General features: G+C 37.7%; 2 protein-coding genes across 2 annotated transcripts; both read right to left on the reverse strand.

Annotated features, from left to right (window-relative positions):
- Positions 1-22,436: 22,436 nt before the first annotated feature.
- On the reverse strand, positions 22,437-36,415 carry cbx2 (chromobox homolog 2 (Drosophila Pc class)). The gene is made up of 5 exons (XM_056452857.1): positions 36,283-36,415; positions 36,163-36,206; positions 29,339-29,404; positions 25,183-25,252; positions 22,437-24,571 (listed from the first exon to the last, which is right to left on the reverse strand). The coding sequence occupies exons 1-5, from the start codon at positions 36,364-36,366 to the stop codon at positions 23,288-23,290; spliced, it is 1,548 nt and encodes a 515-aa protein (XP_056308832.1). The 5' UTR covers positions 36,367-36,415; the 3' UTR covers positions 22,437-23,287.
- Positions 36,416-40,671: 4,256 nt separating this feature from the next.
- gvin1l (GTPase, very large interferon inducible 1, like) lies at positions 40,672-58,926 on the reverse strand. Its single transcript, XM_056452858.1, has 4 exons — positions 58,855-58,926; positions 53,554-53,740; positions 53,367-53,452; positions 40,672-46,667 (listed from the first exon to the last, which is right to left on the reverse strand). The coding sequence occupies exons 2-4, from the start codon at positions 53,591-53,593 to the stop codon at positions 41,940-41,942; spliced, it is 4,854 nt and encodes a 1,617-aa protein (XP_056308833.1). The 5' UTR covers positions 53,594-53,740; positions 58,855-58,926; the 3' UTR covers positions 40,672-41,939.
- Positions 58,927-72,089: the final 13,163 nt, after the last annotated feature.

Below are 72,089 nucleotides of genomic sequence, written 5' to 3' on the forward strand. Positions count from 1 at the left end.
CTGATTTCCATTAGACAGAGCATAACAGTAAATTATAAGTTCACAAATCGTATTAGACATATTTAGAGCAACTATTTAATGACACATTGACAGACTTTAATTAGATTTAATGATTTAATACTTTAATGATCGCTGTGTCACACCAAAATACTCATTATTGTCATTTTAAATCTTTCTAGTTTGTAATTTATTAACTTTTTAGACATTTGTTAACAAATATGTTTTAACCAAATATAAAGCAGGTTTTCTGCAGGTTTCACCAAGTAAAATTTAAGTCTTTAAGACATTTTAAGACCATTATGAATGAAATTGTAGACTTATACAGGGCTAAATGCTAAGGATATTTTTTAGAATGTCCCAGTTGGAGAAGACTTTTACTTGACCTATCAAAAATGATTCTAGTTTATAACATTTGATAATAAAAAGGTCAGTATCCTCAGCAGTAAATTAATGAAGAACTTTTAAACATGTTACTGGAAGGAAAGTAATTGTAATGTTATTTTTAAATAAAAAGTGTACTGTTAGTGATTTTATGGGTGTTAATGGCCAAATTGGGTAGCTATACACAAAGTAAAATTAAGACCTGTTAAAAAGGATTTAAGACATACAACACAATATTTCAGCAGATTTAAGACTTTTTAAGGTTTTAAATTTAGCTTTTGATATTTAAGACGTTTTAAAACCCTGATAATAATACAAATTTAGCTTGACCACTTGATTATTTTAGACATTTTAAGGAGTAAAGGTCAGAATAAGCATCATTTTCATTTTACATTAGTTACATTGAATGACAAAAAACATTGAGGTAAAGTTGGTTTTATATTCACACATTCAGACTTTCTCCTTAATAATATAATTTCAGAAAAGTATTATTTGCTAATTCTAAATAGGGAAATCATATTCAGGCAATGACTATCAAAGTACAACATTGTTTACAGTCAATTGAATAGCATTAATGCTGTTTAGAAGTCATACTTTCATGCTATTTCAGACCAAATATTCAAATTAGCGTAGTAAACAATATGGACCATTAAAATAGACAAATGTGCGAATATAAAAGCAACTTTACCACAAAAAAGAACATTTATTTCACATAAGTGATATGTGAAACATTAAAAATCTGTTTAATATGCGTGCAAATTTAATCTAATGTCTTGTCTCTTATCCTTGAAACAATCACAACAGATCAGGAAAGTTTTTAACTAACTACCCCACCAAGAAAAAAATGTTTGGATTGCATTTCTTAACTCCTAATGTCACTAGTTAACACACTCAATGGATTTTTTGGATATGGATACATCCGATAATTTCTAAAAAAATCAGCCTCTACCAAATGATTGATATGTCAGTTGATGGTAAAAGTACCGCAATTAATACTTATACTATGAAAAATCTGAAAATATGAAATGTAAATCCAATTTATTTTACAAAAAATATTCAAATAAAACTAAATTATTATATTAATTATTATGATTATACATTATTTTTACAATAAAACCAAAATCAAGTGTAGTAGTGCAAAAGGATGTTTGTTTGATTTCTTTTTTGTAAACCAACAATGCTGTGTGTGTGCCCGTTATTTAAAACAGCCATTCTTTAAATGAATTTATCGGTCATTATTTAAAACAGTAAAAACATGGTCAACCGTTTGGTAGAGGCGCAGTCAAAGGGTTAAGAGCCTCACTGATATTTATTCGCAGCAATATAAGCGAATTATAAAATGTTCTACAACAAGAGATCATTCCTAGTCCATAATATGTACAATCTAAAACATTTTAGACACTCTCAGTGCGTTTTGCCCTGGTCAAACCATGACCTTGGTTGAACGTAGGCTACCAATGAAGAATAAAAATAGATGCACGATGTAAATAATCAATGAAGCAGATGGAAGCGCGCGCGCGCGGGAGGTGTGGCTCGTGTGATTGACAGCTCAAGTGCCCGTAGAAGGGGCAAAAAGGGGGCGACGGTGTAACGGAGAGCAAGAGTGGGGGGCATTAAGGGGGGGTTGGGGGCAGCTGGAGTTTTTAATGGGAAAAGAGAGAGAGAGAGAATTCAAAACAAACCACGCGCTGTGTTCTACAGACGGCGCGAGATCAAACGGTTCTATTTTCAAAAAATAACGAATTTTTACAAAGCAAAGAGAACGCGTTCCAAAAATGATACAATGTAACAAACATTCGGCGGCTTACAGAATTCATTACGTGATGTGCAGCATTTAAAACCACAACAAATACAAGACTTCGGTGCTTTATAAGATAGTTTATGGTTGTTTTGGACGCCTCTTTAAATCAACCGTCGAACCAAAACAACTTAATTCAAAAATAAAGCACAAGTAACTAAGAAAACAAGGACAAAACGCGTCAAAATAAGTGTAATTTAATCTAACGAGAGAGAGTAGTGCACGAGTTCACGCGTGGACGCGAAATGAAACAGGCGCAACACGCTGTTGTTGTTGTTTTCATTGTTTCTCTTTCTCGAGATTGACGCTGGAGGATGTTTCACAGGCACAGTAAGTCAAACAGCACTACACTTGCACACTACTACTCCATCAGCTGCATACACGCACTCACTGACCGTATTACAAACAACACAAAATTAATATTAATAATAATAATAATAATAATAATAATTATTATTATTATTATTATTATTATTATTAATATTATTATTATTTTATTATTATTATTATTATTATTATTATTATTATTATTATTATTAATGTAATTGTAATAAAAGCAATAATGACTGGAGTAATAATTTCATTTGAAAATACATAATAAGAAAGCAGTTATTTAAAATGCCACCTTGATGAACACAATAATGTTCTTTAAAAAAATGAAAAGATAAATATTTTATTTCCAACTGTTGCTTCATGCAGCATTACATTATCATTTTGGTGTAACCATTTTGTTTATAAGATTTAGTGCATGAAGGATGAATGAAAACTTATTCACTATATGATTTACATGAATGCTTAATGAATGTTTATAAATTTGTGTGTGTGTTTCGTTGTTAGTGTAGCCAACTAAACTCACCAAAGTGTTTTACACTAGTTTTAGTTCATTTCAGCTGTGTTGGGGTAATCTGCTTGTGAAACGGTTTCATGAAAAAAATCCAAAAAAATGTACCAAACACGTTCAAATATTGTAGTTTGCAAATAGGATAGGGAATTGCTAACCTTAAACTTCATCGTTCCACCTCATTAAAGTCTAAATAGCTTTATTATCACTGTCAGTATTAAAGAACAAGTCCAACAATGTGACCTTTATACGGACTAACTGGCAACATGGAGAAGTGGAGGCACCTCCATGATTCGCTAAAACAAAGCAGTTCATAGGAGTCATTTGTTCACACTACTCTTTAAAGGGATAGTTCACTTAAAACTTAAAATTTGTGGTTTTAAAGCTTTAAGAGTTTTTTTTTATTCTGTAAATACGAAAGGAGATTTAAAAAAGATGTAAGGAACATGTAACCATTTAATTCCAAAGTAGGAAAAACAAATACTATGGAAGTCTGTGGTTACAGGTTTACAACATTTTTCAAGATGTCTTCTTTTGTATTTAACAGAATGAAGAAACTCCTAAAGGTTTGCAACAAGTGAATGGTAGTAAATGACATTAAATAATTACATCATTTTAATTTCTGGCTGAACTGTCCCTTTAAAACAGGGGTCACCAAACTCGTTCCTGGAGGGCCGGTGTTCTGGAGATTTTAGCTCCAACCCTAATCAAACACACCTGAACAAGCTAATCAAGGTCTTACTAGGTTTACTTGAAACATCCAGGCAGGTGTGTTGAGGCAAGTTGGAGGTAAACCCTGCAGGGACACCGGCCCTCCAGGACCAAGATTGGTGACCCCTGCTTTAAAAGGTAAGATTTATAGTCATTATTTATGGGTATATGGTATTTGTTCTATGTCTTTACAATGATGAGTCCCTGCTGTAAATCGGTCGATTTTTATGTAATACTCTGGGTTATCAGTGCTATGGTTCTCTTTTTTTAGGGTGATGATCTTCTGTGTTAATAGTGAAATGTCACTCATATGATTTAGAAATGCTTTGTGGCCAGATGCAAAAACATAAAGACTATGTTAGCCATCTCGTTTTACCACTAAAGACTGTTCATGTCTAAATTCAGTCACCAACATTTGAATTGGGCCAACTTAAATGTGAAGAGTACAACAGATCACCCACCCCTTGTTTAACTGTTAGCTTAAAATGAGTACTTTATTCATTATGTTTATTGAACATCTTGTTTTTCAGACTAACTGCATTCTTGAATACAACCCTGGCTCATTCTGAGAACGTAGTCCCGTGGACGTTTCTGTAGACCGCGAAATACGTAGCCGGGGGTACGTACGGCTGCATTTCATTTTTTTAAGCGAGCGCTGCGGGGCGGTGTGACGCCGTTCCTTTCGGCGCTTGCCGGCCGGCCGCTCGCCTCCGTGTGGAGGGCTTTCCCGCTGCAACCAGTTTGTCCGGTTAGCTCTTCGTGTACTCTGGTGGACTCGAGGCGCAGAGAGGGGCTGACCACGACGACGACCGGGTTCGAGTCCGGGGAAGAGCGGTTCCAGAAATCAGGTAAGAAAACAAAAACAAAATCCAAAAAATGAAGCGAACAAGTTCGTCACAGGGTAAAAATGTGGTCAAAATCCGAAAACGTGGTAAAAATCAGACGACGGCTTTTTTTTTCTGGATGGCTTTTGTGAATCGTCGTTGGTTGGGTTTAGGGACGGAGGAGGGGGGTCAGCCGATTGGCCGGTCGCACGGTCAATCATTCTGTCATCCAGGCAGACAGGCGGAAGGTCGTTCGACAGCTGCTTCTAGCGGGTTTACGCGAGGACAGCGCTTGAAAAAGCGCGCACAGCAGCCTCTCGCAGATTCGCGAAAACAAAAACTGCAAAAATACGTACCTCCCGGGACGTATTTCGCGGTCTCCAGAAACGTCCACGGGACTACGTTCTCAGAATGAGCCTGGGTTGCTTGAATACATTGTTGTAGTCTTTATCATTGTCTATCTTTATCTGCCAATTGCAAATCTGACCACTCTTCTTTTTATTGGTGCTCCTACCGGCACACAGGGTGGATTACTCTCTCCCACAGCAGATGAGTTTCAAGCTGAATGATGCCATCTGTGTTCCTCCTCTACGTGTTGTGGGCGTTGTGTCCTCTTTCTGTTGGACTGCCTCTCACCTGTCCTTCATCTCTGAATCCAAATCCTCAGGAGGGATCAGGGAAACTGTGCGCAGCCATTGCAGCTGCAGCGCAAGTTTCCCTGTCCCAATATAAGCCTGCCAGTGAGTGACAATGAGCAACTCAATCCTGAAAACATGGCATCTGGAGAGTCTGTCGGTGAAGGTAAGATTTTAAGAGAGAGAAAATTTGTTTTTTAAAACCGTCGAAAAAAAAAATTCTAAAAATTTCCATGTACAATAAGCATTTTCAAAACACTATTTCAAGAGTTCCCACTTAGATATGCTTGGCGTATAAAGCAGGTTTGGCATGCTGTCCCGGGAGAGAACCCTGAGCTCGGAGATATTTGAGCCCAGGGCTCCCGCCTGGTCGATAAGCATATCAGGAGATCCGAGATCAGGTAGGTCTCGAGAGCTCCCCCTTTTAAAAAGGGAGGAAAAAGGAGGAGATGGGGTGGAAGGGGGAATTCTTCCAAACGAAGATAGAACAGTAGGGAGAAAATGATCCATATATAGTAAACTAGGATCACTCTTGATTGGATATTACTGATCACAGAGGAGTGGCCAGACGTGCTCATCATATCACGTGCTCCTCTCGAAATTAGTTTATGAAACTTCACTTTGCACAGGTCGAAGACATCATAATAGCTTGGATGCACATAACAGTACTAGGCATTTAAAAAAAGACCACTAGTGTGTTTATTGTGGCTTTTTCCCTAGCTGTTGTTATACTGTTTTTTAGATCCTTTTTGAGTAGCAATTCATTTTGAGAGGCATTAGCAAAATGATCCGTGGTCCATGGTCTCATTAACTTTACCTTTGTCCTACTACTACTTTTGTCTTTTTAGGTGGAAAAAAACTGCAGTTTTATGGTGATTCAACAAGACAATCAGAGTCAACATTTTCCTGGAGGATCCCATTCAAGTATTGCTATGAACTCCATCAGCACACATGCTGAATTTGTGTGCGTTTGCACAAAATTTCACATCAGATCCAAACGTACTCCAACACATGAAGATTTTTACAATAGACATGTATTGGAATACATTGATAATACAGATAACAACTTTTGGGATAAAGTATGGAGAAAATCAAAAAATTTTAGAACACACTTACCACGCAGGCAATCCTTCATGACAAAAGATGAGTTTAACAAAATCGAGTTCACAAAGGAATTTCCAATTGAATTTGAAAGTGAAAGACATGGACTGAAAACATTATATAGAAGTGATCGTAAAATTGATATTTATGATATCAGGAAAATAAATGGCCAAGTTGAATTCACCAAAAGGAATGATTATGTTGTGGCTGATTTAGACAATAATGATAAGCCGATTCACTTTGAAAATGCTGAAGATATTTCTGAACACTTAGAAAAAATGGAAAAAAATAAAGTTCTTAAAGTACAAAAATATTAAAGAAATAAGAAACCAGTGTTGGAAGTGAAAGATGAATTCATTCTGCAGTTGAAGAAGACGCATTTGAGTCTGCAGTTGAGAAAGACGCATTTGAGTCTGCAGTTGAAGAAGAGCGCATTTCAGTCTGCAGTTGAAGAAGACGCATTTGAGTCTGCAGTTGAAGAAGACGCATTTCAGTCTGCAGTTGAAGAAGACGCATTTCAGTCTGCAGTTGAAGAGGATGCATTTGAGACTGCAGGTGAAGAAGACGCATTTCAGTCTGCAGTTGAAGAAGACGCATTCAGTCTGCAGTTGAAGAAGACGCATTTCAGTCTGCAGTTGAAGAAGACGCATTTCAGTCTGCAGTTGAAGAGGATGCATTTGAGACTGCAGGTGAAGAAGACGCATTTCAGTCTGCAGTTGAAGAAGACGCATTTCAGTCTGCAGTTGAAGAAGACGCATTTCAGTCTGCAGTTGAAGAAGACGCATTTCAGTCTGCAGTTGAAGAAGACGCATTTCAGTCTGCAGTTGAAGAAGACTCATTTCAGTCTGCAGTTGAAGAAGACGCATTTCAGTCTGCAGTTGAAGAAGACGCATTTCAGTCTGCAGTTGAAGAGGATGCATTTGAGACTGCAGGTGAAGAAGACGCATTTCAGTCTGCAGTTGAAGAGGATGCATTTGAGACTGCAGGTGAAGAAGACGCATTTCAGTCTGCAGTTGAAGAAGACGCATTTCAATCTGCAGTTGAAGAAGATGCATTTGAGACTGCAGGTGAAGAAGACACATTTGAGACTGCAGTGGAAGAAGATGCATTTGAGACTGCAAGTGAAGAAGACGCATTTGAGACTGCAGTTGAAGAGGATGCATTTGAGACTGCAGTTGAAGAGGATGCATTTGAGACTGCAGTAGAAGAAGACACATTTGAGACTGCAGCTGAAGAATGACCCATTTGAGACTGCAGCTGAAGAAGATGCATTTGAGACTGCAGTTGAAGAAGATGCATTTGAGACTGCAGTTGAAGAAGACGCATTTCAGTCTGCAGTTGAAGAAGACGCATTTGAGACTGCAGTTGAAGAGGATGCATTTGAGACTGCAGTTGAAGAGGATGCATTTGAGACTGCAGTTGAAGAGGATGCATTTGAGACTGCAGTAGAAGAAGACGCATTTGAGACTGCAGCTGAAGAAGACCCATTTGAGACTGCAGCTGAAGAAGACGCATTTGAGACTGCAGTTGAAGAAGACGCATTTGAGACTGCAGCTGAAGAAGACGCATTTGAGACTGCAGCTGAAGAAGACCCATTTGAGACTGCAGCTGAAGAAGACGCATTTGAGACTGCAGTTGAAGAAGACGCATTTGAGACTGCAGCTGAAGAAGACGCATTTGAGACTGCAGCTGAAGAAGACGCATTTGAGACTGCAGCTGAAGAAGACCGCATTTGAGACTGCAGCTGAAGAAGACCCATTTGAGACTGCAGCTGAAGAAGACGCATTTGAGACTGCAGCTGAAGAAGACACATTTGAGACTGCAGCTGAAGAAGACCATTTGAGACTGCAGCTGAAGAAGACGCATTTGAGACTGCAGCTGAAGAAGATGCATTTGAGTCTGCTGTTGAAGATGACCCATTTGAGACTGCAGTAGAAGAAGACGCTTTTGAGTCTGCTGTTGAAGATGACCCATTTGAGACTGCAGTTGAAGACGAGACATTTGACACTGCACCTGAAAATGACAATTTGAAACTGCAGCTGAAGAAGACGCATTTGAGACTGCAGCTGAAGAAGACCCATTTGAGACTGCAGTTTAAAGAAGACCCATTGAGACTGCAGCTGAAGAAGACACATTTGAGACTGCAGCTAAAGAAGACCCATTTGAGACTGCAGTTGAAGAAGACACATTGAGACTGCAGCTGAAGAAGACACATTTGAGACTGCAGTTGAAGACACATTTGAAACTGCACTAGAACAAGATGGATTTGAGACTGTAGTTGAAGGAGGTACATTTGAGACAGCAGTCGAAGGAAGGGTACATTTGAGACTGCACTTGCAGGCAGTGCATTTAGGACTGCAGTTGCAGGTGGCGCAGCGGAGACACCAAGTTGCAGGTGGTACATTTTTAACTGCAGTTGCAGGTGGTGCAATTTTAACTGCAGTTGCAGGTGGTGCATTTCAGACTGCAGGTAAAGGTGATGCAGTTGAGACTGCAGGTAAAGATGGTGCAGTTGAGAGTGCAGATAAAGGCGGTGCAGATGAGACTGCAATTGAAGAAGGCACAGTTGAGACTGCAGTTGAAGTGGATGCATTTGTGACTGCAGGCAAAGGCAGTGCTGTTGAGACTGCAGGTAAAAGCGGTGCAGTTGAGCCTGCAGTCGAAGTGGATGCATTTGTGACTGCAGGTAAAGGCAGTGCAGTTGAGACTGCAGGTAAAAGCGGTGCAGTTGAGACTGCAGTTGAAGAAAGTTCAGTTAAAGAAGAGGCATTTGAGATTGCAGATGAAGAGGGTACATTTAAGACTAGAGCTGATGAAGATGGATTTGGGACTGCAGTTGAAGTAGTCCCATTTAAGACTACAGTTCAAGTAGACCCATTTGAGACTACAATTGAAGTCGATCCATTTAAGACTACAGTTGAAGTAGACCCACTTGAGACTACAGTTGAAGTAGACACATTCAAGACTACAGTTGAAGTAGACCCATTTAAGACAACAGTTGAAGTAGACCCATTTGAGACTACAGTTGAAGTAGACCCATTTGAGACTACAGTTGAAGTAGACCCATTTGAGACTACAGTTGAAGTAGACCCATTTGAGACTACAGTTGAAGTAGACCCATTTGAGACTACAGTTGAAGTAGACCCATTTGAGACTACAGTTGAAGTAGGCTCATTTAAGACTACAGTTGAAGTAGACCCATTTGAGACTACAGTTGAAGTAGACCCATTTGAGACTACAGTTGAAGTAGACCCATTTGAGACTACAGTTGAAGTAGACCCATTTGAGACTACAGTTAAAGTAGACCCATTTGAGACTGCAGTTGAAGGCAGTGCATTTGAGACTGCACTTGAAGACTCATTTGAGAATGCAGTTGAAGGCAGCACATTTGAGACTGCAGCTAAAGAAGACTCATCTGTGACTGCAGTTGAAGGCAGCACATTTGAGACTGCAGATGAAGAAGACTCATTTGAGACTGCAGTTGAAGGCAGCACATTTGAGACTGCAGATGAAGAAGACTCATTTGAGACTGCAGTTGAAGGCAGCACATTTGAGACTGCAGATGAAGAAGACATAGTTGAGTTTGTAGTTGAAGGTGTTCCTGGGGTTATGACCAAGGAGGGGGTAGAATTTCAACTCACCTTTATTTTTGACATACCTTTTTGAGTCTCTTTTACTTTATTACCCTCGGTATAAAGCTTAATATATCCTAGTATGGAATTAGGGGCCCCAGCAGTGGAATTGCTCTGTTTATTATTAATATTTTTTTTGTATTATTATGCTCCAATGTTTAAAACATTTTGATGGTTGCTTGGAAGTTTGATTTCAACATACTTGGCACACACACCAGAAATGCCAAAATGTATATCTGCATTTGGGTTCCAGAACTCGGTAAGTTCATTTTGTTAAGGCAAAATGAATCAGTAGCACCACATATACTTTAAAGAGTGTGTCTGTGTTAAAACTAAGACAGACAATGTCTGACTTCACATTTGATAAAAGTCCTGACCTGAACACATGCATCATCAATGTTTGTAATGTGGAAAATGCTTCAGTCAGTACAGTTGAAACATCCTTTAAGTTTCCTTATTTACCTATTATGACACAGTCTATGTTCTGGGGTTTGTTTTACTTAAGCACAGTCATATATGTTATAGTTTATTTTATGTTACTGTGGTCAGAGTTTGCTTAGGGTGACCTGCAGTCTTTTTTGATAATGAAATATAGCATAGTGATTTAGTTGTGAGGGAGAATTTAATCTAGTCATTTTCATCAAGTTGTTTCTTTTAAATAGGAAAAAAAATTGTTGATAATCTTGAGCTTTGTAACCCTGCAGATCTTCTACATGCACCTGCAAAACCATTTCTGGACAAACGTATTGCACTTACCTTAGGTATCAGACATTTTGACATCAGAGAACTCTTTACAATTGTTTTTTAAAAGTGTGTTTTATGCCACCTTTAAATGCTAGCTTGTCATATAACTGTAATAATATTGATAGAGTTAAAAAAATATCTCTAAGTATTTCTGTAATAGTGTTTATAATGAATGTTTTCATTTGCCCTGTGAGCGTAAGCATTGTCCTATGCATCTAAATTTGGAAAACTTTGTTGATTAAATATACTTAAGCATTTTGTTTTCCTGCATGTTTTATTGCCTCTGTTCATTTGTTTACAATGTCATGCTGTGGTTGTGGTTCAATAGAAATAGTTACTTTTAGAATGGAAAACACAAATGCAGAGATTGAAGTTCAAAAATTGAATTCATATCATACATTTTAATCACAGAAGCAAACATGTTAAATAAATCCCATTTGCCCAATAATATGAAAGTCCAAAGCGCTTTGGTTAAGTTAAACTTGACAGCTATGACTGTGATTTTACATTTTTCTGAAATTTTATCTCACTGCATTTGGAATTTGTGCAAATGGCTCTTTCAAAAGTTCTATGCTGAAAATCACACTTATTTCTACTGGAATAAACCGGATTACAGGCCGCCAGAAGTGGCACTGGAAATACTTACCTGTGGCAGCTCATAATAGAGATGTGTTATGACTCTGAGTGTTTGATCGGACTCAAAGAGCTAAGATCAAGCTTCAATTCCAGCAATCTGTTCACCCTTTAGCTTCCAATTCACCTGGTGTGAGTGTACTCATGTTGACAGCCATTTACTCACCACTACTCAAAGTCCCCACTCCTGCACCTTGAAGTTAAATGCAAATCAATTCACCACGGAATTTTATATAGCATGTAAGCTATCTTTAGTAGTGTTGTTTTCGAGAAAATGATTATTGACACATATTCAGTTTTTTGAAAGTATCACAGCCATCTTAAATTGTCCCCGTAATGTTTTGGCCACTGTGTTACAGTGCAAAACAGATTGGAAAGCCCAAGAAGTTTGTTCGACCCCCCGAAGCTTGAGCAAAGCTTGGACTATGATGAGGCGCTGTTTTACATGCTTACAAACTATTCCTGAAGCTTACCAACAAAAATTCTGCCAAATCTGTGAAAATACCCTTACCCAAACTTCTGTTGATTTTGCAAGGGATTATGCAAAGTGTGTTAAATAAATGGTGTCGCTGTGCTAATAGTCAACTCATTTTACAGCTTAAAGAGCTAATTCTGTTGGGAATAATTTAAAACTACATTGCAGATTGTATAGTGATTTATTTGAATGAACAGAAAGTTTTTACAATCGCTGACCCTGCAGTTTTCATTGATGAATTCGCGCTAATGTATAAGGTTACACTAGTAAACTAATTTCTTTGATCACACTCACAATTCTAAGGAACCACTTAATCCCAAACAATATTCTGGTTTTAGATAACACAGAAACACGTGAATGCTTTTATTGCCAGTAACGCAAAACCAGTAAAAAAGCAAACACTCCCACATAGTGTTGACTGACATTGGTTGACAGACAAAGTCCATTAACTGAACAAAATCGGTCTTCAAACAATAAAATTTCCATTGCTTTCAAGCCTTTATTTGTGTAGGAACTGTTTCTTTACTTAATGAATCTGATATGAAACTTGTGCATACCCTCTGTGATACCGGAGCAAATCAGTCCTTCATACTTAAAAGTATGTTACCTTTTATCAACAGTCAAGGTGTAATTCATGTGCACTAGTTCAGGAGTTGAATTTGTCTTATGTGAAAGTCCTCTTAAACATTTCAGAATGCAGAATTTTGAAATTGGCAGTGCGAGATGAAGCACCTGTCAAAGATGTGCCACTCATCCTCAATAATGATCTGGCTGGTAGCAAAAGCCTATACCAGGGGTGCCCAAACTCGGTCCTGGCATATTTTAGTTCCCACCTCAATTAACCACCACCTGAACCAGCCTTATCAAGCTCTTTCTAGGTATACTAAAACTTCCAGGCAAGTGTGTTGAAGGAGGTTGGAGCTAAACAATGCAGGACACCGGTCCCTCCAGGACTGAGTTTGGACACTCCTGGCCTATACCATTGCTGGGTCAGCCATTGGAAAGAATTTTGATCAACAGTGGAGGAACCACGTCGGTAAACCCTCAACCAGGTTACCTGAGACATTTCTGTTACATTCACTTGATGTAGGGGTGTCAAACTCAGTTCCTGGAGGGCCGCAACCCTGCACAGTTTAGTTCAGCCCTACTTCAACTTACCTGTTGGTTTCATACAAGCCTGAAGGACTAAATTAGTTTGATCAGGTGAGCTTAATTAGGTTTAAATCTAAACTGTGCAGAGGAACTAGGAGGTTCACACATGTGACTTGCCTGCACCTACATTCTGACCATGGCACAAATTTTATGTCTAGTGTATTTGCCAAAGTCACGAACCGTTTAAATATATGACACTAAGTATTCAGTTCATATCGCCCGCAATCTCAAGGAGCTATAGAACGGTTTCGGTAAATGTTAAAATCTATGCTTCGAATCTGCTGTGTTGAGTGATAAAAGATGGGACAAACAAATTCTGCTACTATTATTCACTATTAGAAATTCCACTCAGTTCTCTCTGGGTTTTAGAGCTGATTTTTGGACAGACGGTCCATTAAAGATTTTGAATCCGTTTCTTACTATATTACGGTAGTACATTTTGAGCTTGCATTCGATGTGGAAATTTGCACCACTACTCCTCCTCCTTTTAGATGGGCAACACGGCGGCCCAGTGATTAGCACTGTTGCCTCACAACAAGAATGTCTCTGGTTAAAGTCCCTATTAAACCAGTTGACATTTCTGTGTGACGTTTGCTCATTCTCCCTATGCTTGTGTGGGTTTTTTTCCTGGGTTCCCGGTTTCCTTCTACAGTCCAAAAAATCATGCAAAGTAAATTGAACATACCAAATTGATACCATAGCCAAACTCTTAGCAAGTGTACAACTCTCCTTAGCCATCCTATATCTGGCATCAGCCAGAAATAAGTCAGGGGATTTCATAGAGATTTACCTGAGCTCAAACTCTCCTCTTGCTCTACAAACAGGAGGAAGTGCAGCGCTCGAGGATCTCCTAAGCTCAGGGCTCTCTCCTGGGACATCATGCCAAACATGCTTTATAGTCAATCATCAGCTAAGTGTGAACTCTTGAAATTAGACTAAATAATTGTGACTAAATTGAGACTCTCACAGATCATGCCTTTGCGACCCCAGACACATTCCTGCAATATCCTGTTATGACTTGGTTTAAGAAATGCTGGAGCTACTTTAAGACAAGCTGTGAAGCTTATTTGGATGATATTGTGTGCTACACAAGTACTTGGTAAGAACACCTTAAAATTGTTAAAATGTAGGTTGGGGTTCAAGCATTTTCCTACCTTGCCTTTTGACAAACGGTACCAATGGTACTCTTTTGGTGGGCCTGGTGTATGACAGAAAGTTTCAGTCAACGTCATTCTCGCTCAAGGGAATGTCAAAGTAAAGCTGTACGAGTCGTTCACATATCATATGAGAAGCACTTCTCACAAAACAGATGCTTTATACACAAATACTGGTGTATAAACTTTCAATATTAATCTTTTTATGAACAAGATTTGATTATTACCTCATATTAATGATAGCGAAATAGCCTTCCGTAACGTCTGCAATTATATAAAATACATAAATAAATGCAATATATGAACACATACAGACCCTTACATTCTCTGATATTTTCCCAATTACAGAAATACAACACACAACATACATTAAGTCCGTATTTAGGTTCAAAAACAACATGCAGCATATAGCCCACAGTCAGTGCAAACCTCTCATCTGTGTCTTTAATCTTCAACAGCACATGTAAGCTCTGTTAGAAAGTAATTCCCGTCATTCTGAGTTCATAAAAGTCCAAAAGGTGAAGATAAAAGTTAAACATGGCAGTTTGTTCATGTTTTCGGTTGCTTGAAAGAATCATTTGCTCCTTTGTTTTTTTGCTCTTCACTCTTGCGTTTGTCTGCTTCTGAAGGGATGAGATGTCAGAAGCACTTCAATAATCACGCCCACGTTATCATCATCAGCTCAAAAAGTTTATTATTTCAAAAATAGACACACAAGCTCAGGTCGACCATGGCTCGTTATTATATGTATATATTATTACAGTGTAATGTCTCGGCTGTGTATTTAAAAATGCCGCTCCCTTTGTTTTAATTCTCCTGTCTTGTGCCCCGAGCGAGTGACGTATCTCTGTAAACCAATAGCATTCAGCTGCACATCTTCCTCCATCTTTTGGTACCCTTTGCAAAGGGTACACAAAAAGTGGTACAGGATGGTTCGCTTTTAGGTATCTTTTGACAGTTGAAACCGCTATAAGGATGCTTTCACACTTCAATTGCCTGGACCATACCCAAGTTCGATCGCCCCCCGTTGCCAGCTTCTTGGTTGGTTTGTGTTCTGTTTTCCTTCTGAACCCTTGTACGCATTCGTCTTCGAGCTGCTGTTGTGTGTATGGTTGTTGCTAGGTGACAGACACGAAAGCAAAACGCCAAAATGGACAGACGTATGCACATCACGGTCTACTGATTTTAGACTTTTGGTTTTGGACATACAGAAAGAGACTCGTCCATCTGCTGCAAAAACATTATAAACGTTCAGAACATTACGCGATGTGGTTCTGCATCTTGTTTATATACACTCTGAAAAGCAGCTACGCTAATTATTTTCTTTATTCTCCATTTCCACCTGGGGATACTCTTCCCGAGGCTATGCAGAGTCACTGATTCGATCCAAGACCAACGACGAGATGATCCCAAGGTTTCCATATCCTGGACCAGGCCTTATCCTGAGCAGCTACTGTGGTGGTCATGGAGGAGTGGAGAACATGAGACTGATTCCTGTGACGCTCCAGAGACAGACGAGTCTTCGCTGAGGCCAGCTTCCAGCCTCCGCCACTGAGACTGCAGCTCTGCACAAGACGTTTGGCCAGCGGAGAAATTAAAATGGTCGTGCCCAACTGAGTCTGGTTTCTCTCAAGGTTTTTTTTTCCTCACTTTCGCCATTTAGTGAAGTTTTTTTCCCTCTCCGCTGTCGACACTGGCTTGCATGGTTCGGGATCTATAGTGCTGTGCATCGTTGGATTTGCTCTTCGGTGTTTGGACTCTCAGTAGTGATTATTAAACCACACTGAACTGAGCTAAACTGAACTGAACTTAAACACTACAAACTGAACTACACTGTTCCTATTTACTGTGACCTTTTATGTGAAGCTGCTTTGACACAATCTACATTGTAAAAGCGCTAAACAAATAAATGTGAATTGAATTGAGTTGATGTCTGCAGAAGCTGTTTTTGGAGGAGACAAGCAGGCATTATCACTGTATTTTTCCCGCTTGTGACACATACACACACGTGTGTTTTGAAAACGATAGTTTGTTGTACTGTTGGCGGTTTACTTCTATTGGACCAGAGTTTGCACGAACCGTATCCAAGACCACCACTTTCAGACGGACTTGGGTACGGTTCGTGGGTGTGCACCCGAGTTCAAAAGACACGTTCACACTTGCTAAACGTACTATACTTTGACATCAAATGAACCTGGGTGCGGATCAAAAGTGCTAGTGTGAAAGCACCCTAAAAGTGAACTGAACCATACCTTACCACTCAGTGGAAATGGGCCATAAGATGACCATCGCTCGTTGTTTCTCTATTGCTGCTTTTGTCTAATTAGTTTTGATGTAAATTGGGATTATTGTGCAAGAGAAAGCAGATTGTCTCTGTTTAGTAATAATATAATTCATTTGTTTCCCTGTTATTGGTTTTTATTTGTGATTGCCTGCTTTGACCAGTATTCAGATTCCTATTTCCAATTGTTCATCAGTTGTTGCCAGGGTTGTATACAGTGGTAGGAGAATGAAACTTTAACGCTTGTTGTTTGCTCGTTTTAGCAGAAATTTCAGACAAAGTTAACTTTACTGAACAGGCTGTTTTTTTCCAAGCAGTGAACATTACATTTAGGCTGGACTACTGTAATGCACTGTTTGCTGGCTGCCCAGCATCCTCTATTAACAAACTTCAATTAGTACAAAATGCAGCTGCCAGAGTTCTTACCAGGTCTAGAAAATTTGATCACCCCAATTTTATCCTCCTTACACTGGCTGCCTGTTAAGTTTCGTATTGAATTTAAAATATTGCTTCTTACATATAAAGCTTTAAATAATCTAGCTCCTGTTTATCTAACCATCCTTCTGTCTCGCTACAATCCAACTCGCTCTTTAAGATCTCAAAACTCAGGGCTTCTGGTAGTACTTAGAATAGCAAAGTCGAGTAAAGGAGGTCGAGCCTTCTCATTTATAGCTCCTAAACTCTGGAATAGCCTTCCTGATAACGTCCGGGGCTCAGACACACTCTCACAATTCAAAACTCGATTAAAGACCTATCTGTTCAGTAAAGCATACACTTAGTGCACCACTTAGGGGGCTTCCACACAGGTTCTGCATCTTGTTGATATACACTATGAACAGCAGCTACGCTAATTATTCTCTTTATTCTCTATTTCCACCTGGGGATACTCTTCCCAAGGCCCCTCAGACTATGCAGAGTCACTGATTCGATCCAAGACCAACGACGAGATGATCCCAAGGTTTCCATATCCTGGACCAGGCTGTATCCTGAGCAGCTGCTGTGGTGGTCATGGAGGAGTGGAGAACATGAGACTGATTCCTGTGACGCTCCAGAGACAGACGAGTCTTCGCTGAGGCCAGCTTCAGCCTCCGCCACTGAGACTGCAGCTCTGCACAAGACGTTTGGCCAGCGGAGAAATTAAAATGGTCGTGCCCAACTGAGCCTGGTTTCTCTCAAGGTTTTTTTTCGTCACTTTCGCCATTTTGTGAAGTTTTTTTTTTTTCCTCTCCGCTGTCGCCACTAGCTTGCATGGTTCGGGATCTGTAGAGCTGCGCATCGTTGGATTTGCTCTTCAATATTTGGACTCTCAGTAGTGATTATTAAACCACACTGAACTGAGCTAAACTGAACTTAAACACTACAAACTGAACTACACTGTTCCAATTTACTATGACCTTTTATGTGAAGCTGCTTTGACACAATCTACATTGTATAAGCGCTAAACAAATAAAGGTGAATTGAATTGAACATTTTAGTTAAACTGTTTTCATTATTTTATTTCTATTTTAGTTAATTATTATAATACTTAAACTAAGAAACTTGATGAAAACTAATACTTTTGTGCCATTCTTATAACACTAGAGAGATTAAAAAAAAAGTGGCTTTTTTTTTTATAAAAGATTTTGTTTTCTATTAAAAAAAACATTAAAATATGACTGGAATCTGTTTTAAAAATACCAATGGCAATGAAAATCATATAAGATCTGTTTAATATAACAGTTTTTCTATTGGCATGATATCTCTCCTGCGTTGTCTGTGTTATTCGTCAGTAATCAGAGCTCCTACATTCATAGCTTACTAGAATAATGACGACTGACACTTTTTTCCTCAGGAATTTTAAAAGAGCCTCCTGAGATAAAGTTAACTTCAGTGAACAGACAGAGTTGTTCTGGCCACTGAAGTGATGATTGGAGTAAAGATGGAGTATGTGTGAGCTTCAGAAAGGCCGGGAGCCAGACAGACCACAGCAGAGTCTGCTTCTGCTTCAGGAAAACGCCTCTTGAAGTTCTGAGAAAATTAAAGGGCTTGTTAAAATGCCCAAACCTGTGTAATTAAATGTCAGAGGTGCAGGACTGCAGAGGAGATCAGACAGCAAACAATACCAGAGCTGCAATTGACTTTGTTCATTTGTTTAGCAACTGTTGCTTCATTTGCAGAATGTGCAGAAAAGAACAAAGATCCATTGAAAAGATTTAAAATATTACTGAAACAGGATTTATGCTTGAGATATTGAGGCTTGTTTTTAAATAGGAGTTCAGTGTATATTGTTGCATTGGCAGGTTAAGTTAAATTTAAGTGGTATGTTGAAGACAATCTAAAATGAGTGTTAAGATCTTAAGCGGTGTTGCTTCTAAGCACATTTATATTTTTTAAGGACCATTAGATATTTTTACAGGTAAATGTCTAGAAATTATTCATTAGAAGCATCAGGAAGTTGTTTAGCAATTGGTAAAATGCATTAGCATTCAAATTAAAAGGTATGTTAAAAATTAAAAGGTGTAAAAAATTATTAGGTTTTATTAAAGGGCACATAGTTGACCTCTTTTTTATGATTTAATATTAATATTATGGTTCTTCTGAGTGTGCCAGTTTAGGTTCAGTTTAAAACACAATTCAGATTTTTTATTATAATGTGTTAAAAAGTGTCATGTGCCATATGTGCATGTATGGTGTATAGACTGTCATATTGGCGTGAAATAAACACACCCAGTGCTTATTTTTCAATTTAACAACATAAAAAACGGTGGACCAATTGGAGCGGTTTTCAAACCGACCGCAACTTTACGTAGGAGAGCGGTCCCCCCGCCCACTAATATTGATTGACAGGCGCGTCATCATATCCTCAGTTTGTTGATTCACGTCCGCCATTTTCAGCGTGAGTCGAAGCGATATCACTAAAGGAATACGCTAGCTCTATTATTAGATGCAAGGCTCATTGGGCTCAACACAAGATCAATATTCTCCACATTATCGCTCTAATCAGAATTATTGGTTGTATCTTTAGGTAGGTTTGCAAACATGTGTACTTCTCATTGAGTCTACCTTATACTTCAGCCGTTTGCATTTCTCGCGATCCCAGAAGCTCTCTGTGATCTTAACTAGCATGCGTTTCAGAATTCTAAACATCGGTTTCTATCAGGGTACACTCAAGTCGGACGTGTGTCGCCGTTCACCGTTGTGTGTACCCAGACAGAAACCTATGTTTAGAATTCAAAAATGCGTGGCGCGACGATTCGGGACACTTCATGTTTCTGCCGCTCCACAGAGAGTGTCTGGTGTGCCGTGTCGCGGCTTCGAGCGGCGCATCCGGTGCCTCAGTCAAAGTTAATTCAGTGTGCGTGGTTATTAGTTTCTGTGTACAAGCTCGGCACTTGAAACTAGCACACAGTTGACTGTAAAACTGTACAAAGACACAAATGATCTTGTACTCTCTGCTTGGTCTGTGTCCTCACTCATGCTCCTTCTCTCAGTCTGCCTGTCAGACTGTTGCAAACGCAGAGCGGGTGAGCTCATGGCCCCGCCCTAGTCTACATGTGAAGCAACACACCCATAAATCAGCGAGTTGTGAACACGCCCCCAACATGACACTATTTAACACATTATAATAAAAAAATCTGAATTGTGTTTTAAACTGAACCTAAACTGACACACTCAGAACAACCATAATATTAATATTAAATCATAAAAAAGAGGTAAACTATGTGACCTTTAAAGGATAAATTATGCTTTGGGCTGTGACAAGCGTCCACAACTTTACACAAAGTAATAATCAAGAGTGTGCAGTTCACATTACTTTATGGAGTCACCCTCTTGATATCAGGGATGCATAAAACCCTGTTCTGCGCAGATCTCGGTTATATCCGCTGGTGCTGCAGACCGTTAATAGATCTCGGTTATTATAAACACCGGTGCAGTTATGAATACGCAGGTCAGGTTATCAAAATGTAGGCTACATAATTAATTATGGGTGGGTCACGGGTGGATAGGATCAATCATTGGTTATGCAAACTTTTAACTACTTTGTCTAAAATATTAAAATGTTTAAAGGAAACTGATCAATTAAAGGGTCATCAACAGTGAAATCTTCAGTTTAATATAGGCTACTCTTTTATTTGTGATTATACAGTTAACCAAAATACACTATGTTAAACTGAAAGTTACGCTTTTATTTGTAATTGTGTTTAACTTGTATTTAGCCGCCGACCCTGGCGTACTGGACTTCACCTCAAACGTTCGTTCTTCTTGTTTTCTTCATGATAACTAATCAACAAAACTAAATTAAAATTAAGATACAAATTATACCAAACTAAATTCATTGCAAAAAAAAAATTCCCCAACAAAAACATATGAATTGTTTATTTTTGTGTGTCTCCATCCGCTACACAACTGTGCAGTGTTTGTTTCGCTTCAGGGAAAATAAGGATTTCATTAATGCTCCACTGTAATTGTTGCATCACAAAACTCTGATATATAAATATTGGCTATATTTTTCTAAACTTATTTATACAAAATTATTAAATGTTTAAAGCCTAGCCTATAGCCTACTTTAAATTAGTCAACATATATGCGATTTGTTGTCTCTCATCACCGCAACTGCAGCATGAGCATCTGTTTATAGCTTCTTTAACAAAAAAGACCTACATTTGACCAGCCATTTAGCAAAGCCTATACTGATATTTCTGTGCCAGTTTGACATTCACTAAACAGATGAGTTCAATTCAAAACACTCACTCACCTGAACTCACCATAAGACAGAGAAAAGAAAATGCAGCGCTGAGGTAAAATCAGATTCTTAAGCCATAATCTATAGACTAATTAATCTATTTAAGACTATTTAATTAAGCTATAATCTATAGAGTTGTATTAAAAATGTTGATAGAGGTTTGTGATAGGAATTAAAGCAAAGTAATAAAAGGCTTATTTTCCATCGAGCAATTGATTTGAGTTAGTAGCCCTGCTGTGTTTATTTGACGGAAAAATAAAAAACTTAGTATGAAAAAAGTATGTCAATGGTTTGTGAAAACCAAGTCTGGCAACACAACCAGCACAGTCCATCGCCTAAAAAAATGACACTCAAAAAACCCCTGAAAGTTTTACAATTTGTTTGGACTTACTGTATATTTTTTGTTTTGCTCATTTAATTCATCTCGTAATGCCACACCTTAAACAGATTAATCTTTTAAAAAGATTTGTACTATTTGTTTTAGTTTAAGGCCAAATGTAATCTGTTTTTGTTAATAAACAATATTTTAAATTGTAATTTAATGAACAGTCTAATTTTTGTTGCATCAGACATTGTTGGGATAACTTTTAAAGCTGGAAGCATCAACAACTTATATCGTACATTGTTGTTGTTTAATATGGAAAAAAAAATACTGAGTTTGCATTTTTGCCATTTCAAGAGTTCACACTTAGCTGGTAATCAATAAAGCGTATTTGGCATGCTGTCCCGGGAGAGAGCCCTGAGATTAATATCCTAATATCCTATAATAGTAATATCCTCGGGCCCGGGGCTCCCTCCCGTTAGAAGGGCGAGAGGGGAGTTCGAGCTCAGGTAGGTCTCGAGAACTCCCCTGCTTGTCGCCGTGTGAGAAGTTGTTTAAGGTAAAGTTGTTTTAGGTGATCATTTGGTTTAGTCGATTGGCTATGGTTTGTATTTGGACAGTGGGAGGAACCCGGGGGAAACCCACGCAAACACGGGGAGAACATGTAAACTCCGCACAGAAACACCAACCAGCCCAATAAGAGGTTAGACCAGCGGTGTTCTTGCTGTGAGGCAACAGTGCTAGCCACTGGGCCACCGTGTTGCCCTATCGGAAAAGGGGGAGGAAGTAGGGGTGGAAGGGGGGAAGTTTCAAGACGAAGATAACTGGAGTGAAAAACTCTGGTTATTTATAATGCTTCCGTAATCATCTAATGGGTCAGATTACGGAGCTAATGAGGAGCCAGCCGTGTTGATCATAAGCATGTAATCCTCTCGAAATTAGTTTATGAATAAACCACACTTAGCCCAGCCCTAATTGCATTATTCACCGCGTACGAGCGGGCGCAGCCATTTGCATCTTTTTGGCTTGAGACTTCCGCTCTCATTCACTTTTAGACGTTAAAAAAAGCTCGTTCTGCTGCTTGATGTTGCAAACTGATATCTTATTATTCTACTTTGTCTGTATAATCATGCAAACACTTGTTTGTGGAGTAAGTCGTTTCACCGTTTTCTGTGGTTTATTATTCCAAGTCATTTCTCCCATAGGCAGCTGAATCGGAAGTTCTAAAACAATCGCGAAAATGGGCACACTTCCACATTGAAGAATAAGGTCAGTACTTTTACCTAATCTGAACTGCAGATTTGACTCAGTACAGACAATAATGAATTTTGTATAAAAAGAATCTTTACTATGCGTTTCAGGATGTCACCTACCAACAAAAAATCATAAGAAATAATAATAAATAAACAGTGAACTGTTGTGTAGTACAAAATATACCCACATCATAGTAAAACCAAAGGAAAAAACCCTCATTATAATGGTTATCAAGCAGAAAAACGACAGCTTTAAAATAGGCACCTTTTTAAAAGACACAATCTGAGATTCAGCTAAAAACACTTTGGATATATTTGTTCTGTTCTTGTGAATTTTGTCTTTACTATTACTGTACTCAGAATCAACTTCAACAAGAAAACCATCCCTGCATTTGAAACCAAGGCGAACGCTTCAGAAATACACTTCAGACTTCAAATTAGGTGAGATTGAACATGTCTCTGATTAAAAAACGTGTCAAGGAACTTCAAATCTGACCAGCTAAAACAGTCCAACTTTGAGTAAAAACAAGTAAAATCCATTTTATTTTAAATTGGAGACCCATCAAACATCTTGCTTGAAACTTGTCCCGATTATCCAAATGTAGCTGCACTTCCAGTTGAAGACATTCAATAATTCCGAATGCTAAAAAACCCAACGCTGGTTGGAGACTCCTTCACTGTTACTGTGACCAGGTTTGCAGTGACGTCAGTGACAAACACATGCTCAATCAGGCTCCGTGTCGGCCTCCAATCCTGACCTGCTTGCACAGAGATGGACAAGTCATGGTTGTCCCTGGGGAATGAGGAATCATGGTCAGTATCGGAGCTGCTTCCCTCCTCTCCGGTGCTTAATTCACTCAGGGTCTTGCTTTGTTTGCCGGGATCTTTAGATGAGGGTCTGTCTTGCACCGGTTGAGAATCTCGACCCTCTGTTGGCAGAATCTTTTCTGTTCTACCTTGGCTTTTCTTCCCAAGTCTTTCAGCCAAATCATCCGCCTTTAATTTCTGTGGACTCTTTAAGGCTTGTTGTGAGGTCTGGAACTTGCTAGGAGTGTTCGGTGCAGAACTTGTGTTAAATCCAGAACTTTTCCTTCCCGAATGTGGGGAAGTCTTCAAATCAGTCCCGTTTCCCTGCGCTGTTTTGTTGACGCTCTGCAGATTGAGAGCTTGAAGGCTGGAAGGAGTTTTGAGGGATGAAAATGAGCTTGACGGGGATTTCGGGAGAGATGCTGACCTTTGAAGCAGAGTCTGATCTTTCGGCACAGTGGGAGAGAGTTGTGGACATGTCTGTCCATTGCTGCTGTGCAGATTCAGTGCGGCTACTCCTGGAGATTTGCACGTGGGAGTTTTGGGATCAAGACCGCTGTTCATATCCGAGACGGAGAGCTTGAAATCTGAAGCAGATTTAGTTTGTGGCGACCGATTTAGTGTGGGAGGAGATGAAACCGATCCGATGGAGCGTGCAAGGGAACTTAAGGAACTCTTGTGTGTAAAAGACCCTCGGTTATGCATTGCCATCGGCTCCCTTCCTGAGGTGCGGTTCAAGCCGGTGTAGGTGAAGCTTGCAGGCATGAGAGGTTTCTTTATGCTGCCTCGAAGATCCGAGTCTCTGGAAATGGGTTTGAGGATCTTCCGAGTACCTTTAACCTGACGTATGGCCTTCAGCTCCGGAGGCAATGCTTTCCTCCCTCGCTTCTTTGGCGGCCCTGGCTTGGCCACGACGATCTGTGCTTTTTTCTGCGGGACTGGGAGATGCTCTCGAGGACGAGGAATCGGCTTTGGATTCATGTTGTGGTCATCTTCATCGTCGTCATCTGTAGAGGAGGATGATGATGAGGAAGATGACGAAGAACCAGAAGAGGATGAAGACGAGGATGAGCTGCTTGACTTTGACACCACTGGAATAGTTTCCTGAGAGAGGAACACAAAAAGAGGTAAGAACAAAAAACAAAATCACAATCTTTTCATCTCGCTAGATCTAGTTAGAGCCGGTCAATTAATCAAACAGGGTTTTTAAGTGCATTTTGTCAGTAAAATAGATTCTAGTAAACATCCAACATGTGCTTTCAGATGGAGCAGCTTTTGGAGTCATTTTATTAAAATCAAAGTTGATTTGATCAGTTGAAAATGATATTGAAATAATATTTTTGCCATAACAGCTATTTGTGTCATCTCCCAGTAAACTACAACTCTGTGTAGTAAATGCTGCATATGAAAATACCGCATATGTAATGACAAGTTTTTACTCCAAACTCACTTCATAACTTCACTCGAACGTTTGAAATAAATCGTTCATTAAGACGATTCAGTAGTCATGTTTATTAGGCATGCTAAATCAATGAAAGCAGTCTAATGTTTTGGTTATAATTCAACACTATGGGGATTTCCTGGGTTTCTTCATGGTTATTTGGAGTTTCAATTCGTTTCCCTAATAAGAAGTACATGACAATTGTTTTTTTTGTTATTTCATTTCGATAAATCATCTAGCCATATATTTAGGGCATCTTTTATAACATACTCACCATTATTTTTCTGGGTCGTCCACGAGGCCTCTTCCCCTTATTGCGTATCAAGAGTTCCCGCTCCTGCTCCCTATGAATGCATGAACATTTGTAAATTTGAGTACAACTGTTAAGTAAGTTATTTCTACAGTGCTTCATACAGTACAAATTGGGTAGAGGCAGCTTTTCAAAGAGAGCAGGCAAAACATGAATGAATGATTATCAATGTGAAAAAAAAAAACAACAACACTCATTTCACAGGCTAAGTCATTCACTCACTATTAGTGGTGGGCAAAGCGAGACTTCATGAAACACTGAAAAAGTCTTAGCAAATTTGTCAACTTCGAAATATTTCGAAACCCGTTTCTACAGTTACACCTAGTGGTTATTTTATGTATTGCTCTGGAACGACTTCAGCAACGAAATTCAGCAATTTGAGGTATTAAACCCCATGTTGTAGAGTTGAGGCTTCCAGTGATTTAGTGAAGTTCAAGACTAGTATGCCGAGATAATGGGTTTCTAATCCAGGGAGATGCAGCTATAAATGTAGTTTTTAAATGCTCTGTTCTCGTAACGTGTTTTGTTTTAACATTGGTCTGGGCACTTTGTGAATAAATGTCTTGTTTTGGTAATAAAAAAAATTGACTATTAAAATACCTAGTCATAATTTCAAAGTATTTGTCGGGATTCGAACTCGGGCCATTTGCAGCACTGTTACTCTGTGCACACGCACGGTCCAACTAGGCTACGAGATAGCTATGAGATAGAAATGACTGATGCTTTGAATCGATTTAGTTATGTGACCTTGTGTTTCGAAACACTTTAGTCACGTGACCTGTTTTTTTTTTATCACTTTAATCACATGACCTGGGTGTTCCAGATCATGCTTTGGTAGTGTTTCAAAACTCATGCACTTTCGGATCTTGAAAATGTGTCGAAACGTCAGTTTCATGTCAGCTATCCCTACTTACTTTACTTCAGCTAAGTCCCTGATTCATCACGGCTTGCCACAGCAGAATGAACCGCCAATTACTCTGGCATATGTTCTACACAGCGACAGACCAACACTAGGAAACACCTAGATTTAATTTATTGTAGAGCAGCTCTGCTGACCTCAACTACTGTACATTTAAACTGTATTCTATATGGTCGTTACATTTATTCTAAGTGATTAAAGCATTTTTTATTGTGGCCATTTCATACACAATTATAATTCAAATAAGATTTTTTAAAATTGTAAAAGACACAAAAATCATTTCATCTACATAAAACAATACATTAATCATAAAATACACTTCGTTTAAAAAGTTTATACTTTATTATTTTAACAACTTTCATAGTTTTAATAAACAGTTTGGTGTAAAACATCAGGTGCGTCCCAAATCCTATACTTATGCACTATTCTACTCCATTTTGTAGTATAAATAGTGTATGTAGCGCATTCACACTGAGATATTCTTTTATTCTAAAAAGAATAAGTACACTACCCGGATGATGCACTTATTCAACCATTAAAATGAAGTGTGAAATGTTGGACACTTCACGCACTCGACACATAGCAGAAGGGGTGGAGCTTTCGGGCACTGATGTTGGATTACTTTATTTATTTTGGATTGTGAAAGCAAAATTCCCCTATGAGACTGATTATAGCGCCTCCTGATGGTGAATGCAGTTATACTCATGGCAGGTATTATTTGGTAGTTTGGTCATTTATTTCACTTATTTGGAAACAGTCAAACGTGATCTGGAAAACACATTGAATTTCCGCTAAGTAAAAAAACAGTATAGTTTCATTTGGGATGACACTACATACACATACTATGCTGTTGAGTATGTATGTGCATAAGTACATATTGTATAGTGTGCCATTTGGGACGCAGCTATCAAGTATATTGTGAAATTCAGTTGTGCTTCGTCCCAATTCGCATACTATCCGTCGTAAATAGTATTTGAAAATAGAATTAGTATGTCCAAATTTGTGGTATGTTGAAAAGAGTATGCCAAAGGTTCCCAGATGGTTTACTATTTCCATTCAAAATTAAGCGTATAACCATTCATACTCTAACTGCTGATTCCATCAGAACTACAAACGCGGGTGAAAAGTGTAAATAAACTACAAACATGATACATGATGCGCAAGACCAACCGTCAAGTAGAGAGGCAAGATGAACATGTTTGTATGACTGTTAATTAATATCTAGCCCACTGGAACATGTCTTAACCGCGTTTTTTGTGTTATATTTCATCTGCAACAACAATAGTGAACTTATATAAAGACATGTTTGGACATTAACGTCTGAATTAGGGTTGGGCATCTATGCTATAATGCCGATCCGATACGCATCTCGATACAAAGTATACGATCCGATATATTAACGATAGAATTGTGATTTAACTTTTCAACTATGAAAATAAGTTTTACAAACATATATTTTGCCACTGAATATTCAAAACGTAACACCGTCTATGTAGTGTGCTGTGACAGTTACATATGATGCTGTAGCGCACGATGTCCAGCCGTCCACTGTAACCGCGACTCTTTGGGCTTTGTGCAGGGACTCCTCTATCTCTCTTCTTACTTGTCGTACAGAGCAGGAATCTGTTTATCGGAGAATAGCGTTCGGTTTGGTATCTTATAACGAGGCTCCAAGACATGGAGGAGGTGTTTAAAACCTTCGTTCTCAGTGACACTATAAGGCTGAATATCTTTGCAGATAAACAATGCAATAGCATCCGTGATTGCCGTAGAGCGCGCGGAACTGTTAGCAAGCGGGGCATGGAAAAAACTTTCAATGCTTTTCTCACCACTTTTAGAGCTGTTAGCTACAGGTGAATCAGAGCAAGAGGCAGAGGATGCAGAAACACTGGAAGATGCTTCCACAACAACACCGTGGCGCCGCTTCAAGTGAGACATCAGATTCGTCGTACTGCCCGTGTATTTTACAGATGCGCGGCACATTTTGCAAATTGCATCTGTCTTGTCAAGTCGTCCATCTTTCTTGTAAAATCCATAATGTTGCCATACTTTAGATTTAAAACCCAGTGGGGAATAAATTGTCTCGGCGTCCGACATGTTTATTTTGCTTCTCGCGCTTTCTGAGGGCACACCACTAGCTTAATCCACACACCTGACCTGAGTTGTAGTGTAAGTGTAGTGTACACATCCGCAAATCCGTTGCTAAGGCATACTTTATGTAGGTCGATTAAATTATGCGCTAAAAACAGTTTGACAACACTTGTTAATAAATAAAAAATACATTCTATATTAAAAAGATAAGTTGTATCTTGGAAAAATCGATGCATCTCGATTTGCTTTTAATATTTCATTCATCCTCTGCTGCTCTACCGATGCACTCGCATCGTGCACGCGCATGACCGCGTATCGATACATATCGGTTTATCTTCCCATCCCTAGTCTGAATGCATAATTATCCAGACCTGAGAAGATTTCTCTGCATTGGAAGATTAACCTGCAGCTGCATGTGTTACATAACTAAGCAACACAACGATCTGTTAACGAGGAAGTAGTATGTCCCAAAGTTTGCATACTCTTCGGTTACACACTCAAAAGTATATATTTCTCCTTCTTACTTACTTTTCGGGCACAGTACAAATATGTGAATTGGGACGCAGCAAATTCACTTCCTGTTTACAATTGTCTTCCCGTCTCAACCCTCTTTTGTTCTACTTTGTAAAAAAAAGACACATTTGTTTTGAATGGATGCATGTGTTTTTTTAAAGCATCATTCCTTAAATTATATTTTAATTTACATTTTTTTTATACCCAGATAAAACAGGAAAGATAATAAGAAAAACTTACACTGAAAGAACTTTTTCAGAATCTGTTTACCAACAAAAATAGTTTTAAAGTAACAGAAACCAACAAGTGGTGTCATTTCCCATGTCTAACGTTCACACCTATATTTCTACCAGTGAAATGCTGATAAAGGAAACTAAAAGTAGTTCCTGTCAAAAAACATTAACCCTTGTTTGATTTTTCCATCAGGCTGCAGAGAAGAAACTCGTGAGCCGGGACACGTCTGCAGCCCCTGAATGTCCTGTGAATGGAGCCCCATTTATGCCCTCCCAAGCGTTGCAGCCCATATTGTTTGCACATGGAGAAGGGGGCGTCGCTCTCGCACACAGACCTGCTCGTCCAATGGGAGAAACCTCTTACCTCTTGTTAAATGCAACCAATAGTCTCGGGTCAAGAAGGTTTTCCTGAGGTTCCCAACTGTTATGCCTGAAACACAGACACTGGCTTGTTTAGCATGTGAGTAGACCACATAAACACACTCATTAAGTTACATCCATTTGTGTTGAAATATGAGAGAAATAACATTAGATTGGACATTTAAAGTGAAACAAAATGCAGATTCTGACCTGTCCTCCCTAAAACATAGCAAATTGATCATGCTACATTTTAATATACGCTACATCATTTAAAATGTTGTGGTTTAAAGGATGATGGCGAATTATAAAGGTTTAAAAATGACAAATGATTTCTATTGTTAGATAGTTCACCTAAAAATGAAAATTGTGGTCAAAAAAACTGGTTAAACTGTTCTCAGCGAATGTAGTCTGATTATAATCCAGTCACTATTGATGACAAAACCACGAGAGCATGTGATTGGACGAGAGGTCAAGTGATGAGGTTTGTTGACTGCATCATTAGCCCTCATGATTTTGTCATCAAAAGCGACTGGACTACATTCGTACATTCATTTTCCTTCAGCTTAGTCTCTTTATTCATCAGGGGTCACCACAGCGGAAAGAACAGCCAACTTATCAAGCATGTTTTACACAGCGGATGCCCTTCCAGCCACAACCCAGTACTGGGAAATATCCATACACACACATACACTACGGACAATTTAGTTTTTTCATTTCACCTATAGCGCATATCTTTGGATGGTGGGGAAAACCGGAGCACCCAGAGGAATCCCACCACAACACGGGGAGAACATGCAAACTCCACATAGAAATGCCAACTGACACACCAGGGACTCAAACCAGTGACCTTCTTGCTGTGAGGTGACAGTGCTAACCACTGAGCCACCGTGTCACCCACATTCGTACATGCGCTGATATCTATTTGACAAGGCAGTGGATTAAAGCTACCAATATTGTAAATGTTCCTATTTTACTTGCTAAAGCTGACTGTTCACCGAAGGAAAAAAAACTTTTAAGTTCAACACTATCTATCTAGTGGACTGTGAAAGAGATCTAAACTAGTCAACATTTCATGTGGATCAAAACCTTTCCAGCAAGCATTTTTTTTGTTTTTAAAAGATGTCTAATAGACGTCTAAACATAGTCATCTAGACTAAAAAAAGGTTATAGACGTCTAAGAATAGCCCAAAACTAGACTAGTCAACAAAAACACAGAAATGAATGACTTCATATATAAAGTCTGTCTAATCTGTCTATTTGATGACTAGTCTAGTTTTGGGGTATTCTTAGATGTCTATTAGATTTTCACTGAAAGCCCAAGTTTATCCTTGTTTCAGCCAAGCTGTCCATATTTGGATGTTTATTAGACGTCTATTAAACACAAAATTATTTTCTGGGTTTCATCAAAGTCTCTTTTCGTCCACCTCTTCGTTTCTTAGAACTTTTTTGATCCACTTTAAATGTTGACTACTGTGTTTAAATATTCAACTAAATAATATGAGCAATTCCAGCGTTATGGATGTGACATTTGCTGAAAAACTCAAAGCATAAATTCACATAGAAAGTACATGTTGATGTTATATTAAAACATCTGTTTATATTTTCCAAAACAACTAACCACAGAGTTACGGGACAAAAAAAAATTAATCAATCAATCCATAAACATGTTTTGTACTTTGAATGAGGAAAATAAAGATGCGTTATGCATGTGACCAAAAAAGTCTACGGGTTTACAGAAATTAATGACTACACATATAAAGTCTGTCTAATCTGTGTACTTAATGACTAGTCTTGTTTTGGGGTATTCTTAGATGTCTATTAGATTTTCACTGACAGCCCAAGTTTATCCTTGTTTTAGCCAAGCTGTCCATATTTGGATGTCTATTAGACGTCTATTAAACACAAAATTATTTTCTGGGTTTCATCAAAGTCTCTTTTCGTCCACCTCTTCGTTTCTTAGAACTTTTTTGATCCACTTTAAATGTTGACTACTGTGTTTAAATATTCAACTAATTAATATGAGCAATTCCAGCGTTATGGATGTGACATTTGCTGAAAAACTCAAAGCATAAATTCACATAGAAAGTACATGTTGATGTTATATTAAAACATCTGTTTATATTTTCCAAAACAACTAACCACAGAGTTACGGGACGAAAAAAATCAATCAATCAATCAATTAATCCATAAACATGTTTTGTACTTTAAATGAGGAAAATAAAGATGCGTTATGCATGTGACATACTTGCATAGTATACTTGCTTAGTATACAACATACTTTGAATAAATTCTGTGAATTAAACTGCACAACCCAATAGAAATAATGCTTATAAAAAGGATACGAGTTGCTCTCTATAAAATAAAAATTTTATTTATTTGACATTTTTGCATTTATAAGGAAAACGTTTCGTTATAGATGAGACAGATGTTAAATTGGCACTAGTGTGATTTTGGTAAATCAAATATAACTCTTTGAAAGCATTGATAGAGACATTTTTGAGTATTTTTAAAGCACTGTAAAATAGTTGCTTACACAAAAAAAACCTAGAAACGGTTTCTGTATTTTGGTGAAAACTTAATTTTTTCATGGCGAGGTTGACTTTTACATGGAATCGCTCATATGCTAAAATATTGGAGATATATTAATAAAGGAATCTGTGTATCGATATATTGTTGCCACAAAAAAATAGTGTGATACTATGCTAAAGCTGCACAATATATGGTTTCAGCATCAATATCACAATGTGCTCATCGCAAGACATGCAATGTTGAGTCTGAATTATAGTTGACCAGGAGCTACAGAATTGTATTAATTACTGTATTTATATGGAATTTATATGATTTATGCAAAAAAAATACAAATATCTACATTTCAAAGGAAAAACTACATTATTTTGCTTACCCCACTGGTGAATAATTTAGCTTGTTTTAAGGAAAAACTCTTAATTTAGGCTTATTTCTTTTGAAGTTGAAAACAAAACAAGATTTTTACTTGCTCTACAATTTTTTTTTTGATATTTGTACTAGAGACGAGACAAAGCAAACTAAGAGAAGAATTTTTTACGTTGTGATTATTCAATTTTCTGTTCCTGAATTTATTGCAGAAAAATATAATATTGCAATGTCAGTTTTTTCCAATATCGTGCAGCCCTATAAGCAGCAGAAATATTACATATGATCATGGAATTGTTGTGAATCATATGCCACATAAAACGATAAGCACAGTCAAAACTGTTTATTTTGATATGAATTACTGCAGATTGCTGCTTATGCAAATACAAGCTATTTGTGATGCACCTCTTTGCATATCATGTCATGTCACCTCTTTGCATGTCATGCATATCATTTGCATGACATTTTTGCATTAATACTGTAAATGTGAACAGAAGAGATGTGGAGTTAAACCAAACTTTAGACATGTTGGGGTTACATAGCTGAGGCGAGGGTTAAAAAAGTAAGAAAGATAAGATGACAGTTTACTTAAAAGGGCACTTCAAAGAGTCTGGGCCGTCTGGATTTCATTTACCACATGAAAAGTAGTGATCTACCAAAATAGACGCCCTGAGCCCAGCATTACTCAAAATCAGCATGAAACAGTGTTCATTTTTCTTCTACTGTGATTTCCAAAGAAGAAATAAAGATTAATATTATTTAGCAGAAACTGACAGAACGCCAAAAGATCTGTTTAATACAGATAGAAAATTCATGTATAAATAAATAAAACATTAAGTGTGCACAGAGTTTATAAGCATCAAAACAATGAATGTTTAGTGGCTTTGTGGTTAGCACTGTAGCCTTACAGCAAGAAGGTCGCTGGTTCGAGTCCCGGCTGGGTCAGTTGGCATTTCTGTGTGGAGTTTGCATGTTCTCCTCGTGTTCGCGTGGGTTTACTGTGTGTGCTTCGGTTTCCCTCACAGTCCAAACACATGCGCTATAGGTGAATTGAAGAAACTAAATTGGCTGTAGTGTATGTAAATGAGTGTCTATGGGTGTTTCCCAGTACTGGGCTGCAGCTGGAAGGAAATCCACTGTGTAAAACATATGCTAGATAAGTTGGCGGTTCATTCTGCTGTGGCGACCCCTGATGAATAAAGGAACTAAGCCAAAGGAAAATTAATGAACGTTTAAGCTTTTTTCCCCTCTGTGCATTAGAAAACATCAAATTCTTTCTATACATAAAAAAGAAACGCCCTGATTTCCATTAGACAGAGCATAACAGTAAATTATAAGTTCACAAATCGTATTAGACATATTTAGAGCAACTATTTAATGACACATTGACAGACTTTAATTAGATTTAATGATTTAATACTTTAATGATCGCTGTGTCACACCAAAATACTCATTATTTGTCATTTTAAATCTTTCTAGTTTGTAATTTATTAACTTTTTAGACATTTGTTAACAAATATGTTTTAACCAAATATAAAGCAGGTTTTCTGCAGGTTTCACCAAGTAAAATTTAAGTCTTTAAGACATTTTAAGACCATTATGAATGAAATTGTAGACTTATACAGGGCTAAATGCTAAGGATATTTTTTAGAATGTCCCAGTTGGAGAAGACTTTTACTTGACCTATCAAAAATGATTCTAGTTTATAACATTTGATAATAAAAAGGTCAGTATCCTCAGCAGTAAATTAATGAAGAACTTTTAAACATGTTACTGGAAGGAAAGTAATTGTAATGTTATTTTTAAATAAAAAGTGTACTGTTAGTGATTTTATGGGTGTTAATGGCCAAATTGGGTAGCTATACACAAAGTAAAATTAAGACCTGTTAAAAAGGATTTAAGACATACAACACAATATTTCAGCAGATTTAAGACTTTTTAAGGTTTTAAATTTAGCTTTTGATATTTAAGACGTTTTAAAACCCTGATAATAATACAAATTTAGCTTGACCACTTGATTATTTTAGACATTTTAAGGAGTAAAGGTCAGAATAAGCATCATTTTCATTTTACATTAGTTACATTGAATGACAAAAGAACATTGAGGTAAAGTTGGTTTTATATTCACACATTCAGACTTTCTCCTTAATAATATAATTTCAGAAAAGTATTATTTGCTAATTCTAAATAGGGAAATCATATTATCAGGCAATGACTATCAAAGTACAACATTGTTTACAGTCAATTGAATAGCATTAATGCTGTTTAGAAGTCATACTTTCATGCTATTTCAGACCAAATATTCAAATTAGCGTAGTAAACAATATATGGACCATTAAAATAGACAAATGTGCGAATATAAAAGCAACTTTACCACAAAAAAGAACATTTATTTCACATAAGTGATATGTGAAACATTAAAAATCTGTTTAATATGCGTGCAAATTTAATCTAATGTCTTGTCTCTTATCCTTGAAACAATCACAACAGATCAGGAAAGTTTTTAACTAACTACCCCACCAAGAAAAAAATGTTTGGATTGCATTTCTTAACTCCTAATGTCACTAGTTAACACACTCAATGGATTTTTTGGATATGGATACATCCGATAATTTCTAAAAAAATCAGCCTCTACCAAATGATTGATATGTCAGTTGATGGTAAAAGTACCGCAATTAATACTTATACTATGAAAAATCTGAAAATATGAAATGTAAATCCAATTTATTTTACAAAAAATATTCAAATAAAACTAAATTATTATATTAATTATTATGATTATACATTATTTTTACAATAAAACCAAAATCAAGTGTAGTAGTGCAAAAGGATGTTTGTTTGATTTCTTTTTTGTAAACCAACAATGCTGTGTGTGTGTAAGCCGTTATTTAAAACAGCCATTCTTTAAATGAATTTATCGGTCATTATTTAAAACAGTAAAAACATGGTCAACCGTTTGGTAGAGGCGCAGTCAAAGGGTTAAGAGCCTCACTGATATTTATTCGCAGCAATATAAGCGAATTATAAAATGTTCTACAACAAGAGATCATTCCTAGTCCATAATATGTACAATCTAAAACATTTTAGACACTCTCAGTGCGTTTTGCCCTGGTCAAACCATGACCTTGGTTGAACGTAGGCTACCAATGAAGAATAAAAAATAGATGCACGATGTAAATAATCAATGAAGCAGATGGAAGCGCGCGCGCGCGGGAGGTGTGGCTCGTGTGATTGACAGCTCAAGTGCCCGTAGAAGGGGCAAAAAGGGGGCGACGGTGTAACGGAGAGCAAGAGTGGGGGGCATTAAGGGGGGGTTGGGGGCAGCTGGAGTTTTTAATGGGAAAAGAGAGAGAGAGAGAGAATTCAAAACAAACCACGCGCTGTGTTCTACAGACGGCGCGAGATCAAACGGTTCTATTTTCAAAAAATAACGAATTTTTACAAAGCAAAGAGAACGCGTTCCAAAAATGATACAATGTAACAAACATTCGGCGGCTTACAGAATTCATTACGTGATGTGCAGCATTTAAAACCACAACAAATACAAGACTTCGGTGCTTTATAAGATAGTTTATGGTTGTTTTGGACGCCTCTTTAAATCAACCGTCGAACCAAAACAACTTAATTCAAAAATAAAGCACAAGTAACTAAGAAAACAAGGACAAAACGCGTCAAAATAAGTGTAATTTAATCTAACGAGAGAGAGTAGTGCACGAGTTCACGCGTGGACGCGAAATGAAACAGGCGCAACACGCTGTTGTTGTTGTTTTCATTGTTTCTCTTTCTCGAGATTGACGCTGGAGGATGTTTCACAGGCACAGTAAGTCAAACAGCACTACACTTGCACACTACTACTCCATCAGCTGCATACACGCACTCACTGACCGTATTACAAACAACACAATAAATGCAGTACGTGCTTCGGTTCACACTTACTTGGACGACCATCCTCTCCACTTGACCAGATACTCCAGTTTGCCCTGTGGAAATCAAACAGGGGTTGAGGATCGCGCACGCATTCGGATTGCGCTGTGTTTTGAGTGGATGTTTGGTTACCTTCCTCGTGCGTTTGTTGAGGATACACTCGGCGTCGAAGACCTGCTCTCCCACCGCGCTCAGCTCCTCCATGACTGTTCTCATCTCATTCTCATCGCCTTCTCAGTCGCTGCGAGTGTGTGTGTGAGAGAGGGAAAGCAGGACAGGATAGGAGGGGGCGATACGCAAACGCGCGCACTGGCCCTCGGAGGACACCGTCAACGTGACGTCACGCTTTTTAAGAACGTGAGTTTTTGATTCAACTATCTACATTTACCAACAGGTCATTCCAATCTCAATCATACATTACATTTTATAGGGAAACACAATACAGGTTTATGTGATACAGGTTTAGTAGAGGAAACAGTGGGGCATGTTTTGTTTATGTGTAGTACATATGAAAAGGAAAGAGAATGTTCAAAAGAAGAACCATTAGGAATGGGTGTATCTGAATTTACATTGAGAAGTGTTTTAAAAGAGGGGCCAAATGCAGGAGAACAAATCAGGGCAATTATGAAATATATTAGAAATGTCGGTTTAATAGGCATGGTATAGCAAATAGGTTGGAAACTAGATCCATTCTTCCACACATCTATCTATCTATCTATCTATCTATCTATCTATCTATCTATCTATCTATCTATCTATCTATCTATCTATCTATCTATCTATCTATCTATCTATCTATCTATCTATCTATCTATCTATCTATCTATCTATCTATCTATCTATCTATCTATCTATCTATCTATCTATCTATCTATCTATCTATCTATCTATTAATCCATCCATCTATCTGACTACCTCTCCATACATTTATTCGACTGTCCATCCATCCATTCATCTATCTGTCTGTCTGTCTATCCATCTATCTGTCTCCGACTGTCTCTCCATCTATCTATCTATCTATCTATCTATCTATCTATCTATCTATCTATCTATCTATCTATCTATCTATCTATCTATCTATCTTATCTATCTTATCTATCTATCTATCCTCATGTGTTTTCTGTTTTTCTTTTTAACAAATGACTGAACATTTGATGTGTCTTTGTCCACACTTTAACCATGCCTGACTAGGAGATTTACAAAAGGATGCAGTGAATATAACATGCTTAACTAAGGGTGTGCTCGCACAAGGCTATCCAAACAGTGCCCAGGCACGTTGTACCACCATTTCCAAGTTCAGCATGCAATATTATCTGATAATTGTAGGAAATAATTCCAAAAGGCAATTGACTGTGTAAAGCCACATAAAACAAAACAAAAATACGATGTATATGCCGAGTTCAGCAGCTAATCAGCCGAATCAGCTGAGGTGATGAAACAGCAACCAGCGAGACTTAGCTGTCACTCAAGTGGCTGCACCCTTAATTATTTAGACTTAATATAAATTAAATGGATGAGTTCTAAAAAAAAAAAATTCACCCCCTCACAATTGTCATGAAGGTTAGTATTTGCTATATGAACAAAAATTTGTCTTTGTACCAGGCTGTAAAAACTTTTATGTGCCGTAAAGATGGCCATTTTAACATTGAAGTCAATAGAAATCTGCTCTGTTATGGAGCCAGGACTAGCAGAATTTCACCTTCCCGACACCGAAATCAGTGGTCAGAAGAGAAGGCTATAAAGCAAACAGATGGCTAGAGGCGCCGTGTAGGATTTACATCAAACCTCGCTTATCAACACGTGCATATACACCTATAAATTACTCGCATATACACCTATACTATTAACTGTTTAAAACATGTATGAAACTTGCGCATATACATATAAACTTGATGCATGCATATTGCATACATCCACATACACACGCAAATACATAAGTCTATCTACTGGTGCATATACTCCCACATTAACACACGCACATACATAACTCGATCCGTGCATAAACACCCAAATTAACACTTACATACACATAAAATTCGCTGCATGCTGGCATATAGCACTCGCGCAAACTTACAAAATAAAATTCACAAACATATTTATTTATCAGGAATCTGGTTAAATGCAAAGCTGATGAAATGGTATGTGATTAATAGAGGTATTCAGTCTGTTAAATGATGAAAATGTGTTTTATCAAATAATATACAATATTAATCTATATAAATAGACTATATAAAATGTGTGAGACATATTTTATGTTAAACTTTTTTATTTAATTAGGTAATTACATACACAAATATAAATAGACAGATAGAACCCTTAAAGGACGTTCAAGACAAAAAGCAACCAGAACTATGAATATACTCAAACAACTCTTTTCTATTGAAGCTATTGATGCAGCCTATACTTATTTTCATTTTTTATTATTATAATTATTATTCTTTTTCTATGTTTTTTGCGATGTGGTTGTTGTAAGGTTTTTGTATTATTTTGATTGTTAAATATTCAGCATATACAAAAAAAAAAAAATTCTGATAAAAATTTCTGTTCACGTTGGGCAAGCTAACCACCATGAACTATGCCTATATATTATTTATATAAATAAATAAGTCGAGTCTGAGAGTTTTATTTATTTGATAGTTTTTCACATTTATTGTTTGTAAAGGCTAATACAAAAAAAAAAATGAACATACATTTTTTGTATTGTTTTTATTTTAAAAAAAAAGTTATAAGAGCCTGGAGGTATTATAGACTTTGCATAATCAGTTTGCAGACATTTGTAGGTACAGACATCCATTGTGTGCATTCTTGGCAGTTTTTTCATGTGTTTTTAATATTGTCCATATCAATATCGGAATTATATCGCATCGACCGAAATTAAGAAATATATCGTGATATAAATTTTTGCCATATCATCCAGCCCTAGAAGAGTATTTACAACCTAACAGACAACCTCCTCCTCACCATTTCTGGTTGTTGTCTGACAGTTGGAGGGGCGTGGTTAAGTATGTTAGCCACTCCCAATACCTCAGACAGACCTAATCTGACAATTTATCTGAATCAAAACAGTAAGTGCTTTTTCAGATTACAAGGGCAAACTTTTTTTTTCTTAATGACATGCACAGATGAATTGTTCACCGCAAAACGAACAAAATCAAGTGGTTAGTTTTGATTTAATTTGTACTTTTACTCTCATTAACTGTATTCTATCTTTATGAGCCCCGGCAAGCGATTTCCATGGAGACATGCACACTCGCATAATTTAAAAATGAACAGTTATTTATTTACAGTCTGACTGACTAACTAATGTATATTGACATTAGTAATGAATAATTGCGTAAAGATATGATATTTTACATATTTTACATCTTGATGTGAACATCATGATGTGAAACAGCTTGTTTTTGAACCAAAAGACATGTCGAATTAAATTGTACAGTTGTGTATAAGTCTGAGGTAAGAAATTAATGTATGTTTACAAATTTTTTTAATTGTCCCTGAATAAAAGTTGTGTTTTAAAAACCTTAGATACTTTGTTGTCATTATTTAGAGCTTAGCAAATGAAACATCTGTGGCATGTGATAGCTAACAGAACAAATCGGGATGTTTAGTTTATGCTGCTGCTATAGACACGTTAAAGTGATTTAAAATATAAAGCATATGATTATTACATTTAAAACTTAGCAAGCTTAGGCTAGTTCTGTATCTGAAACTTTGTGCTAGTACATTATAGGGCTGCACAATATATCGTTTCAGCAACTATATCGCAATGTGCACATCTGCAATAGTTACATTGCTGGATCTGCAATGTCGTGTCAGGATTATAGTCAACCAGGTGCCACGGTTGAAAACATACTTTTTCTGGAGTCTTTGCAAAGTTTAACTATATAAAGTTGCTGAAACGTTCATCACCTGCATGTGTTTTTAAGGCTTTTGTGAGCATTTTAAGCAAAGTTAAAGCATTCAGGCACAAGGAATTATGATGTTTATAACTTAGAGATTATATTTATGTTATACAATGAAGACTATACAGTGTTCTTTTAAAATTGATTATTTGCCAGACTCGCTTCATTTGTTGACAGGACAATCAATATTGCAATATGTATCGCAGAAAAATTAAATATTGCAATGTACAAAAGCTTTTTTCCAATATTGTGCAACCTGAGTATGGTATTTTGTAAGGTAATTGTTTTTTATCAACAAATGGATTTATTGCTGCCATATCAGCAGTACAGCACAAAAATAATTATCCACATTATGAGTGAATGTAAAGGCATGGAAATAAATTTTTCCTTCCACTAAGATAGCCCGTCGTGCAGGATGGACATAGACTTTGGTAGTCCAACTGGAAAAAGCAATTCCCTGGGACGTCGGGCTAATCATTTTGCAAGCCCTGTTTAAAGTGACCCTGCCAGAACAAGAAATAGACTGAATGTATTTAAAAATGATTCAAGTCCACTGTTTGATTCTAAGAGACTTGTAAATTAAACATCTTCTTCTTCCACAAGAAAGAACACAACGAGGTGAACTGAAAAGAAATGTTTTATTTTAAATTTTTGCAGTCAATACAATTGGAAAACATTTATCTGAAGTACAGTAAAATAAAAATTGTGACAAAAGACTTTGTCACTGGCCTGCGGCAGAGCTGCACACCTACATATTCACACACACCTGCAAATGGTTGAAGCCATAGTGGGCGGAGTCGCTCACTATAAATAGAGCAGCTCACGCTCAGTTTAGGGTGGGAGTTTGAAGTGTGAGTGGTGAACGGTTGGTTAAAAGTAGTGATTTTGGAAAGCAAAAACTTGTACTGTATATATTTACTTTATCGTCTTTTTTGTTTCATTGTTTTTTTTTATATAAATATTTGTCTACGTATTAGAATTGGACACTTTTTGCACTGTAAATAAAAGCACCTTTGCACCATAGTGCTACGTTGGCCGAGCCATCATTTTTTTGTTTCTTGTTTCACACATTTTACCCAATAGCAACACCTCTGTGTGACAATAATATAATTGTCAAAAGAGTAATTTTCTTATTATAAATCACACAGTCTTTGTGGCATTTTTTTAACCACCAAACCCTTTTTATTTTCAATCAATTTATTATTGTTAATCCTTTTTTTTTTTGATTATCATTTTAAAAGGCATTTTACACTGGCATTTAAATATCATTTAGGCATAGGCCTCAAACAGGTCTCAAAATACTGGGATCTGGCTGCAATTTTAACTTCAGGAAGTTTTAAAAAAGAGGCATGTATATATCACTCCAATATGATTGAGTACGCACTTTTCCTTCACACATTTCGTTCCAAACAGCTCCCAATTTTGACTTTACATGATAGGTAAAAATATTTTCATTCTGTGACCTTTTTTAAAGTTCAGATGAATGTAGCAATCACTAACAACATTAAAATTTGTGTTTGATTTCCAGCAAAAAAAAAAACACGTGCATGATGTAGTATAAAGGTACAATTGACAATAATTGGTACACACAAAATTAAAAACATTTGACAAATGTCAATGCCTTAAACTTGCCTGAAATCATTACATGCTAGAGAGGCACATCACTGTATGCATCTTCAGGATTAAAAAAAAATGATCAAAACTTACAAATTACAACAAAACTACAACTATTAATCACAACTAAACCTATCTAGCTTATTTTATTGACTCAAAAATAAAAACTGGCCTAACTAACCCAGAACATGGTACATGGGTGAAGTGTTTGCATTTTTAGAGATCTATTTAGAAATTTTTAGATATTTTGTGCTTTTGTGTTCTATTAATATTTCAACCAAAGCATTTATCCAAACTTTTAATAGCATCCAGTTTTGTATGATTTTTCCATTCGTCTGGGATCTTTCCACTTCCATCAAATTTTTTCTCATAATATTGTTCCAGATCTTTCTGGAATCTGCACACAAACCACTTCCAGTAGGGCAGCTCAGAGAGGTCAGGGGTGATGCTCCATTTTGCATAATCTCCTCCTGCTTGTTTGTAATCCTTATATGGAAACCTCCCATTTGATGCTAGAAAGTGTTTATCACTTGCTACTGAAGTAGTGCAAAAACCGGCACACAGATGTATTGTTTCGTTATAATGCCATCCATTGATTCCATCTACTCTGTGGAAAGGAACACTGTGGTCTCCATCATGGTCTTCTATGGTGTTTGTGCAGATGGCAGCACAGAACGGACACTGAACCCAACAACTCCGACAGAAGTGATCATTCAGAAGCTCTTCTGGTCTAAACGTAACATAAATTTTTTTCTCAAAATGTTCTTTGTTGAATGCACTGCTGATCTCAGATGTTATTTTTGGAAGTTCTTGTGTAATCACATCTTTAAGGAGGTTGAAATCATCAACATCCTCATGTTGGACACCACTCAGGTCTTTTTCGGAGAAGATCAACTCATTTGAGAGCTGCTGCCTAAAATTCTTCAACCACAAACCAACATCTCCTCTGTTGACTTGAATATCTTCAGTAGATTGATGTGCTGCGCTCACGATCTTCTGCTGCAGGAGTTTAATGTTCTCCTTCATCTTGGGTAAAACACTGACAATGAACTTTTCACTGATGTACCGATTGACTTCATCTCTGATGAAACTCTTGAAGTGATCTCTGGGAGTTTCAATGTAGTTCATGTATTTTCCAAAATCCTCCTCTTCTGCCAGTGTGTTCAGGATGTGTTTTTCTAATTTTGATCTGTTTCCATTCAGTGAAGGACAGTTTGTTGTCATTTCATTTGCCAATTCTCTTGCAGTTTTCTTGTAGATGCTCTGCTCAATGGGCTCTTTGAGTTTCTGACAGATGATCTCCCCAAAAATGGCAGCTGACGCAGTTCCACGAATATGTTTCTGGAAAATACTGTAGTACTCTGCTCTCTTCTTCTCAACATATATGACAGGATCATTGGCTTCCCTGAACAGTCTGTGTTGTTCTGTGAATGTCTTAATTGATCCATTACAGATGGAAAGAACCAAATCCACAAAGAATTCATTCTTGAACTCATATTTGACGTGTTCTTCTTGTTGTGTTAGTCTTGCTTTGATGTAGTCTGTGAGTTGTTGAATGTAGCTGATGTTGTAGCCCATCTTTGAAATGTTAAATGACTTAATCATTTTGTCTGTCTGCTGAGCAAGATCTGTGACTAATGTTTTTATTTGGGATTCATCCTCTCTTGATAGACTGTGACTTAGCTTAAAGAAATTAATGGTATGCATAAATCCAGTGGTTTTTTTCATTTTTACATAATTGTCATAACTGTTCAGATTGTAAATATTCCTTATCTTCCAGTGGTCTACAGAAACACTTCCATGAATTTCACTGAGTAGCTTTCTCACATCTTTCATTATGTCAATATCTTTTATTTCAGGATTGTCTCTGATAGTCTTTTTTACACTCTCTTCCCAAAACAAATCAAACTCTTTTGTCAGTGTTTCTTCATCGTGTGTTATGTCTTTGAGTTTTAAGGCAAGTTCTTTGCTCTTTTCATAGAGAGTGTTTTCGTGATGTGTCCTCTGAGCATCAATCTTTTTCTTCAGGTCTCGCTGCTGGAGAATGTCATTTAGTTTTCTCTTTGTTTCTCGTACAATGTTTTCCTGAAGCTCCTTGATTTTGATTTCAAAAGATGCTTTCCACTGAATCAGTATTTCTACATCAGTGTCTTTCTCAAAGAATTCTGACATTGAATTTTTTACTTCTTCACTTGTTGTCTTCAGCTCAAGTTGAAGATGAGCTTCTTCAACCTCATGGATGTCCTCATTTTCTATTTGGTTGTGCAGATTGTTTTCAGTTTCCAGCATAGCACTGCGAAGTGTCCAGGACCACTTGCTATATTTGCTTTCCAGTTTTTTATAGGCTGAAATCTCTAGTGAATTTCTGAAGCTAAAGACAAACTGTTCATTCAGTAAAGCCTCCCAGAGATCATTAATACGTTCCTTTAAGTCTTTAAGCTTTATTCCTTGTGATTTTGAAGCATGAGAAGTAATAGATTTCTTGAGCTCATGTACATTGTCACAGTAGTTTGGGTTTGGTGGTGCCATTGGTGGACTGCCCTCCCAGAGCTGAGCAAAATACTTCACATCCTTCTGAACATCAAAGCTAATGACATCACTGAAACATTCTGCATAACAGACTTCATCTTTGGCAGCCAGTTTTGTCATCTCATCCAGTGTCTCCTGTAGTTTTCTCCTTCCCTCCATGTTTTTCTCTCCAGCTGTAATGTCTGAAACATTCTGGTGCACAAACGCACAGCTGGGATTCAGTCTGACCTTCTTCATCCTCATAAAGGCCTGAACAACACTCTGAAGAGTATCCAGCATCTCAGAGGGGTTTTCTCCAAAGATGTTGATCAAGGTCAGATTTCCAAGACCTACAACAAATGTGGCCAGTTCATTGTCATGACCTCTTGTTGATTTTCCAGCCAGTTCTAGGGAACGAAGACCTTCAGTATCAACAACCAGAATATAGTCAAAGTTCATCTCTGTTTTCATTTCGTCAGACACTTTGACCAGCTGCATGAAAGCTCCTCTGGTGCATCTGACGGCAAACTGGAGCCCAAACATGGCATTCAGCATGGTGGATTTCCCAGAGCTCTGAATCCCTAAAACTGACAACACAAAGACTCTCTGGTCTCCCAGTTTCTGGACAAGTTCTTCCAGTACAGCAGAGATCCAGATCACAGGAACATGAGCAGCATCTCCATCCATCAACTCCAGTGGAAACCCAGAGATCATCATCTCTGCTGCGAGACTCGGGAGAGAAGAGAAGTCAACTGGCAGGTTTTTCTTGATCTTCTTCACAGATGAGCATGATTCATAGATCTGACTGACCTCCCGCATGATGTGCTCCAGACCAAATGCTGCAGCATGAAGATCCTCATATATTTTCTCAAGTTCTGCTTGTTTAGTTTTAAGTTGTTCAGGCTTATTGGTGTTGTGCTTCTGGTCTTTTAGTTCTTCAATCGTTGACCATGTTTTATTATTCTTGTCATGTAGGTCAGAAAGGTCATCTGAGATATGTTCATCCAGGAGTGTTGTAAGCCATTTGAGGAAATAAACCTTCTCGTGTTTGGCATGTGAATCCATTGTTTTAATAAAGTGCTTCATGAACTCACTGACATCAGATTCATGCTGCTGTTTACGAATGTTCATCATTTCTGTTTTTTTGTTGCCTATTACCTTGTCTGGTACATCTCCTTGAGGTCGGTGTAGTTCTTTGTTCTTCTCACTCCACTGATGCCACAGTTTCCCCTGATGTGGCAGAAATGATTCTTTGATTTCTGTCAGTTTTTTCTTCTTCAGTAAACTGATCATCTGCTGTGCTGCTTCTCTTCCTCTTCTGCAGTCTTCATCATGTTCTACATCTACTCTAATGTCTGAGTGTTTGGAAATGGTTTTAAGTTTTAATACAGAAAATGTTTCTAAGAGACATTCATTAATAGCTCCTCTGAGTTCTTCAGAAACATTGGACTGATTTCGGTCTTTTAAACCAATTTTGAATTTCCCTTTCCCTATCTCAATTACAGCAGATTCATCCTCAGTAAAAAGGCAAATGAGTGGCTTTGTGTTTGTGAACAGGTTTTGGATTATTACTGCGCTTCTGTCATTGTTGTCAAGTTGTGGCAGAAAAACCACATTAACTGAAGCCATTTTCATGAGGATCTTCATCTGTTTCTCATGTTCTCCTGCATCTCCATGTAGATTACAGAAGGCCACACAGTTATTGAATTTATCAGTGTCTTTTCCAGAAGGGCAGAACCAGGCGATCTCCACCACTCCATCCATCAGAACTCTGGATCTGCTGCTGCCTGGACAGTCTCTGTGGAAGAATGTGTTGTGTCTCTCATTGATCAGGTTGTTAATCAGATGAGACTTAGATGAAGACACTGAACCAAACCTGAAGAAAAACACCATTGGAGTTTCTGCCTTGTAGATTGACTGGGTTTGACTGATTGTTTCATTGTTGGTGTTTCTGATCTTCCAGCTCTTGGTGATTTGTCTGAATGTCCAGAGAGGAAACTCAATCTGCTGTGTGAACAGATCAGGAACAAGCAGAGGCAGAGCATACTGACACTGGGAGAGTTTAGTGACCATCATCTGCTTTAGGAAACCATCAGCACAATGAAACACAGCCATCTGAACATCCATTGGATGGATGCGCTCATTTTGACCGGCAACCATGTTAGATAAAGACATTGCTTTGAATATATCACCACCATGCATGGATGGGCCAGTGTCTATTTTCTTTTGTTTGGTCTCTTTAACTTGAATGTATCTTGCTCTGTAGTCCATCATGAGTAGTTTTAGTATGAACATTTGAACCAGCTCCTCTTCAGCACATGACTCAAGAGTCTCTAATGTATGTTTTGTTATCTGAAGAACATCTGCAGCTCTCAGCTGCTCATTTCTTGTAAGGTGAATTCTTTGAAACAGTTTTTGTTTTTGTTCAGTCTTTTCCTGTTGTTTGCGTTGATCTGTTCCAATATCTGCTCTTGCAATGTTCTTGGTTTCTCTCTGTTCAATAGACAATTATTGATAGTTTTAAAAAACATTTTTCTTTATCAGATGTGAAGAAAAAACAACACACTATTCCAGATATAATTAAGAGCATTAATGCTTTCACTTTATTCTCAAATTAGTGTCCAATATTAATAATGACAAGGGTCCTTTATTATTATTTTGTTCTATTATAATACATATCATTGTTATTAGTTTTATTATTACACTCAACAAAAATATCAACAGCACTTCTGTTTAGCTCCATTTCTCATGAGCTGAGCTCAAAGACCTCACTGCCCCTCACTGACTCGTTTGCCCCCCCCAATACACCCCCCACACTCCTCTAACTTATACTCCTCACAATCACTGCACTATTTAACATTTGCACATTTAAAGTTTGCACATATTCATTGCACTGATTCATTTATCTGAACTGTACATACCCACTGCACATGGACATTTGTAATTATGTTTATCTGCACACTTCTGCTATTAATAGTATCCTGTACATATATTCATTTATTGTAAATCTGTTCATAGCTAATACAACCTGTATATAATGTTGATAGTACATCCATCTGTAAATATCACCATAGTTTTTCTATAACTGCACTTTATAACTTATACCTTTTATCCTGCACTTGCTGCTATTGCACTGCTGGTTAGACCTAAACTGCATTTCGTTGCCTTGTACTTGTACATGTGTAATGACAATAAAGTTGAATCTAATCTAATCTAATCTAAAACTTTTTCTATGTACACAAAAAGCTTATTTCACCCAAATAGTTTTCAAACATTTGTTTAAATCTGTGTTAGTGAGCACTTCTCCTTTGTCAAGATAATCCATCCACCTCACAGGTGTGGCATATCAAAATGCTGATTAGACAGCATGATTATTGCACAGGTGTGCCATAGGCTGGCCTCAATAAAACTAGCAACTAGCTCTCTGCAGCTCACACATGGTCACTGTGAGATGAGCAGGCATGAGCAAGGTTAGTACCTGGATGTGAGACCACATCTCACAGTAGGTTGCTGCTAAAAGTGGTGTTAGTGATGCCAGCAGGGGTGCTTAACCTGTTCTCTGTGGGTCCTAATGCCCTAGCATAGTGATGGGGATAGTCAGTGAACACTGTCTTTTGGATAAGAGCAATGGTTTCCTTTCAGTATCCTGGCCAAATTTGCCAAGTCGCCTCTAACTAAACTAACTAAACATCCTCTCCAATAAGCTGGTGTGTGTGGTGTGTGGACTGGCACAAAATGGGTGCTGTCACATCATCCAGATGGATGCTGAACACTGGTGGTGGTTGATGAGATTCCACCCCCAAAAATCTGTGAAGTGCTTTGAGTGCCCAGAAAAGCATTATATAATTGTAAGGAATTGTACTCTAAAATGTGCAGTTTTATCAGACAGCACAATGCCTCAGATGTTGTACATTTTGTGGGAGCATGCAATTAGCATGCTGACTGCAGGAATGTCCACCAGACCTGTTCCGCATGAATTGAACATTCATTTCTCTTCAATATGCCTTCTTCTAAGACCTTACTGAAAATGTAGGGGTCATCGAGGTCTCGACCTGACTGTAGTTTGATCATCATAACCAACTGGAGTGGGCAGATGCTCACATTCAATGGGGTATGGCAATTTGGTCTTCTCTTTACAGATACATCCCGGTTTTCACAGTGCAGGGCAGATGGCAGACAGCGTGTATGGGGTCTTGTGGGATTGTGGTTTGCTAATGTAAACATTCTAACAAATAGACACAGATCTGTCACAATAAATTGTTACATCTAGCAAAACAATTGCTAAATATCTGCTTAATTTGAGGAAAAAACAACTCCAAGTAACCCCGGCAACCAGGGAGATAAAAATCTTCAAAACATACCGTGGCAGCATGCATATTCTCACAGAAATGGACCTTTAACACGTAGCTGGAGAATATATACTTAATGTATAAACAGTTTTTACATGTGTGTGTTTGTTCATACACTTTGTGGATTAGTTATGAACTCAATACTTCAAGTGTTTAATCATCTTGATTTTATGTAATACCCCACCCTCATCAGGGACACGAGGCCTACGCAGCCTCCATTCTCCTGACAAACATGCTTCGATCACATCAGTATCAAGGAATCATGGACTCTACAGCTTTGCTTTCACATCCAGGACTGCCTTGCCTGGAACCCCTAGTTCGCCTAGAATTTGTAAGCAAGAATTCTGACCAATGCAACCTATTTTATCTATTTAGATGTAACGATAGAGAGGTCTTTAGATGATGATTCAACTGTAGTCAAACCTGTAGAGGAAAGGGAGGTCCAGCTGCACGGCCTTCTCCCCCCTTCCTTTCCCCTCATCTCTCTCCCTCAATCTCTCTCACTTCTCCTCTTTCCCATTACACACAATTAGTAAATAGGTGTATTTTGTCTGTACATTTTCATAATCATTATTAAATATTTGTGTCCATGTTGATTTTCTGTCTTCACACAGAAAACTCACAGAAAAAGCTGCAGGTTGCACTAATCTGGTTGTTATTAATTATCAAAAAAACATAATAATATGGGCAAATTCCAGCTCCAACATTGTGAACTTTGTAATACAGCTGAAGGTTATTGATGGCGTTTTGAATGCACAGAGACCGCATTGAGATCCATTGTTGTACCATTCATTCACAAACATCACTGCAGCATGAAAATGCATGACAGATCCTGGAAGCTGAAAAAATCCCAGTTCGTGGACGGCCAGCATACTCACAGGACATGTCACCCATTGAGCATGTTTGGGATACTCTGAATCTTCCACAGTGACAGGCCACAATCAACAACCTGATTAACTGAACAACCGATTGCAAAAAAGATGTGTTGCAGGAAGCAAATGGTGGTCACACCAGATACTGACTCATTTTCTGACCTGTAAGCCACACCTGGTAAAGGAGAAGTGCTCACTAACACAGATGTAGACATACATAAAAGTGATTTCAGGTCTTCGAGTTCAACTTATTAAAAAAAATGTGAGTAAAACTCATTGCTCAGTCAAGTCTTTAGTCCTGTTTTATAGGACATTGGAGTATAGACTGGAAATCAGGTATAAGTTGGAATTGGATCAAGACATATCCCAACCCAGAACCTAGGTCCCCATAAACCAAAGGTTTCAGATGCAAGTATCAAGTTCTAAACAAGCTAAAGATATCAAATTCAGACTTTATATATATATATATATATATATATATATATATATATATATATATATATATATATATATATATATATATATATATATATATATATATATACAGTATGTCACAAAAGTGAGTACACCCCTCACATTTCTGCAAATGTTTATTTATATCTTTTCCTAGGACAACACTGCAGAAATAACTCTTTGTCACAATGAAAAGTAGTCAGTATAAAGTTTGTTTAGCAGTGTAAATTTATTGTCCTCTCAAAATAACAAAAAATACAGCCAATAATAGCTGAACCCCTGGCAACAAAAGTGAGTACACCCGTAATAAAAAAATGGAAATGTTAATATTTTATGTGGCCACATTTTCCAGCACGGCTTTAATTCTCCTTGGCATGGAGTTGACCAGAGCTTCACAGGTTGCCACTGGAGTCCTCTTCCACTCCTCCATCACAACATCACGGAGGTGGTGGACATTTGACACCTTGTGCTCCTCCACCTTCTTTTTCAGGATACCCCAGAGGTGTTCTATGGGGTTTAGGTCCGGAGACATGCTTGGCCAGTCCATCACCTTTACCCTGAGCCTCTTTAGCAAGCCAGTGGTCATTTTGGAGGTGTGTTTATGGTCATTATCATGCTGGAACACTGCTTTGCGGCCCAGTTTCTCGTGGGAGGGGATCATGCTCTTCTTTAGTATGTCACAGTACATGTTAGAATTCATGTTTCCCTCAATAAAATGTAGCTCCCCAATGCCAGCAGCACTCATGCAGCCCCACATCATGACACTCCCACCACCATGTTTAACGGTAGGCAAGACACACTTGTCTTTGTACTCTTCACCTGGTTGCCGCCACACACGCTTGACACCATCTGAACCAAAAAGGTTTATCTTGGTCTCATAAGACCACAGGACATGGTTCCAGTAATCCTGGTCCTTAGTTTGCATGTCTGCAGCAAATTGTTTGCGAGCTTTCTTGTGCAACGTCTTTAGAAGAGGTTTCCTTCTAGGACGACAACCATGCAGACCAATTTGATGCGGTGTGCGACGTACGGTCTGAGCACTGACAGGCTGACCTCCCATCCCTTCAATCTCTGCAGCAATGCTGGAAGCACTCATCCATCTGTTTTTCAACGACAATCTTTGAATGTGACGCTGAGAACGTAAAACTCAGCTTCTTTGGCCGACCATGGCGAGGCCTGTTCTGAGAAGAACCTGTTCTCTTAAAGCGCTGGATGGTCTTGGCCACTGTGCTTCAACATAGTTTTAGAGTTTTGGCTATCTTCTTATAGCCTTGGCCATCTTTATGCAAAGCAACAATTCGTTTTTTTTAGGTCTTCTGAGAGTTGTTTGCCATGAGGTGCCATGTTGAACTTTGAGTGGTCAGGTTGAGAGAGTGGAAGAGCTTTTATACCAAATTTACTCACCTGCTATCTGGTGACACCTGAGACAGTGTAACACTAATGAGTCACATGACACAGGGGAAGGAAAATGACTAATTGTGCTCAATTTGTACATTTTCACTTAGGGGTGTACTCACTTTTGTTGCCAGGGGTTCAGCTATTATTGGCTGTATTTTTAGTTATTTTGAGAGGACAATAAATTTACACTGCTAAATGAACTTTACACTGACTACTTTTCATCATGTCAAAGAGTCATTGCTGCAGTGTTGTCCTAGGAAAAGTTATAGATAAATATTTGCAGAAATGTGAGGGGTGTGCTCACTTTTGTGACATACTGTATATATTAGTGCTGTCAATCGATCAAAAAAAATTACTAATTAACACCACTTTTTTTGCAATTAATCGCGATTAATCACATTTAAAAGGCTAAAACTTGTAATTTTGGCTATTCAAATGTAAAATTAATGTAAACGCAAGACGAAAACTATTTAAATTCTAAATATAATTGTTTATTAGAATTTTTGTTTAACTTGTACCAGATTTCTTCATATAAACAACATATCCACAATAAACCAGCAAGATCCTGGCTTGACAGCCATATTTATTACAGAAATTAAAACACACGCATGTTAATGCCATTTGAATTTCAAAACAATCAATGCCAATAAAGCAAAAAATGATTTCCATGTTGGATTCTAAGTGGATTACAAAAAAATGCCAAATTACAGGCTTTGTAAATATGGAAGTTGGAAAATTATAATAATAATAAAGTATTGAATACAAACAATTGTACTCGTAAAGTTGTATTGCTGTGAGTTGAGAACATTAAATATAAAGTAGAAACAATTTTGCTTAGTCCTCCTTTACATTCAGCCAGTTGTTAAGACAGTCCAGTCTGTTGACATTATCGGGAGACAACGTGGCCCTTTTCTTTTGAATGATGTAAGCAAAATCACTGAATCAGCATATGCATTTCGGTGCCTAATTTGGTTGCCACTGGTGCTGGTACATCAAGGGGTACATCAAAGGCACCCACAGGTACACGTTGTCACACAAAAGACTAATTCTTACAGGTACAATGGTCACACCATCTCTAAACATTTAAACAACTTTGAGAGATATACGGACGACAACGTTTAGGCATTTGTTATTGTTGTTAGGAAACACACACACACACACACAGTGCGCACAGGACAGCGCAGCCAGAACGACGTGTTCATCAAATTTGCTTAAACTAAGCGTTCTTAAGTGTGGCTGCATTTTACAAGGATTCTGACAAATCAACGTGAAGCAGATGCTTTACAAAAGTTGCGTTAAGGGGGAAACACGTCAAACTTAATGACACATTTGAGGGCGCATGCTGAAAGGCAGAGGAATGCGCTGCCTTCGAAAGCTTGCGACTTCATCTGTCACTTTCTGAGTACATTTACATGGACACCAATACTCTGATTTTAATATGATTGAGACAATGCTCTTATTAAGAGTCGACCATGTAAACAGCGATTTTTGATTACCTTAATGGACCACCTGAGTCACGAAATGCGGAGGCTTTTCTTTCGGGTCGCTATGCGGTATCAAATCCCATTAAAACAAAAGTCGAAAGATCAACAATGAAACAGACGAAATTAGATGAAACTCTGGGGGAAACAACTCTGGAGAGCCTGGTAATGTGACATTAATTGTTTTATACTGAAACTTGCCTTCAAAAAGGGCTTCCTTGGTCTTATCCATATTTCTTTGCATGTTAAACACACGTCGACCACAACAGGAAAAAAAACTGCAACTGTGTTAATTGCGTTAATTGTTTTAAACGCATTAAATATTTCAAATAAATCGCATGCGTTAACGCACTAATTTTGACAGCACTAACATATATATATACCTTAAGGGACCTTTACAGGCAGAATTTACCTCTCTCTCTCTCTCTCTCTCTCTCTCTATACATATATATATATATATATATATATATATATATATATATATATATATATATATATATATATATATATAGAGAGAGAGAGAGAGAGAGAGAGAGAGAGAGAGAGAGAGAGAGAGAGAGAGAGAGAGAGAGAGAGAGAGAGAGAGAGAAGTAAATTCTGCCTGTTAAAAGCAGTCTAAACACTACTGTGAATATTTACCTTTGTGGAATCACTTGATTCAGAATCTCCATTTGTTGTCTCGCATATGCTATTTCCTGTTACACCGCTTGTATTTTCCGTTGAATCTGAAGAAGAGAAAGAATAAAAAAACATTATGAAGATGATTCATTTACATTTGCACAGCAGAAGCAGAGAGACAGAGTTGATTGATAACAGAGAGACAGACCAAATGTTTGTGGAGATCCGTCTGTCTGTGGAGACTCCATTGTTTGCGGAGATCCTTCTATCTGTGAAGAGTGAATTATTTGTGGACATTCATCTGTCTGCGGAGACTCGATAGTTTGTGGAGATTTCTCTGTCTGTGGAGATGCAGTTGTCTGGTGAGATCCGTCTCTATATGCAGATTGGTTTGTCTGGGGATGTTAGTGAATGAAGTTGAATGTTAATAACTGCTGCATGTGTAAAAACATAAATAATAAAATTCAATTATGTCTTTATTTAAGACATAATAGCATACCCTGACAGCTAATCAGTATAATGGGCTGTTTGTTACAGGTAAAATAACTGAAATTTAATGACATCATTTAAAACATTCAAGCATGTAAGAAGTTTCTTGGAAGCATTTCATTTATACATTGCCTTACTCCCTTTGTAAGTTTTAAATGATTGTTTGCTTGTTTCAAACTAATTGTCATATAGTTGGTAATTATTATACCACGCCAGCCTGTCTCAACCACTACAGTCAAGTTAGACAAAGTGCTTGTCTCTATAGATGTCATCTTCGTATGCAATCTGTATATGCAAGAAATTGTATTACACACTGACAAGGTGTCCTCGCTAAGCAATCAAATATGTGCTGGATATATTTCTGTTTTTCTAAAGGTTTTAAGTTTGGAATTTTAGTAATATAAACAGGGCTTGACATTAACTTTTTTGATCACCAGTCACTGTGGATAGTAGTTTTCCACCGTTTCTAGCCACTGGCTTTCACTAGCCACAATTTTGTTGTTGGGAAAATATATTTTATATGCATAAATTTCACTTTGGCATGGGTTCATACCTGTCAACATTGGGATGTGAAAATAAGGGAAATGCTCACCATAATAAGGGATTTCCTCCGACCCCCCCTTCAAAAAATCCCCAAATTACTAAATATGCTCATTTGGAGCTGTTTCGTTGTGAATAAACAGTAAATGGTCAGTAATATGTTTTAATATTATTTACTAAATAAATAAATAGTATACATACAGCTTATTAAAATGAATAGCTATTATAATGAAATAGAATCAAGCTATCAAATCTCATTAGCCGTTTCATCACTGTGTAACTGACAAAGAGCAACGAATGAATGATTTATTGAGATTTTTTTGTTTGTTTGATTAAATAAGACATTATATAAGAGGTGTCACTTTAAAAATGCACACATCTAAGGTTATAATGAAAACATCTGACTGCTTTCCTAACTGTTTATGCTCATTTACGACGAAATTACTATTAATAATAACGAAATTATTATTGTCATGATATTATTATTAGTTATGTGTATATCTGTTTAAACACGCACCCAAAACCCAAACTTTTGCTCCGCTTTAAATCACAAGTACAGAATCTGTTTGGGAAACAGCGTCTATTTATCACTATGGAGTGCGTCAGCTGACTGTCACGCACTGCTATATGACTGTTTTGAGGATTGCTTATAAAGGGGCGACGGCATCCGTAATGAAAATGAAGGCAATCGCGCCGTTTTTATGTTTATTTCAAAGTGTTTTCATGCCTAAACAAAGCGAAAGCACAGAACTTTCTCATTTAACTCGCATTTAAGAGCAAGGGGCGGCCCCTGGTGGTTCGGCGGTATGGGTTGTGTATAGGGAGGATCGGCTCTTTAATGTTTATTCGCCACTCTTCAAAGACTGAAAATATGGGAGAAATACGGGAAAATACCTTTACGGGATGATAGCAGGAAAGACCTGTAAAATACAGGAGAATCCCGGGAAAAACGTGAGGGTTGACAGGCATGCTAAATTTACTTCATTTAGATTTAGTGTTTTTTTTACTTGCCTCCTTGTTCAGTTTTTTGTTTATGAGCTTACTTAATGAGCATGAGCAAATGGGTTATGCTTTCATAAAAAAAGTGTCGCATTGAAATTAGTTGCTATTCTTTCACAGGACTTTTCAGGGCTCAACACAATAAGGATTTACCTTGTTTTTTCTCTGGCATCACCAAACTAATTATTTCCTTGCCACAAATTTTAAATAACGTGTCAAAACAAGCAAAATACTGCTGTATACATTTACATTAACATTTAGTCATTTAGCAGACGCTTTTATCCAAAGCGACTTACAAATGAGGACAAGGAAGCAATTTACACACCTATAAGAGCAGCAGTGAACAAGTGCTATAGACAAGTTTCAGGTGTGTAAAGTCTAAGAAACAAAGCATTAGTAATGTTTTTTTTTTTTTGAGAGAGAGAGAGAGAGTACAGTTAGTGGTATAGCCAGAGAGGCAGTTACAGATTAGGAAGGAAAGTGGAGACTAAATAGTTGAGTTTTTAGTCGTTTCTTGAAGAGAGCAAGTGACTCGGCTGTTCTGATGCAGTTAGGGAGTTCATTCCACCAACTGGGCAGATTGAATGTGAGAGTTCGGGAAAGTGATTTCTTCCCTCTTAGGGATGGAACCACGAGGCAACGTTCATTCACAGAACACAAGTTTCCGGAGGGCAGATAAATCTGCAGAAGTGAGAGCAGATAAGAAGAAGCAAAGCTAGAGGTCGCTTTGTAAGCAAACATCAGAGCTTTTACATACACTTTTTATTCAACAAAACAGCTGACATTTAAAAATATATATATTCTCACCCATCTAAAACTATGCACAGTGGTCTGTTCTGGCTCAAGATCCCAGATCACCAGTTCGTCACCTTAGAATTATAAGGCTCTGACATTTTTGTCAAGTTGAGTTATTCACATATTCTTATTAAATGACAACTTATTTACATTATGGGATGTTTTTTTTATAAGTTGTTTACATTTTAAGACTTTTTTATTTAAAAAACAAATGTTACACACATACTGTTTGCTATGGAAAGCAAAAACTTTAAAGCTCAAAATCTCAAAATCATTCAGAAACCTTATAATGCAAAGGTGACGAGTTAACTATGCATACAACAACACATTAAAGCAATGTTATTGTGAAGGATGATTATTAAACTATATTAACAAAAATAACAGCAAGCTAAATAAAGTGGGTAAAAAACATTGTGCGCGATAATGAAAGGATAAAAAAGCACACGGTTAATGTTAGGCCAATTAATAATCTGTTCAAAGAATTGTTAAAGCGAAAGCAACAACAACTGCTGCTTACAAAGCGGGATTCTTTGTAAGCAGCAGTTGTTGTTGCTTTCGCTTTAACAACCATCCCTTGAAGGACTGTTGGTGCATCGCACTAGTTTCGTTTCCAGGCACGGTTGCTTGGAGTGAGGAAATAGCACAGGAGCTTTTAAACACTCGAGCGCATCGTCAGTGAGTGAGGAAAGCCTGTCTCACCGTGCGCGTGCTCCTCTCATTCGTTATTCAGTCGTGCTGCTTCTCGATTCTAAGATCACATTTGTACCCATATAGACAAACGGTCATACAGTAACAGTCTAATCTGTAGTGACGACGAGCCAGCACTGGAAATTTAAAAATGAGTTTCAGCCAGCAAAAGTGGCTAGTGGGAGTAGCTGTCTAAACCGCCACAACCGAAATCGACCTGCAGTTAGTGTAAAGCCCTGATTTTAAAGTACTATGAAGTTTTCTCACTGGTGAATGACATGATCTAGCGTTATAAAGTTGTCTATGGTCATCTATTTGGTGCACATTCATGATTTCAGGAGTCGTGGCTTTGGACAGTAGGGAGGGACATCAGTTTTCAATGCTGTCAGGCTAAAGGTAGCATTTTCCCAGATCTACTGCACCTTTAAGAGAAAATTTTTACTTTCCTAAAAATAGATAACTTCTTGAAGCATAATGGCTCTTTTAATCATATTACAATGGTAAGCATGGTGTTTTATTGGTTGAGCACCATCTGCATTAATGTCATGGTTTAACATATTTGCTTGATTTAGAACATCACCAAACAAGTAGTGTTAATGTCCAAAGACAGGTTTAGATTGACTGAATCCAAGAGATTTATGAATTGTTTCACTTGCAGCAAACTAAAAACTTAAGGGACTCCCTCATCCCAATCCATAGCTGTAAGGCAATATTTGCGGAGCATGTACTTAAATGCTTTCATCAAACACTTAAGCGCACCCAGATGCTCAGGATGGACAGTGAATGACTGTAATACTTGTTTAAAATGAAAATGTTTTTCTTGAAACATTGATTTTGGGTAGGCTGAATATTAAGAAGAATTTTATGAAAATGGGAGCCATGATTTTTCTGCTTCTGGAAATTGAGTTGCGACACACTTTATGGTTAGCTGAAACTGGTTTCCCAATTGTTGTTTTGGGCAAGGGACCAACACAAACCACAGTTATGCAGTATTTAACCACATCTCTTTTCAAGCCTGGCCAAAAGAAATGGCTTAAAATTATTTTTTGTAACTCTTAAATGACCAGCGTGCTGATGGTCACGCGCAAGACACGATTAGGAGACAGAACAACAATTTGGTTTACAGCATCCTACTCAAAATCCTTACTTGTATTTGAACACCATGTCCACATCAATCAATCATGGGTATCATGGGTATGCCACAGCACCATCGATTACTCTGGCATAAGTGTTTGTGCAGCAGGTGCCCTTCCAGCCGCCACACAGAACTGAGAGCAAACCCCATACACTCTCCCATTCACATTTACACTATGGTAAATTTTTTGTTTATCCAATTAACCTATAGCGTATGTCTTTAAACTGTGGGGAAAACTGGAGCTTGTCATGTTCATGAAACCAGTCTGAGATGATTCACGCTTTGACATGGAGTGTTATCCTGCTGGAAGTAGCCATCAGAAGATAGGTACACTGTAGTCATAAAGGGATGGACATGGCTAGCAACAATACTCAGGTAGGCTGAGCCCACTTTGAGCCCATAAGTACCAATTGAGCATTGTGCCAATGCCACAGCCTACCTGAGTATTTTTACTGACCATGTCCATCCCTTTATGACCTCAGTGTATCCCATCTTCTGATGGCTACTTCCAGCAGGATAACACACCATGTCATAAAGCGTGAATCATATCAGACTGGTTTCTTGAACATGACAATAAGTTCACTGTACTCAAATGGCCTCCACAGTCACCAGAACTCAATCCAATAGAGCACCTTTGGGATGTGGTGGAACGGGAGATTCGCATCATGGATGTGCAACCGACAAATCTGCAGCAACTGCGTGATGCTGTCATTTCAATATAGAGCAAAATCCCTGAGGAATATTTTTCAGAATTTGTTGAATCTACGCCACAAAGGATTAAGGCAAAAGGGGGTCCGACCAATACTAGAAAGGTGTTAAATTAGCATCACCACTAAATATAATAATAATTCAAATTTGACTAACCTGCTTTGAATCTGATCTGAAGTTCTCTGCTGGATATCTTCCAGCAGAAGTATCTTGGATCCTTGAATCACCAGAACAATGCAGTTCAGTGCTCTGTATGGTACATTGTTTAAATACTACTAGATTTTACAACTCTTCATATCAGCCAATCAGAGAGGATCTGTAAGCTGCTGGTTTACATTAAATCACATGACTTTTAGGAAACTGCATTGACCATATCAGAGGGTTTACAGTTTACCTAGGCTGTAAAGAAATCTTACCTGATAGATGTGGAGATTATACCTAAAAATCGTTTTGAAGGCAGAATAAATGACTGAAATTGTAAGACCAATTTTATGTATTGTATTTCATTATATAATTTACTATTATAAATCATTATATTCAGAAGTGTGTTTAATAAGATTAATTACTTAGCTGTACTGTAATCTGACATTTGATAGTTTTCCTGTTCATCTTTGCACAGTGGCTTTAAATCTCTTTATTATACAAAGCACTAGAGAAACAAAGGTGACTTGACTATACATTATGCACTATATACTTTTATTTCTATATTTTAATGTTTCAAAATGAGCATATTCTGCTTTTAAACTTAAGGGTACTTTTATTTATTTAAAAGTAGAGAAAAAAACAGTGTCACATGACACCTTCAGAAATCAGAATAATATTCAAATCAGCCGCTCAGTAAGAAAGTATTATTATTGTTGTTGTTATTATTATTATTATTATTATTATTATTATTATTATTATTATTATTATTATTATTATCAGAATCAGTTTCATTGCCAAGTGTGCTTCACACACATAAGGAATTTGTTTTGGCTACAGAAGCTTCCAGTGTATATAAAGTGACATGGGACCAACACAAAATAAATATGAAAAAATATATGATAAACATTAAACAGATGCGGTTAGTCAAGAAATCTGGATGTTGAATTGTATGTACAGATTTGCTATAAATATACAGGTTATAAGGTGCTGTGTACAAATGCGAATGGAGAAGGTATTGCATTGTATATTGATATAAGGTGCTGTGTACAAGTGCGTATGAGAAAGTATTGCACATATTTATTGCACAGTAGGTGAATATTTAACTGTTCATAAGGTAGATAGCCTAAGGAAAGAAACTTTTCCTGTGTCTGGCTGTTTTCCTGTGCTCTGAACCGCCGACCAGATGGTAACAGTTTGAACAGGTAGTGTGCTGGGTGTGAGGCGTCCAGAGTGATTTTGCGAGCCCTTTTACTCACTCTGGAAGAGTACAGTTCTTGAAGTGTAGGAAGGGTAGTGCCAGTGATTCGTTCAGCAGTCCGGACTATTCGCTGTAGTCTATGGAGGTCGGTTTTGGCAGCTGAGCCGAACCAGACAGTGATTGAAGTGCAGAATATGGATTGGATGACAGCTGAGTAGAACTGTACGAGCAGCTCCTGTGGCAGGTTGAACTTCCTCAGCTGACGAAGGAAGTACAGTCTCTGCTGGGCTTTCTTCACAATAGAGTCTATATGAATGTCCCACTTCAGAACCTGAGAGATGGTGGTGCCCAGGAACCTGAATGACCTGCAGCCACAGTGCTGTTCATGATGGTGAGTGGGAGGAGTGCAGGGGGGTTTCTCCTGAAGTCCACTATCATCTCCACTGTTTTGAGCATGTTCAGCTCCATATTGTTGTATCTGCACCATAAAGCCAGCCGCTCCACCTCCTGTCTGTATGCAGACTCGTCACCGTTCCGGATGAGGCCGATAACAGTAGTGTCATCTGCAAATACTATTATCATTAGCATTGTTGTTTTTGTTATTGTTAGTATCATCGTTTATCTTGAAAAGTGTTGGGTTGCTTTTTTCTGGAATCTGGAAAAAACTACCAAAACAACCAATTAAATTCATCAAAACACATTAAAGTTTAAGAAAAGAAAAAAACTATGGAAATGCATGGTATTTTGAACATTTGAATCATCAAAGAATGAAATGAGGTCAAATATATCCACTGAAGCAGGAAAAAAATCAACACGGATAATTATTGAAAATTCTTATTAATGTTATACAAATAATAATTGGTTCTAATAGAACAACAGGTCATCACACATAATGATTGCTGAAGGATTGTGTAACACTAAAGACTGAAAATTCAGCTTTGAATTATAGCAATAAATGAAACTACATTCAATATTTTTCATCGTAACAATATTTCATGATCAAACACTCTTGACTGTGTTTTGATTAAACAAATGTACCTTCAGTGAGAAAAAGATTTTTATAAAAGTACCGAAAAAAAGTGTTACATGCAAAACTGTTCCGATCAATTTATTGGTGTTGAATTTAAACAAATAAATTCAAGAGTTCCCACTTAGATATGCTTGGCGTATAAAGCAGGTTTGGCATGCTGTCCCGGGAGAGAACCCTGAGCTCGGAGATATTTGAGCCCAGGGCTCCCGCCCTGTCGATAAGCATATCAGGAGATCCGAGATCAGGTAGGTCTCGAGAGCTCCCCCTTTAGAAAAGGGAGGAAAAGGAGGAGATGGGGTGGAAGGGGGGGATTCTTCCAAATGAAGATAAAACAGTAGGGAGAAAATGATCCATTTATAGTAAACTAGGATCACTCTGATTGGATTATTACTGATTACAGATGAGTGGCCAGACGTGCTCAATCATATCACGTGCTCCTCTCGAAATTGGTTTATGAAACTTCACTTAAATTTAATAATGTTCAACTTAATTTGTTTGTTTAAATTCAGCCCAAATAAATTGTTTACAACCACTTAACGTAAAAAAAAAATTTAGTAAATCCAAGAAATCATCTTTGAATAATTTTTTCAGTGTACAATACAAGCGTATAACAGTACTTACAAAAGTAAAACAAAAAAAATATAGTAAAAACAAAATTGTCGAGTAGTGTGTGATCTCTTAAGCTTGAGTCATTTTGAGTCAAATGATTTTAACTTTGAGCATCGGTTAAAAAGAACACTTTTGAAGATTTAGAGGACAAACATTTCAGTCCAAAAACAATTCTTTCATTCAACATTGTCATTTTTCACTTCAAAAAACTAAAAAAGATTTATTTGTTTATAATTATTTTAATCATATATGCATGTGAGTCCGTGAAACCATGCTGACCTGAAAATGCTAGAATATAAAAGTCTAAAGTAATTAAATAATTTTGTTCTCCACAATAAGTGTTAAAATTATTTGTATTGGGTGCACTTTACTTTTGCCAGCAAAACTCCACTAGTATACTGTGAGATTATTGAAAGAGTTTTGTAAGATTTGTTAAGCAGACCTGCAGTGTTATTTTTTACTCATGGAGATATGTTTCATGAAGCTATATATCTCTAAATCATTTATACGTACAGTAGTGTTGACAATGATAGGCTAACTCACATATATGATCTCAACAATATTAAGATACAGTGTAAAAGTAATTAAGCACTTCTTTTATCAATGTAATGTCACTTTAGAGATCATTTATTGGGTGTGTTGCAGCAATCCTACACATTTGACTCTCTAGGCTATCTGCAATTATAAAGCAATAAAATATATCATAAACCCCAAACAAAGGGCACAAGGTAAAAGGTGTGCAGTGTTGGGGAAAGTTTTTTTTTTAAAGTAATGAACTATAAGGTTGAGTTCTGAATTATAATGTTATCTTCTGAGAACTATCTTCTGATGAACCCTAGAGATGTTCTGTGGGTCATTTCCATAACGAGACATCAGAAAACGTTGTAATGCAGCTCTTACTGGCAGCTTTTACTTTGAAATAAAAAAGTTATGACAACCTGTCATCTTTAACTTTTTTCTGTAATGGAAAACTATTGATATAGCCTAGGCTAAAATTATAAAATACAGATCAGGCTACATCTCTGCAAACAATGTTGTTCATATATGCATACCTTAAAATAATGTTGAATGACTTGACGTAACAGAAAGAACTCACAGACCCATAAACTGTGACGAATAACTGTGAGGGTTGCAGGGTTGGGGTAGGTGTAGACATTAATAACTGTAAGGGTTGAGTTTAGGGTTGGGCACGCAGATGTTTAAGTGCAGCCGGAATGAGGAGAAGTGGGTAACGGTTCTTGATGGTGATGTTGTTTAGAGTTCGATAATCGATAGAAGGTCTTAGCCACCCATTCTTCTTAGCCACGAAGAAGACGCTGGATGTAGAGGGGCAAATGTAACCTTGAGCTAATGCCTCCTCCATGTACTCATCCATAGCCTTCCTTTAAGGTATGGAAAGGGGGTAAACATGTCCATGGGGCACTGGCTCACCCTTGATCAGGTCAATCGTACAGTCTCATGGCATGTGAGGTGGTGGCTCTCTTGGGGCAGAGAAAATCTTGGAAATCTTTGTAGGAGTGAGGAATCTTCTCGAAACACTATTCAACAGGACTCTTTTTGGAAGGTGAACACACAGACATGGGATTAATAAATTTCTTGACTGAACACTCTGGAATATATTCTTGGAAATTCTTGGACATTCTTTTCCCCATTTCAGGACCTCTCCTGTACCTCGAGAGAGCACTGGATTGTGCTTAACTAACCCCTAGGATGACGTTCGCGGTGGACCCTTCTAAGACCAATAAATCAATATTTTCTTTATGAAACAGACCCACTCGTAGTTAGACTGAATTCAAAACGCTGTTGACGTGACAATTTTAGGGCTTTCCGATGATGGACTGTACATGATAGCTATTCTCGGAGGACCGGGTCTTATAGTGGAGCTGGTCACAGAGGGCGTCGGCGATTGAAATTGCCGGCTGAACCAGAGTCAAGAAGTGCAACCACTGGAAGAAAGATGTTGGGTCCAGTAAGTGTCACAACAGTGGTGACAGGTAACATATTGTCTTGCAGAGCATGAATTGCACTCACCGAGGGATGTGTTGAACATATGGGGCATGCAACTTGGAAATGCCCCACTCTTCCACAATATAAACATAGACCCCGATTCAGCCGACAGAGCCTCTCTGCATCAGTGAGCTTTTCTTGGTCTAGAAACATGGGTTCAGGAGGGGTCGAGGAAACAGGCTGACGGAGGAGTAAAGGCTGGTTGTGAATCTCTCTTCTACAGACTTCCATACGCGCTGAACACTGAGTGGACAACTGGATAAAGTTGTCCAGACCATGTGTATCATCATAGGCTGGTAACTGCATTCTCAGGCGGAGTTCCAAACCCTGTCGGTCGGTGGTCATGAGTGCACTTTTATCCCAAAGGCTGGCTGCTGTGAGGGTACGAAATTTTAACGAATATTCCTGGACAGACATTGTACCTTGTTTTAGATATAACTGTTCGCCAGTGGAAGCCTCTTCAGCTAAATGGCTGAAAACCGTCTTGAAATGTTCAGTAAACTGCTTGATAGATTGTGCAACCGGTCCTCTTTGAGCCCATAAGGTTTCTGCCCATCGCAGTGCCTTTCCTGAAGACAGAAAGATTATAAACGCGATCTTGTAAGCATCAGTCGGACACAATAACATTTTATACACAAGTGATCACTGAAGTATTAACCCAATGCACTCCTCCGCAAGGCCTGAGTAGGGCGTCGGGCAAGCGTCAAAGACATGGGGAATGTGGAAGTGCGGAGTGCCGGTGGTGGAGGTGCGTGAAGCACTCGTTTCAGTGAATCCACGAGTGCTCTGAATGAGGCTCCACTGCTCAGCTCCGGCCTTCTGTCACAGGAGGAGGACTGAGACCAGAACTGAGGGAGTAAGAAAACAGTTTAGCCAAAATTATGTAAAAAGGTGGTATATCAAACAGATAAAGTCTTTATCTTGCAGATTGTGAGCAGTGGAGCCGTGATGGAGTGACCTGGTGATTGAAGACGAAGATGAAGACAAACCGGATCGGGAGACACACAATCAGGAGGGAATCACAAGGAAAGTATAACTCTGAATAACTGGAATAGACTAACCGTTTGTTTCGTCCTTCTTGAGGCCGAACACTAAGTGAGGAAGCATGCAGGTGTTCATGGATGGATGTGATGAGTGAGGACGATGTGCAGGTACACTTGGTGATCAGTATTTGGGTGGTCGGGATCTTACTGATTGCGGTGACAGAGAACGGGCTGAATCATGTGACTGTGAGTGGGGAGAACCTGGCCTGGCTGTGACACTTATTTAACACAAATGAAAATATAATTAAACAAATCAAAACATTAACTAATGAAGATTACATTGTACATAATAAAAAAAACCCCAGAAGACTTCTATTTTAGGAATACAGTGGTCCCTCGCTATAACACGGTTCACTTTTCATGGTCTCGCAGTTTCGTGTGTTCTGGTCCTGGTTGGCTGTAGACCATTGTCAAGTAATCTCCAATACAATACAGATTGTGTTCAGCTTGCCAAATGTACATAAATCTTCGATTGCTAGCAGTGTGACTCTGAAGTGCTGGACTGTATGTTTGCAAGTTTTCTCCCCACATTTTGCACCGTCGAAGGCACCTACGGTAGCACCCAGAAGGCAGAGGAAGATGCTAACTATTGCATAAAAAGTTGAACTTCTGGACATGCTAAAGAAAGGTAGAAGTTACGCGGCTTTAGGTTTGCATAATCCTGGACCAGGTCGTATCCTGAGCAACTACTGCGATGGTCATGGAAGAGTGGAGAACATGAGACTGATTCCTGTGACGCTCCAGAGACAGACGAGTCTTCGCTGAGGCCAGCTTCCAGCCTCCGCCGCTGAGACTGCAGCTCTGCACAGGACGTTTGGCCAGCGGAGAAATTAAAATGGTCGTGCCCAACTGAGCCTGGTTTCTCTCAAGGTTTTTTTTCTTCACTTCCGCCTTTAGTGAAGTTTTTTTTCCCTCTCCGCTGTCGCCACTGGCTTGCATGGTTCGGGATCTGTAGAGCTGCGCATCGTTGGATTTGCTCTTCAGTGTTTGGACTCTCAGTAGTGATTATTAAACCACACTGAACTGAGCTAAACTGAACTGAGCTTAAACACTACAAACTGAACTACACTGTTCCTATTTACTATGACCTTTTATGTGAAGCTGCTTTGACACAATCTACATTGTAAAAGCGCTATACAAATAAAGGTGAATTGAATTGAATTGAATTGTAGGGCGCCATTACAGAATAAATAAATGAAGATCAAATGGTTTTGATCTTTGGTGTCATTCTATAGTACTGGGTTTATTTTTCTACGAAGGTTTAAACTTTGAGAGTGTTTAAACAAGAGAGAAAAGTGTGAAGATGGTAATGGCTGTCTGAGAAAAGTGTATAAAGTGTGTACTAAGGGGTTCTACAGCCTTAAAACATCTATAATAATTGCAAAAAATAAAGCGGACTGCATTGCAAATTTCACCTACCGCTGGTTATTTTTAGAATGTAACTCCCGTGTATATTGAGGGACCACTGTATATTGTTCATCTACAGAAGAAAAAAGGTTGATTGTAAGATTTTTTTCATGCTCGATATTTTTATTAGTTAACTAAACCTAAAACCATAAAACAGTTAATCACTCATTAATTCATTCATGAATAAATAAACAAACAAATAAACCTTATTTAAACTATCCATCAAGTACATTTTTCATTTTTATTTTACTCTTTATTTAACTTTATGAACTAAATAGCAAATATATGTAAATGTGAAACAATAAAAAAAAATCTTGTTAAAAATCCTCAATAATGACATGTGCTAAAGTTAAATAACAGCTTTGTTAAATTATAAAAAAAACTTCAATATCAATGTGTTTAAATCGCCACCTTCATTTGCCCACCTTCGTTTTGAAACATGTCATAAATGTGCAGGAGCAGAATAACCCGGTCATAACTGTGAGCACTCAGTGTTTTTGTTTGCAGTGATTAAACACTGTAAAGTGGTTTTATCTCCTGGTTCATTTCCTCTGGTCATCGGATGGATGTGTGTATCACCTCTGCTGATCAGTTTTGAACAGCAGAGGGCGCTCAAGCACTGCAGACACAGATTACACTCGTGTTTTAGACTTTTTTATTTCAGATTTATTTCAGATCTACTTATGTGCTCAAGTAGCCTAATATAGTGTGTGAGTATTTCACATTAAAGGGATGGTTCACTTAAAAACGTACATTCTGTCATCATTTACTCACTCTTTACTTGTTCCAAACCTGTTTAAGTTTTTTAAGATATTTTGAAGAATGCTGCAAATCTGTATCCATTGACTTTCGAAATGTTTGTTTCTTTCTATTGGCGTAAATAGTTACAGGCTTTCAGCTTTCATCAAAATATCTTTTGTGTTCAACATGAGAAAGAAACTTATTTGAAACCACTTGAGCATGAGTAAATATATGAGTAAATCTTCCGTTTTTGAGTGAAGTATTCCCTTAAGGAGATGAATTGAAGGAAAGCATGGCTGCTACCTTGTAAATGTTATATTTCAAATTAAGTAAGAACTTATTTAAATATTCACACAAAATATACCCAACTAACTTATTGCTCTCTAAATGTACAGATATTTGTTTATTGTCAATCTTTTATTTTTGTATGAATCTGTTGATAACGCTGAATGCAATAGAAATTATTTGTAATTATGAAAATGACAATTTAAAAAAAAGGTATAAATCTGTTTGATTTGAATGGAGCATTTTTATCCACAATTGCAGACTTATCAAATCTCCTTGTAATTATTAGTCCTATATATTGTAAGTATTTGACATCCTGTGAATGTCTTATATTTACAGGACATATATATGGCAAATTCTGACTTAAAGTTTTTGTTCAGATGTAAATAAAAAATAATAAAAGCAAAGAAATATTTATCTCCACAATGATGGCTCTTGTTTAATCATGCTAATTGAATAAAAGAAAATATTATGCATATATATATATATATATATATATATATATATATATATATATATATATATATATATATATATATATATATATATATATATATATAAAGAGAGAGAGAGAGAGGCAACAGTAACTCAAATAACCACTCGTTACAACCAAGCTACAGCAGCAGAAGACCACACCAGGTGCCACTCCTCTCAGTTAAGAAGGAAACTGAGGCCTAGTTTCACAAACAGGGCTTAGATTAAGCCAGGACTGGGCCTTAGTTAAATTAGGCTATTTAAACCACAATTATTAAAATGGCCTTAAAAAAATATATTACTGATGTGCACCTGGAGACAAAAAATGACACTGGCGTATTTTAAGACATCTCACCGCAAGTTATTTTGAGTTGAGACAGCTCAAACATGCAATTTAATCTTGACTAGCCTTAAACCTTGTTCGTGAAACTGGGGGTGAGACTACAATTCACACAGGCTCGCCAAAATTGGACAATAGAAGATTGGAAAAACATTGCCTGGTCTGATGAGTCTCAGTTTCTGCTGCGACATTCAGATGGTGGGGTCAGAATTTGGCATCAACAACATGAAAGCATGGATCCATTCTGTCTTGTATCAACGGTTCAGGCTGGTGGTGTAATGCTGTGGGGGATTTTTTCTTGGCACACTTTGGGCCCGTTAGTACCAATTGAGCATCGTGTTAACGTCACAGCCTACCTGAGTATTGTTGCTGACCATGTCCATCCCTTTATGACCACAGTGTACCCATCTTCTGATGGCTACTTCCAGCAGGATAACGCACCATGTCATTTGGTCACCTCTGTGGCTGCAGAATAATGTGTTCTTTCTTTCTAAGAGAAGATAGCAGTGAAATGCCATTCTTTTCTAGAGAAAGCTAGATAATGTCATGTTTTTCAGACAGAAATACGTAGTGTAGCAGTATTGAGATGTGTGAAATTAAATTGAAACTGAAAAAATTGGCTGTGGAGAAGTTTGGGCACCATCTCTTGTGTGGATTGTCACTTAATGCTGATTGAATACAACACAAAACTGACTTGAGTGATTCAGTGAACCTTAACAATCCTAACACAGGTGCAACCAATCATGAAAAAGGATATTTAGGATAGATAGATTGCTTCTCCTTATTGTGAACCTGAAAGCAGCAACATGAGAACCTCAAAAGAACTTTCCAATGACCTAAAAACTAAGATAATTCACCAACATGAGTTAGGAGAAGGATGCAAAAAGCTATCACAATGGTTTAAAGTCTCTATCTCCACAGTCAGAAATATAGTAAGAAAATGGAAGGCCACAGGATCAGTTCTGGTGAAGGACAGATGTGTTAGACCAAGAAAAATATCTTAAAGGCAAAGGTGAAGAATGGTTAGAATGATCACAGACGAACCACAGACCACCTCCAAACAGCTCCAGGAACATCTTGCTGCTAATAATGTCATTGTACATAATGCACTCTTCACAAAGAACAGCTCAATGGAAGGTGATTCAGAAGAAGGCTTTTCTGTGTTCTGCCAATAAGACGAGTCGTTTGAGGTATGCAAAGGCTCATCTGGACAAGCCTGAATCATTTTGGAAAAATATACTGAGGACAGATGCCACAACCAAAGGCGCTTTGCATGGTGGAAAAAGAACCCAGCATTCCAGGAGAAGAACATGTTTCGTACTGTAAAATCTGGTGGAGGGTCTATCATGCTGTGCTGATGTGTGGAAAGCACAGGTACTGGATACCTTGTCAGAGTTAAAGCTCGCATGGATTCCACCCAGTATCAGCAGATTCTGAAGAACAATGTTCAGAAATCAGTCAAGAGGCTGAAGTTACTCCAGGGTTGGATGTTTCAGCAGGACAATGACCCAAAGCGCAGTTCCAGATCTACCAGAGAAATCATGCTCAGACACGATACAATGTTCTAGAATGGACATAGGCTTGAACATCATCAAAACCTTACTGAAAAAAACTGCTTAAACCAGCCTAGTCTGGTTGGCTGGTTTTAGCTGGTTGACCAGCCTGGTTTTAGAGGGGTTTTGGCCATTTCCAGGCTGGTTTCCAGCCGTTTCCAGCCTGGTCTTAGCTGGTCAGGCTGGAAAATGACCAGCTAAAACCAGCTTGACCACCTTGCCAGGCTGGAAGCCCAGCCAAAACCAGCTATGTCCAGCTTAAACCAGGCTGGTCAAGCTGGTTTTAGCTGGAATTAGCTGGTCATTTTCCAGCCTGACCAGCTAAGACCAGGTTGGAAATGGCTGGAAACCAGCCTGAAAGTGGCCAAAACCCCTCTAAAACCAGGCTGGTCAACCAGCTAAAACCAGCCAACCAGCCTAGGCTGGTTTAAGCTGGATTTTTCAGCAGGGAAATCTATGAATTGATTTTGAAAGGACCGTTTACGCTCGACACCCATCAAACCTGACTGAACTGGAGAATTTTTGCAAGGAAAAATGGCCCGAAATTCCTTCAGCAAGAATTCAGGCACCTATCCCTGACTATAAGAAGAGTCTCCAGGTTGTTATTTCAGCAAAAGGTAGCTGTACAAAAGATTGATGTCATTATTCTGTTGGGGTGTCCAAAATCTTGCACCTGTCTGTTTTTGTTATGATTTAAATTGCGCTGCATCTGTTGATTACATAAATGTTACGTCAGAACTGAACTGTTGCTTTTTCCCAAGGTTATAACATATATCCAAATGAATTTGCTGATTTGAAAGGCCAACAGGCTATGACTTTCAATTATGAAAATTATCAGGGGTGTCCAAACGTTTGGATAAAACTGTATATATATAAAATATGAGTTATATGAACTGTTTTTATTATGCCTTTGTGTCATTTTGAGATAACCCGAGTTTTAATCAGTGATGACGGATTTCTTTATGTAGCCAAATTATGTTTTTTAACTGGTAATGAACTCAAGGTCTTCACATAAAGAGCAAGTGAAGAAACACTTTATCTTCACAGATAAAACATTCCCCACCACTTTAATCAACGACAAAGATAAGTGACAGAAAAAAAGCATATGTCAGTAAATATGATAATGTACTGAAGGTGAAATCAGTGTAGATTACAGTCACATACAGTGGGTAAGATAGGTATTAAACACGTCATGGTTGGGTAATGTATTTCTAAAGGTGCTTTTGATGTGAAATTCACCTGGATTACCAGATATTGGTAAAAACCCAAACATACAAATAAAGCCAAATCTTTTCACAAAATAAGTTGTGCGTAATAACAATGAAATGGCACAAGGAGAAAGTACTGAATGCTGAAATGTAGAAAAGTATAGAAGACTTTTTTTGGTAGCTTCAAGACTCTTCTTGTATGGAGAATGGAGTTGTATGCATTGCTCAGGTGTGATTTTTTTTGTTTGTTTGTTTTTACTTCAATACAGTCTAAAAAACTAACCAGTTCTGTAGAGCTTGTCTATCAACTCTGATCTTTAGCCCTTGTTTTCTGTTGCATTCTACTCAGATGATTGTCTGGGCCATTGAAAAAGCACTACAGTGTAGCACTATGCATTACACTATGCACTATACATAATACATTTTATATTTCATGCTTGTACAGGCCCAGTGCCAGAGGGTTTCGGGGTTCGAAAGATCCACTTCCTCACTGACAAGTCCAGAATTTGGCCCCTATATAAGCTCATTTTTCCTATTTTTCACAATATGCCATCATAAATTGTCAAATTAACCAATAGAAGAAGGCTTTAAGACAAATAAAAATTTTAATTATTCAAATGGACAAATTCTGACTGAGGAAATGAGCCCGCCATTTTGTTATTTGCCTGTAGTCTACAGTTTTTTATTGGGTTTTATTATTTTGTTTTGTTTTTATTGACGGATGATAATAAAATTGTATTATAAAAGTTACAAATTTTAAATGTAATATTCTAATCTCTTTACATTATTTATAAAACTATGCTAACTTATCGCTGCGCTTCCCATCTCCTTTATTTAGCCGCAGTGTTGGGTAAGTTACTTTAAAAAAGTAATAGATTACAAATTACTGACTACTACTGGAAAATTGTAATCTGATTACATTACTAATTACTTCATGTAAAAAGTAATCAGATTACTAAATACTTTACTTTGAAGTTACTTTTAAAACATATAAAATATACCTATAACAAATACAAAATAAACTGCAGCTCTTCCAGTAATTTAATATTCACTGAAGAACATTAGGCTAGGTTGACCACAGCAGCTTGACATATTCAAAAGACTTAAAGAGTTCACCCAAAACCTAAACTTTTCTCATCATTCCCTTTTTCCAATTCTGTTTGTCTTTTTTTTTAAACACAAAATAAGAGATTTAGAAGAAAACTGGATACCAGTAAACACTGACATCCAAATGAAAAAGCACTGCAGTGTTTGGGTGGTCTGTGTTTGTCTGAGGTAATCAGTCTACCTAAATGTGTACATTAAAAAGTATGAAGCTTTTGTCAAGTTTTTGTCACGTGACTCGCATTTTT

The sequence above is a fragment of the Danio aesculapii genome, chromosome 3 (genome assembly GCF_903798145.1).
Source record: "Danio aesculapii chromosome 3, fDanAes4.1, whole genome shotgun sequence".
NCBI classification, from domain to species: domain Eukaryota; kingdom Metazoa; phylum Chordata; class Actinopteri; order Cypriniformes; family Danionidae; genus Danio; species Danio aesculapii.

Bases quoted from the DNA above. Each gene is read 5' to 3' on its own strand.
- cbx2 (XM_056452857.1), bottom strand. From the start codon at position 36,366: ATGAGAACAGTCATGGAGGAGCTGAGCGCGGTGGGAGAGCAGGTCTTC. The intron at 25,253-29,338 runs GTAAGAGGTTTC...ATGCATTCATAG, and splicing joins TTGGTTGCATTTAACAAGAG to GGAGCAGGAGCGGGAACTCT. The intron at 24,572-25,182 runs GTGAGTATGTTA...TTCCTCTCTCAG, and splicing joins GACGACCCAGAAAAATAATG to GAAACTATTCCAGTGGTGTC.
- gvin1l (XM_056452858.1), bottom strand. From the start codon at position 53,593: ATGGAGTCTCCACAGACAGACGGATCTCCACAAACATTTG. The intron at 53,453-53,553 runs GTCTGTCTCTCT...TCTCTTCTTCAG, and splicing joins CGGATCTCCACAAACATTTG to ATTCAACGGAAAATACAAGC. The intron at 46,668-53,366 runs GTAAATATTCAC...TCTATTGAACAG, and splicing joins AATCAAGTGATTCCACAAAG to AGAGAAACCAAGAACATTGC.